Raw genomic sequence first — 60948 nt, 5'->3', positions numbered from 1 at the left:
TCTTGAGTGTGTTGATAATAACAAAGCAGGCACTTTATTAAATTGCTTTGTATAAAGGTGTTACTAAATATGGACTTCCATCCGGAGTCCGTTCAGATATGGGTAGAGAGAACACTTTAATTGCAGATTACATGATAAAAAACAGAGGCTCAGGTAGAGGTAGCATGATAACTTGTAAAAGTGTTCATAACCAGCGCATAGAGCGTCTCTGGCGAGATGTTTATGCTGGAGTTTTGTCATACTATTATGATTTATTTTATTATATGGAAGACATCGGAGTATTAGATCCTTTAGACAAACTTAATATATATGCACTGCACCATGTTTATTTGCACAAAGTAAATGAAAAACTTGGAATTTGGAAAACTGCTTGGGCGAACCATCGTATCAGAACTGTCCATAAAACACCTATGCAGATGTTTACCACAAGTGTGATGAACAATACTGTTGATAAATTACAGCCTCTCCCTGACAGTGATGAATTAGTAACTGACGATAACCCCGATGAAACTGAAAATGACCAGGGTACGCAAGGGGTAAAATTGTTGTCTTCTTCAGTTTCTGTACCTAACGATAAACTTCAAACATTACGCCAGAACTGTCCATTGAACTGGAGGTCACAAGATCATGGTATTGATGTATATCTGAAGGCGTATGCAATCATAAAGTCGTAATTATGAAATTGTAGACTATGATATTTGCTGTACAAAATTTAATAACTCATTGATGATCTATGTTAAAGTCTTAAGAACACAAAATAAATTGGTGGATTGCCAGAACTGTGTTTTAATCTTGTTGGAAAGGACTATGTCAAAATTACAATAATTATAAGCAAACTACTCTGTATTTAGAAACATAAAATTAAGCAAAAGACCAATTACAATCAATACTTGTAAACCTTATTACCTTTAGGTTGAATAATGATATAAAATTAAAACTGTTTCAACACCAGAAGAACAAGTAAGTTTTTTGCCTATTTCAGGCCATAAAATGTGCTCGTAAAAGCGTAGTCATAGGTTTTGAACAATTCTGCATCCTCTGGTAATCCAGTATTGTAAGATGGCCTAGGAAGTCCTAAACAACTAATACATGTGTTTGCTGTTGGTAAAAATGTTGTCTCCACTTCATAGAAGGTAATAGAAGGATGGATTTTAAAACCCAAAACAGGCTCCTCGGTCGCTCCAGTGACAAACTGTAGGACACTTTCCAGGCGTACAGCACTTCGTCGTCCACCTTAAATGATATAATAAGACAATTAGAATTTTGAAAAAAAACACACCAAGAAACAAACCTATTTCAAATATAATATACACGTATTGTATATCTTACAGAAATCTAAAACTGGACAATTTAAGATACATTGTTTGGTATAAATTTGCTCTGTGAGGTCTATATAGTACGCTATCGAAAAGATTACAATGTCACTTCCACCGCTGGATAGTTATACATTCGTTAGAAAGCCGGTTAGTGTCAGGGTAGAGTTTTATTTTTAAGTCGTTATAACGACTTAGCTAACTTGTTTAAACGACTTAGCTAAGTTGTTATAACGACTTAGCATATTTATCTTGTTATAACAACTTAGCTAACTTGTTTAAACGACTTAGCTAAGTTGTTATAACGACTTAGCATATTTATCTTGTTATAACAACTTAGCTAACTTGTTTTAACGACTTAGCTTACTTGTTCAAACAACTTAGCTAAGTTGTTATAACGACTTACCATATTTATCTTGTTAAAACAACTTAACTAACTTGTTTTAACGACTTATCTTACTTGTTTAAACACCTTAGCTAACTCGTTTAAACAACTTAGCTAACTTGTTAAAACGACTTAGCTAACTTGTTTAAACAACTTAGCTAACTTGTTATAACGACTTAGCTAATCTAACTCGTTATAACAACTTAGCTTACTGGTTATAACGACTTAGCTAAGTCGTTTTAACAACTTAGCTATCTCGTTTAAACAACTTGGCTAACTTGTTAGAACGACTTAGCTAACTCGTTTAAACAACTTAGCTAACTTGTTTAAACAACTTAACTTACTCGTTTAAACAACTTAGCTAACTTGTTATAAGCTATAAGTCGTTAAAACAAGTTAGCTAAGTTTTTATAACAAGATAAATATGCTCAGTCGTTATAACAACTTAGCTAAGTCGTTTAAACAAGTTAGCTAAGTCGTTGTAATGACTTAAAAATTAAAACTCTACCCTGACACTAACCGGCTTCCGTACATTCGCCTCAGTGACCAAAAATCACAGGGAGATAAAAATAAGGATCGCAGCTATATTATACTTAACTACCTGTACCATGAATTACAATTCAAAATTATCTAGCTTAACACAAAATGTCTAACCATGTATTGTAATAAAGCAGGGGGGAAAATGGAAAAAAAAACTGTTCAAGAGTTGCAAAATACATTATATAAGTATTCGGTTCAGTCTGGGACTATTAAACTCACTTCCAACTTCTCTTAGATATCTCACAAAGGCCCAATATACCAGCTTTTCAAAAGAATAGGCATTACTGCCTTCTTCACTAAACTGGGCTTTCAACACATGTAGAATCCCTCTCATGGTTAATGCAGGCGTGTTGTTTTGAAATAAAAACACTAGACTTGGTAATGCCGTGCGAATCTATCAATAAACAAAAGTAAAAGGTTTTCAATAGATATTAGAAGTTAGTATGGACAACTCCTTGATAGAGTTATTGCCCTTGAAAAGTGAAAAAAATATGTCCTTTTTTAAAACTCTGATACATGTAGATAGAAAGAAACTTCCAATTGCTGATATTATCCTTATGATAAGGCCTACTAAAGTCTACTTTGAGTCAAAATTGTCGGGCAACTCCTCGTAAGAGTAATTGCCCTTGAAAGGCAAGCAAATAATGTTTTATCAGTTTTTTCTAAACGCTTTCAGATATTGGCTTGATTTTTCGAATGTTAGTTAACAATGACGAGATACAGATTCAGTTTAAGTTATGTTCTGCATTGCTAATTTTTGCCGAAATTACGGGCTTTGAACTTTGATAACTTGTTGAAAATCACAGTTATACGGATTTTTTTTTCTAAACGCTTTCAGATGTAGAGCTGATTTTTAATATCATGTTTGTGTCTATCTGTGTTATTGAAATTGCAGATTTTTCAACTGTTTGAGACGGGGCCTTTCGTGTCGTTTCGACACATCTAGTTTAAACAATAAAAGACAGATAGAAACTTTCACTTGATTAAATGATGGAAAATAACGAAGATCCCGATTTATTACCGGTAATGTAAAATCAATCACCCGCGAATAACAGTTGGTGTCAAAACAAACTGATACATGTTTCATATCTTCAAAGTGCATCTGAATGTCTGAACAAATGAGTTAGTTTTCAATCAATCAATTACATGATATTAAATTTTAAAATACATCATACATGTATTTATTTCATAATCACGAAACACTTGCACTAATTTTCTAAAATATGTCAGTACATCTTTAAGTGCAAATTCCCACTTACAGTATAAAATCCTAAAGCATCCATTCCTTGTCGTAGATTTGTAATACATATTGAGTTACTGTCAGTATTGTTGAACAATTCATCCACAACAGCAGATTCAAGAAAAGTTGGCAGTTTTCCATTCTGATGTGAACTTAATGCTTGAATGAGAAAAGAAAGAAAAAACATTTAATTTTACAACAAAGTAGACTGGCTTTCATATATTTTCCAAACGAAAAATGCAAGTGGTTGATCTAGGTAATACATATGTCTGATTGTCTAAAATATATCTATTAAATTTTGCTTGATATTCGGGAATTATTTTTTTTCAAATTATCTCATTGCAATCAGAAACAATGGTTGTCTATGGCAGCAATATGTATTTCAAATAATTTCTGAAAGACATGGTACTGTTAAGAATTTCTCTTCTTGTGGTTGAAGCATAAACGAAGTTCATGTGTGGATCAAACAAAACCGTTAATTGTTTATGGCAGTCACGTTTGTTTTCTTATTGGTACAAAACTTGAAATTGATACAAACGGATTAACGGATTACGCTTACCAAATATTTTTCCAACAAATAGGTATTGATCTGCCAATAAATCTCTGAGCCCATTGTCGAAATACTTCTCCTTTATTGCTTGCATAAGTAGTCTGAAGAATTCTTTTCTGGGGCCTCCATAATCTAAAGCAACCTATTTTTTGAAAACATAAAAATATTTAAATGAAAGATCCATAATGAATATTTTCAAATTTGGCCTGAACAGGAGGTGCACATTTTCAATGTCTTCAGGACTACTCGGCACTGTTAAAAATGTCGGGAACTCCATGCTTAATGTCTTCGACTTGCAGGTACTCATGAATAATCATTTTGAGAACATTGGCTACATTTAAGTGAGAAATTCAAATTAGAAGAGGTGTGCAAAAATTCATAGATGCGAAATTATGAAGTTTCCGATTTTCCAAATTAGGTACATTAAACGTGACTGGTGAAGGAATGTTATCAGAAAAAATTGGTTTACCTTCTTTAAGTTGAGTTTGCCTCACACAAATTTTATCAAACTTATACACAATGCTTATATTATTTCTGCAAAACACAGGTCACAGATATATTGTATAGTTTATAAGATATCTTATAAATAAAATTATATGACATATCCTATAACCAAATATTAGTAAGATATCTCATAAATCACTTAGAATATATTATAAATTTTAAGTTTCTATATAAGATATCTTATAAACAAGGGGCATCGGTGACCGAGTGGTCTATTCTAAAGTAGTTACTATGTAAATCACTAGCCAGTCAACACTGATGTTGCGAGTTCGAACCCCGCTCGTGCAGGTACATTCGACTCCAACTTTCATTAAAATTGAGAATGGAAATGGGGAATGTGTCAAAGAGACAACAACCTGACCATAGAGAAGACAACAACAGCAATTGACTAGGAATGTCAGTTTTCCTATCGTAGGACGGACGATTATTTCCGGGCACTCCGGCTTCCTCGACCTCCACCATTAGAAACTGGACTCCACGAAATCGCCCAAATGCGGTGCTTAAAAGCGGCGTTAAAACACCACACATCATATCAAATCATATCTTATTATAAAACTACATAAGATAACACCCAGTTTTTGGTGGGGTTCGTGTTGCTTAGTCTTTAGTTTTCTATGTTGTGTCTGGTGTACTATTAATTATCTGTTTTTTTTTCTTTCTTTTTTAGCCATGGGGTTGTCATCTTATTTTCGATCTATGAGCTTGACTGTCCCTCTAGTATTTTTCCTACTGAGAAATATAAAGTGAAGCTTACTTCATTATTAAACTGCACTTCTAGTGTCACTCTCAAATCTGAGAGTGACCCAATTTCATCCATAGCAGTGTTAAGAAGGCTAAATCTGTCTATCAGTATGAAATTGGTGTCCCCTTCAGCACACTGGGTAACATCTTCTATTTCCAGGGCTCTCCCTGTGACCATTTCCTGTTGATATTTTCTAAGAATTTCTACAGGATCAACTACATCATTGGTTTTGCAAAACTTTATTATTTTTTCCACTATTTGTTCAAATTGTTGCTCTATTGAAACTGCATTGAAACTTGATGAATCTGAAAATAGAATAATCTAAAATACATGACAATCAAATATTGAGCATAAGCGGGAATCTAAATCATTTTCAAGACATTAAATGGGTTGGACGACGGAGTCCGCGAGGAACAACCCACAAGCTTGAATCCTATGTCATGAAATACCAAATAAAACTATGAAAATTAAAAAAAAAAATGCACAAGAAACAATAAGTGTTTCCACTGGCGAATGATTAGGCTGCTTGTTCATTTTTCTGATAAATATTTTCTCCCTAATGAAGCCTTTAGACGCCTGTGTAGTGCCTTAGTTGAAACGTCTTGCCTACGAAAAAACTTTTTCAGACTTATAAAATTTGTATTTAATATAAAAAGAATATTCATCAGATTATCAGTCTGGATTTTCATTGATGAAATATTCTTTTCTGCAATGCATTAATACTTTAAACCTGTTGATTTTTTTATTATTGAAAAAATTCTATGCGAATGAAGTATGTAAAAAAAAATCCGCGGAGGAAAGGGATAAGATGTTTGACTGGTTAGTTTTTATGACGTAAGCTAATGATCTTCATAAAACTTTGCAAGAATTTTTCTTCCAGTTACAATTTCTTACTTTGAGATATTTTAATAAATCCAATGAATCACAGTCACCAGACATTCTATCAATCGAATAACGATCCATAAGATATAAAAGTCGAAGTCTTCCACTATTATATTATACGGACACTATTTTCTAGCCTTTCTTCGTAATTTTACTGATCGATGCAATTTCTAGTGCTTGTAACTGGATTCTAATCTTAAGGTGGCTAGGGCGTCTTAATTAGAATTGCCAGATTTTTTTTTATAACTTGTCAAAATGAAGTTTTTATCATGCTTTTTTTATATACCGACCTTTTTGTCACGCTACAGGTTGTCAGATTTTGTATAGATTATGCATGAAAAATAAAGTTTTGTGTTATAAAAAGAAAACGTACTACAAGAACTTTAAGATAACATGTAAGAAGATTGCTCTTATAGGTGGCACGGTTGTATTTGCATTCCAGAATTTAGGTTGCTCTTTTGTGTACCCTACTTAGATAAATGTATGTAAACAGTGTGATTGGACAAAAAATACAGAATCAACTGAACATACTCTCCCAAACTGAGGGATGAATCACGCGTAGAAAAATATGAAATAATTTTACATACAGATGAAAATGAATTTTTGAGAAATTTTTTAAATTTTGTATTCACTGCACCGTAAAAGACCTAAAAGTACTAGTTGCCTCAGGTTTTTAAAAATAGCAAAAAAAGTAAACGGTCATGATACATATTCAATTCATTTCTGAATAGTAAAATGAAAGTACTTCAGTTAACTGTGAATGTAGAATTTTTTGGAGTGTTAGAAAGTGGTGAAAATTTTAAAAAGGCTATCATTACCCTTTATGGGCCAGGAAATACTACCGTGCCACCTATAACATACTGTTAGGTAAGAAAAAGAAAAATGGGTCACCGAACTTGTTTTCTTGCTACTTTTCAAAATAGGTAAATTCAAAAGGTATTTAGTACGTCAGACGCGCGTTTCGTCTACATAAGACTCATCAGTGACGCTCATATCAAAATATTTATTAAGCCAAACAAGTAAAAAGTTGAAGAGCATTGAGGATCCAAAATTCCAAAAAGTAAAAATTACTTTATCTGAGTTATCTCTCCTTATTTGGCAAAGTTGAAAAAAAATTCTAATCAAACACACAAAGAAGGCGTTTTTGAGAAATTACAGCTGTTATTATGATGAAACACACAAATTTCTATATTTATAGTAAATATCTTTTATATAAACAAGAAATATTGATTTAACAAACAATACGCAGTTATCGACCATTCTTTTATACGCCTTGATAGAAAGTTACGGAACTATAGATAGTTGCAATTCAAAATTATATACATTTTTACATTGAACATAAGAAAGACACATACATTTTGTTTATTTGGGTTAAAAGTTTTGTAAATAAACTAGTCCTCGTATGACAACAGTATGTTATCATGGGATGTCGATGGACGAAGAAGAAGAAGAAGAGAACTTATTTGAATTAAATACAGGTCGATATTTAACTTGCTTTGGGTTCATCGAAGTTATGGATATAGTAAAATCACAGATTTCTATTTCAACAATATTGTTCTCGAACAAAGGAAGGAGTTGTCATCACAATTGTTGGCTATAATGTATAATGATGTGAACATGGTTCTGAAAGTACATTATGCAAAATTTCCTGTTCCGACATGCATGTTATATATGCCACTGGACAAACACTAATTATCCCCAAGGGATGTGAATATTTTGCTGGAAAACTATTGAGTATCAAAGTTTCAAATTAATTTCGGGATTTATTTTCCTTCTTGGTATTCAATATTCAATAACAGAAAAAAAGAATAAACTGCTTGTCCGCTAAATAGGGATATTCTTGTTATAGTTATATTAAAAAATAGGGATATATGACATTAAATTGGTTCTGTCTTTTTTTTTAAACATCGTTAAAAAGATGTGTGTCTAAGGTGAACGACACAAGAACCCTGTAATACTAGTACGAGAGCATATAAACATTCCTTCTCAATAATATGGTTGTATTGGAAATCTTTTCATACAGATTGACAACTCATGGTCCGATATGCATGTAATATTTGCCACATGACGCCCATAGTTCTTTCTACCATCATCATCTTATTCTTTGATATTGCTGTAAACATCGATGGTTCACACCCAAACAAAATGGGAGTAATGTACCTTCTGATAGCTTCTCCGTGTTATACACTTGTGAAACTTAATATATAGACGAAATTTCGGTATTGAAATGAATCTACATCTCACAAACAGGATTTTTAAATAACGATTTTGAGCAATCGTTGTAGGTTCATGAATATTCATATGGTGCTTTTCTTTAGCGCCAATTGGAAAAAACGTATCTTTAAATAAAGTTTACATTATTAAACATATTCCTCAGAAATCAGTTATAATAAAACCATACGAGTTATGATAAACCTTGATAAAACACAGTTCTGTTATCATAAAACATAAAAGAATGCACTTTGTAAACTGGAGTAAAATTATGAGAGTTCTAAGCACTGTACATGTACTATAGTAAAGTTGTAAGTCTGTTCTGTCACAAAACTTGTAAGCGATAGTCCATGCAGTTATATTCATGTCTGGAAATATCCTTGGCTGTTTATCCAAAAGATATAGTCTGGTTTTTTTCTGTTTCTCATCGTTTTTTGAGAAATGCATTTAAGAGTGAATCGTTAACTGGGTAAAGACCAGTGGCAAATATCTCTCTGTTCGTTCTGTCGATTTGGGAAGATATTTTCTAATTCATTTGAAAATATCTATATGTGTTTGCAATGTTCAATGCTTGGACTTTGAAAAGGCGCTAATAAAGCTAACTAAATATTATTTTGATAAAAGAGGTAATACAACAAATTTAATTTTTCAAACAAATAATTCTGTAAACATCGCGTGTGAGGGTTTACACGGAGTTAAAAGAAAAGACAACAGGGCAAATCTGATGAACAAAAATCCCGAAAATTCGTAGTAACAGGAAATTAAACAGTAATTGAAACCCCCTCCTCAAACAAATGTACCTCATGACCTGTATTATGCTGAGGTACAATTTTTTTGGTGAAAAAAATATAGAATGCTGGAAGTGTTTCGATGTGCTATTGGAAAATCCTTTGAAAAAAATGGGTAGGGTTTACCAGGCCACGGCTTAGGTAGCACTTCACAGAAAATATAGTTACAATTGAGCCACATAATGTTGAATAACCTTCCAACCCTGGCCTTCTAATACGTTAGGCAAACTGTTATTGTCATACATGCAAAACTACAGACCTATCTACGGAGTGCTACCATACTCACATGCTCCCGATACTAGTATGTTGCAGAAGTAATGAAATTAATAGAACCAGAGCCGGATTTAGTGGGGAATGGCGTTGATGAGAGTTTTTAATAGTCTTGATTTGATTGATTGATATACATGGAAGTTTTTAACGACACTGACTCAATGACTGGCTATACAACACATAGAAGCTTTTGACGACATTGACTGCCTAAACAGTCCTTTGAGTTTCTCAGTCGGCTATAAAGGGGGAATGACACGGTGTCCGCCCCCTTTTACACCCATAAGGGTCAAGCAATATAAACAAACATTGTAATATAAGGTAATCTTATACACTCCCACTCCTGAAACACAAACAAAATTAAAAGTCATCTGATTGCAATCTTATAACTGTTAATACTGATGAAGTTGCTTTATCATTGATTTATAAGATACAAGTTGTGACCTTCGAAATTGTTTTATATTATTTTATTTGTATATTTTCCTATAGACTTTTAAGGTACCTCCGTTGTCCTTAAAAAATCCCTTCCATAATATCTAAAACTTCATCGTTGATTTGAAAAAAAAATGATTTTAGATTTTCGATTATCAATTGAAATGAACCTACTAGAGCCTCAACTTTCAAGCGCACAATCATTACACATCACTTTAACCCTGAGTTGACATTCCACAATCGGTCAGTAACATCACCTATAGTTACAGGGTATTTCCCGCCGTTGGACAATCCCGTGCAGTCGACACAATTGATTTTTAACATTCTCTATTATGAGCGAGGTCAAGTTTTAGATCAAGTTAATTACATATATTTTTAACGTTAATTATTTAATTATTAAAAAAAAACGTATCATCATTTCTTTTCTTTTTTTTTTTTTTTTGCTAGTATAGTAAATAAATCTCAATCCCGGGATGTAGATACACTTAACATTAGACCTGGAAGTGCCTTCTTATAAATGGAGAAACTGTCTTTCACATTAAAATTTAAAAGAATATTATCGCTCAGGCATATTTTAAATTTTGTAATAAGATGATTGATTGTTGGTTGTTTAACTTCCAGTGGCAAATATTCCATAAATGTCAGGACGAACTTAGTTTTAAGATCGAACTCTCAAAAGATAATTGAAAAACAGTAATGATGACAGAAGAACTTTGATACGTGTGAAATAACCATTCAATCTTTTAAATATAACTTATTTAAATTTCAAAAAGTAACAGATTAGTTTACAAGACGTGCATTGACGTACTTTCATATCTTTAAAATGGAACTTCTTTGTCTAAAAGACAACCCACGAGTTGTCGAAATCCAGTTGCATGCATACTATATACATACATATGCATATTATGCATCGACGATCGTTGTATTACGTAACATACTGCTATACCAATTGACCCCTAATATCAACTAAGGTTAGAACTTCCTCCAGGCCGTTCATTTTATTTTTGTTCCAATAAACGGTTCTTGAATCAATTATAATTTCTGAAGTATTTACGATGAAAGCATTATTCTCAAATCGTCTTACACAATGATAAAATTGTATTTATACCACAATTGAAAAGTAATTTAATAAAACAAATGACAGATGAACTGATTAATTATAAAGATGAATGTATGTCCATATGCTCATATATATATACACATTCGGACTAAAATTCGCAACTTGTTATTATCTCATCGTAGCATATTGTTAATTTTGCTAATATATGCCTTCAACCCCAAGAGGTATAAATGTGCATTTCATTCTGAAAGATTAATAGATCAGCAGGTGATCAAGACCGTTTTAAAAATTCCTATTTGCCAATGAAGTTTAAATGATCTGCGTCCTCAGAAATACACATGTATTTTTCCATCATAAAAGTAAACCTTTAACCCCGAGAAATATATAATCTGTTTCTCTCTAAATTTACAGAAACATTATGTGATAAATTTTTGAAAATTCCTTATATCTCAATCGATTAATGATACTAGTAGTTCTGTAAACTTCTACATATATCACAATCTGTACCTCAATACAACCGTCCCTCACACTTCACGGATTATACAACGATCAATTGATGATTGAACGTCGCTCACGCATAACGGATTATACAACCGACCTTTTAATAACCGTCGCTCAGGCATCACTGGTTCTATCAATGACTCAATACACACCCGTTTTATCGGACAAACGGATAATTCCCTGAGACACGGAAAATCTCCGGAGAACCGCAAAATATTCTGTAAAACGGAAAATTTACGATGAACCTCTATTTATTATCCGTTCCGCGCAGATTGGCCAAAAAACACCGATTTTTTTACAAAAATCACGGTGATTTTCCAAATAGGTCTGCCAGTGCTCCCCCCCCCCTTTTCGTTGGAAAAATTTTGTTGATTATATAGGGAATCACTGGAGCGGGCCCTACCTTATGAAAAGTTCTGGATCCGCCATTGCCACCCCCTGGGTCTGTCTATGCATCTGTTTATGGTTCTGCGTAATAGTACCAATACTTGGTTTTTTTCACCTTCCTTACTTGGCCCTAGACAGTTGCTTATCTGGTTAAGGTTCTATCACTAGCTTTTTTTAGACTAGAGATTTCATGCGTACAAATTAAACCGGACCTCAAACGCATGTACTACAGACGAAAAGAGACAAATAATTTTATATAATAACCTTGAGTTTACTTCGACTACTGATATGCAAACCAAAAAAAGACACAAAAATATCATAAAATAGCGATTGAAAGATTGATTGCACTTTGAATGTATAGTTCAGACTGAGACACGTGTTACACGAGGAGCTGGTTTGTTTACAAATAATAATGTCACCTGATCACTCACTGACGTCACATTTTGCATCGATCTTGCAGTACACTAGACAGTTCGCTCAAAGAGTACCCGTTATCATGCAAATGTGATTGGTTATCAAATAATACAGAAATAATGCATGTACAGTTTTAGAAGAAATTAGTTCATCAAATAGATTAGATTTTCACTTTTGACACGAATAGGTCGGGTTGACATTTCTGTCATCGGGGATAATATTGAGATAAATGGGATTAAACTGACCGTCAAAGATGTCTAGAGAAGCAAATCTGGAGAACTTTAACATAAATAAGCCATACTTACCAAAATTACTCTATATTAATAAACCCTATGTCAGTGAAATTTCACAATGATCATTGATGATGACGATAAACAATTTTGATACTGACGATGATGCTGGTCACGGTTAAATTGGCGCAAAAAATATTCTTACTCCTATTGCTTTACGTAATAAAGTTTGAATAGAATTGAATTTGACTGAAGTTCAGCATACAAAAAAACGTGGATATGCAGAAGCATGACAATATATTACTGATAAAGTGTGTATATATTTCTGTAAACGAAGTTGCCTGTATACTTCACTTGAGCGAAAGGATATCTCTATTTGTGAATCGGTTTATTAACCCTTTGAACCCAGGGGTCGAAGTTCAAGATGTTAACATATTAATGGAAATTTTTTGGGTTGCTTTTACATCATTGAGGCTATCTATTTTCATTGCGGGGTTTCACATATTTCAAATGGAATTATAGAAAAAATAAAATGTTGTTAGCATAATCAAAACAGAAAATGATGAACACTTGATTATTTTTAGCAATACATAAATTGGATTGAGGGTCTGTGTATTCACATTATTTGTAAAACTCTCCATAATTATTCCTGTGAAGCGTGTGCTTTACTTCGAGGCTTGCTATGCTTTACATCGACGCCACAGTGCTTCAACCAATCCGGGAATGTTTATTTGGGGCATTCGACCTATTCTAACTCAGATTTTTGCACATTTTAATCAAAATTATAGAAAAATGGAATATTGTTAGTACATATAAAATAGAAAATGATGAATACTTTTAGTTAAAGCTGAATTGGATGGGGGTTTTGTGTATTCACATTATTTGTACAACTCTCCTTACTGATGCCATATTTTGGAATTTCCGTGACCTAAATGGTTCGCGAAAATTAATATTTTTATATATATAGTATAGTAATTAAACTTCAAAAAGTAAATCGGTTCGATTGAAGTATTATACGGCGGCTTCACTGTTGTGCCTTTAAAATACACCTATACTGCACGTACAAACTATGCTAGAGGAAAAACGATGATTTTTCAGTGTTATTTTCAACCCTTTTCAGATGCATAAAGCATTACACAATGTATATTTAGGACTATTTGGAAATGCCCTTAAATTGTATGAAGATCAAGAATAATTGTATTTACCAATTTCATTCACAAATTATTTCTAGAACGGGTTTGTTGTGACGCCTCCGGGTGTGGGAGCTTCTCGCTGCATTGAAGACCCATTGTGGCCTTCAGCTGTTGTCTCCTCTATGGTCAGGTTGTAATGGGTCTTTCCCGCATAAGCAATTTCACACAGCAAAATAAAATGAACATGTTTACTTTTATATCAAGTTTCTTTAATAAGGGAGTTTATTAGTAAATTGAGTTGTTTTCGCATCACTTCAGTAATTACATGTAACGATCTAACATAGGTCCAAGTAATGTGCAGTGGCCGATCCAGGGGAGGGTTTTCAGTTGGAACCGCCCCTTTTTTGGGGTGATCAATGCATTTGAATGGGTACATGGTTGGACCCCCCCCCCCTTTTCTCAAAATGGCCTGATGTGTTTCAGTTTAGATTAGAGTAACTGAGACAGATCCAACCATTTTTTAAAAGGGGGACCTCACCCAGGATAAGCAGAGGCGGATTTAGTAATTTTTCAAAAAGGGGGACCTATTAAATGTAAATTGAGTTTTTTCGCATCACTCACTAAATAACATAGGTCTGAGTAGTGTGCAGTGGCGGATCCAGCAGGAGGGTTCCCGGTTGGAATCGCCCCTTTTGTGGGGTGATCAATGCATTTGAATGGGGACATGGTTGGACCCCCCTTTCAAAATGGCTATAGATCTGCCACTGATGTATTTCGGTTTTGACTTGACTAGCTGAGACAGATCCAGCCATTTTTAAAAGGGGATACTAACCCAGGATAAAAGGTCAGTTCCAACTGATATCCCTATCCAAATGAATTGATCGTCAACAAAAAAGGGAGGTGCAACCTCCGGAATCCCCCCTCCCCTAGATCCGCCACTGACCAGAGACTTAATGTGTACAAACCTGACGTAAAATTATGTACTATTGAATAATAAATAATATCACATTACCTCCAAAAATCAATAACTGTTACAGTACGTTTCACATACATATTTCAATAATCCAAAAACGATGTTTATGTAAGAAGTTCCCGCGCAAATGTCATGTGTTACCGAAACGGGAAACAAACAAAAGAATTGTAGGTGCATGTTGTCATTCGCATTCCGATTAATTTACACAGTTCAATAAAATATATATGTTAACATTATCTATATTGGTTTTGAATTTAGTTACTAGATCAGAAAAATGATTTGTTTCTCGCAGACAACACAAAATAATATACATATTAACTCGACACTTAATCTAAACATCCCTACAACAAAATGGGACGACCAAACAGATTTCCTAATTTTGATAAAGGTGAAATATGTAGAATAAGAATTGTGCACTGTGGAACAAGATCATAAATAAAGCCCTATATAAAGTGTAAAAAAACAAAAAAATGTATGAAATCATTGTTTATTACATCTGCTTGCATAATAATATTGAAGTTGAAACTAACAACTATCACGTGTATCCTGTCAACCCCTGAAAAACATAATATTGTCTTCTTGACTACTTCCGCAAACCGTGGTCTGGTAAAATGACATATTGTTATAGTGTATGTTAATTACATACAACTCTCAAAATTTGCACATTAAATATCTAGACCAAAGTTATCTGCTTCTTCAAAATCCAAGATGGAGGAGGACACCTGAGCCACCTTAGCCACAGGGGCTTGTTTAGTGGGTCAGACGAGGTTTTACTGTCAATGGCGATCGCTATCCTGTATGAAAAAAAAACCAATATAGGATAGCGATTGCCATTGACAACAAAACCTCGTCTGACCCACTAAACAAGCCTCTGTGCCTTAACCACATACCCGTACAAAAAAATCACTGAAACAAGTGCCTGTGACCTTAACACTGTTTTGAGGAGAACGGTAATTATTTTATTCATAACTTCCATTGAAGTGATTACCTGTCTCAGTTGAAATATGCGGCTCCTCGTTTCTTGTCCCAACATCAAGAGAAACTCCTAACGGAGGAATAGCGTCTTCTGGCTCATCTATTTCAATCTGCGACTCCTCGTTTCTAGTCCCAACATCAAGAGAAACACCTACCGAAAGATTGGTGTCTTCTGGCTCAGCTCTATCAATCAGCGGTTCAGGTGAAGGAGGGTCAATGTCAGGCAACTCAAAATTTCTGTACATCCCGCATGACTTGATATGATCTCGTAACTCACGAAGGTTTACGTTTCGTTTGCAGAATTTACATGTCTCCGTTTGAATGGTTTCTACCTCTTCGTGCAATGGTGAAGTTTCTAGGTCTTTCTGGACTGGTCTCAAGTATATTTTAGCCTGCGACCCCATATTATTTCTTAGTTCAACTGGACACCAATTGCAGTCTATGACTTGTAGATCTCTACAGTTTTGACCGCATCTAAGAAATTCAAAACCTCCTGATCCTTTAAGTTTTGGGTATATATCTTCTATTGCATTAAACAACTGTTCAGCAGTGAAGTTAAGATTGGCAGTAATCCGTCTTAAACCTAAACCGCATCGGAAAAGAACTGTTTTTTCTGTTCCTTTTGGTATTTTTGACTGTTTTCTGTTTGCGAGACAGACAAACGTTCCTGTCCATGTTTTCTGTTTTGTTTGCTTGTTTCTACTTCTGTTTCTACTTGAGGAAGTGCCATCTCTTCTAAAAAGCATTGATCTTTCATTTACTATGGTCGATAAATTCCTTTCTTGGTGTTCTATAACAAGTAATTATATTATTGTTACATTTACAGCTTCATTTTGTTCTGAGAATATGTAACTATGACCAAAAATCAGAGGCGGATTTAGGGGAGGGATTTTGGTTGCATATATAGGGAATCACTGAAGCGCGACTGCAGCGGGCCCCTCTTAGGCCAGTCATTGGGCCCCCACTTATAAAAATTTCTGGATCCGCCACTGAAAATTTACTCGGGTACAAGAAAACTTTCTCCCATACAGCTTTTTTAGGTATCAATTTGCTATTTAATATTTCTCCCTATTTTAAACAGATACTTAAAGGTGAACACTGACAGTTTTTTTCACGCCTATACTTTGTATATAAAAGTGTTAAGAATCTAAACACTTTTTGAACGTCCCTTTAAAACACTTCTGGAACGCATAACAGTGTTCTAAATATTAACATTGGTGTCCCAATTTTTAAAATCATGTAAGCATGTTTCGAACGCTATGTGTGCTATTCTTGAATGAATAGTGTGAACTCCTTTAACGCCTATATTGTTTGAATCTGGAACATGTCCTAGTGCTCTTAGACTAAATTGTACGCCGTTAATCGTTCCAAGCCTTGTAACACTTCTGGAACATTCACACTGTGTTCTAGAAATGTGTGTTACTATTCGAAAACACATAGTTTATAATATCTGGGACTATTATATACTAACGGGACTGGAAACCGTTACACCACTCAGTGTAATAATATGTTAGAACTAGACCTTACCTGCGCTATTTATCTATACGCCATATTGTTTTGTCAGTAACATCGTGCCGTATTCTTATAATTTCGGTAACAATTTTTTTTTATAGATTAATTAGAAATGATAATCCTTAATATAAACATGATTACTATAACTGTAATGATATATCTCGATCTTTGAAAGTTGTTATTGGCTTTTGATTCAGTATGGAGAACTGCTTTACTTTATAAATTATGTAAAATGGGAGTTGGCAAGTCTTTTTATAGAGTTATAAAACAACAATACTTACATACTAAATCATCTTTAAAATATAAAGATTATGTATCAGAATATTTTAATATTGCTAGAGGGGTTAAACAGGGAGACACACTAAGTCCCACTTTATTTAATGTCTTTATTAATGATATTGTAAAAAATTTTGAGGGAAATGATTCAAGTCCCCTTAAGCTTATAAATAGTAAGGTAGGATGCCTTCTTTTTGCGGATGATCTTTTAATCCTGTCAGAATCAAAAGAGGGTCTACAAAACAGTTTAAATAACGTCAAATTATATTGTAACAAATGGCAACTCTCTTTGAATACAAACAAAACTAAATCCATGATTTTTAGTCAGTCAAAACATAAAAGTGAAACATCACATATTTACTATGAGAATAAAGCCATAGAGAGTGTAACAGAATATTCATTTTTGGGAATGTTGATAAAATGTAATGGAAATTTATCACAAAGTACTTTAGAGCTGACAAAAAAAGCAAAAAAAGATTTTTTTGCAATAAAATCATATACTAAATCATTGAATAGTCTACCTATAAAAGTAGCAAATAATCTTTTTGATTCTTTAGTAAAACCAATTATGACCTATAATTCAGAAGTAACATATTTGGATACATATATTTCTTTTCATCGAGCCAAAAGCAGAGCCTTAACTTCAGGAAAAGAAATTAATCAACTTGATTTTATAGACAAAACCCCCATAGAAAATATGCATCTTAAATTTTGTAAATCTACTCTAGGGATAAGAAAAAATGCATCCAATTTAGGAACAAGAGTTGAATTAGGAAGATTGCCTATAGAATGCTTTATTAAAACACAAACCCTTTTATATTTAGCTAGACTATATAATAATAATATTAATCCATTGTTAAAGGAAGTTTTTTCTCTAGCACAGTCTCTAGATTTGACAGGAACTTACTCATGGTATACATATGCTAAAAATATTGTTAAAGAGACTAACGTTGACCTTAATATTCTTTCTACTTGTAAGGACATAAAAGATGTAAATAAAATAAAAAACGATATAAAGTTAAAAATGAAAAATAGATATGAAGATTTAATTCAAAATAAATTTCAAAACATCGATGATAAAAGTAAATTTTTTCTCTATAAAAAACTTAAAAAAGATTACAAACTAGAATATTATCTAAATACATCTAATTTTCAGATAAGGAGATTGATCACTAAATTTAGAATAAGTGATCACTCCCTCTTGATTGAAAAGGGGAGATATTTTAAAATCCCAAGAGAGGAACGTCTTTGCCATAAATGTAAAATACTAGAGGATGAGAAACATTGTTTACTATATTGTGAGTATAATAAAACTCTAAGAAATGACTTTTTTCATCACATATGTACAGAAAATAATAACTTTAATAATTAAAATGAAGAAGAAAAAATTCATTATTTACTAAATCCATCATCACCTTTACAAACAAATAAGTTAGGATCCTTCTTGAAACAGTCATTAGAACTGAGGGCAGGGGACTCTTAACAACTTGTTTGTTGTTATAAATTTTAATGCTGTTGATATTTTGTATGTTTAATATGTATGTATTTATGTGTATTGTGTTTATTGTATTAATATATGTTGGTCACAAACTGTAAAGTTTATATGACAATAAAATATTTGATTTGATTTGATTTGATTTGTTATTAATCACCAAATCCCGCCTTAAGTGTAAAAAAATAACATATAAAGATTGAATTTTCAGGATGAAAATAACGTGGAGACGAAGTGGAAAAAAGATCATTTATGAAGTTTCGCGGATTTTTTTTATTTGTCAAATTTAGACCTTTTTTCAAGTTTTATCGTATTATTTCTTTTTGTAATGCATTAGAATCAGAATAATAGTACTGTAGTTGAAGAGTTGCCACCGTCAATTGTAGATTTGACGGTGGCAAATGCAGTTTTACTACTGTTATTCCTTAATTTTAAGTTTTCATGGGTAAGAAGTCTCTTGCGTAATTGTCTCTTTTTATTTTGTTATTCATTGAAACTCTTTATATCAAAGGAGAAAAGGGGGAGGGTGAACACACAATTGACTGAATAATCAGATTTGTAAGATAAGATAAAGATAAAGATATTTTATTTCCTAATCATAGGGCTCATAACAAGCACATAAGGTAAAAATAAAACCCCTTTCTCGCCCACTCGCATACACTCACACATACAACTATCGTTCTGATTAAGGATGATTGATTTAACAGTACAACATGTAAATGAAAAATAAAATAAAGACTCAAATGAAATATTATATAAAGTCAACCGTCACAGCACGGGATTCGAACCGTTGCCCGGTTTGATTGCATTGATATCAGCATCGTGAGCGAGAGCCTTATCCCCACTGCTACCCGGGGTTAACATAATCAAATCGGCAAATCAAGCCATTTAAACTGTACTTTGAAAATGATAGAAATATATGAATTAGTTCATTAAAGGGGTGGGGGGGGGGTCTCAACACTTTCAGGTGCGTGAAGCTCATAGCTTAAGGATATGAGGAAAAGTAAATGTGTTTTTAAATCACAAGTCTACTACCAATAATTATGCACACTCTTGGACTGGCTCATATACAAAAATATGTAAATTTTAATACACTTAATTTTCTGATAAACTCGTGATTATACTAAATACATCAACACCAAATGATGTGAAAGCAGTTGTTTCTTTTATTAAAGAGTCATTAGAACTGAGGAAATGAGACCAATAACTGTTTTTATCATATCTATTATAATATTGTCTAGTTTTCATTATGGAGGCCCCTCATGGGGGGGTCCTAGTAATCACATAATCACCATTTTTTTGCCAATATAATCACATAATCATTAAATATTTGCTTATCTTTAGTAATCAAATAATCATAAACTAAAAATACAGTCCTAGGTAATCAAATAATCATGAAATATATGGCTTAATAATCAAATAATCATTAAAAAAACGGCCAAGTAATCACATAATCAAAATCCCATGAGGGCCCTCATTATGTTTATTTTGTTTATGTATTTGCCATAACCAAAATTGTTTTTTGTTTGTTTTGAAAATAAAGAATTAATTGATTATTTTTCATCAAAACGCAGCAGAAGTACAGTGAACGATAAATTCTTTATACGGTTATCTACTGACCCCCTACGGACCATAGAGGGTGAATAAAACCCATAGGGGATTCGGACTTTGAAAGTTCGGCCTCAACCCCTATGGATTTTACTAACCCTCTATGGATCCGTAGGGAGTGAGTAGCGAACCATATAACTTATAATATTGGAGAACACTAATTCCCTTAAAATGACAAGTGCTAAACGAGTCTTTTCAATTGATAAAGGTACCTTGGTCACGCTGTAAGTTTGACTCTGGCACATCCAGATGCCACATGCTTTCTCTCAGGCGTATGCGGTCACCTATTGTCTCGACCCCAAGTCTTTTCAGATCTTCATCCGTGAGAAAGTTGAAGCTATCATCTTCAATTTTTTCATCTAAGAATATTTGGTATAAAGTACTTAAATCTATTTTATATAACGACACTCTTAATTTAGCAGACGACATTTTGTTGCATGTCGGTGTCCAGGAAGAAAAGGTCCGTCAAAAATATCCGCGTTCGTTTTTTTCCGACAATTTCCGTGATTGACTTCCCGACTTTTACTACTATAGTATTAATGTATGGACTTTTTCATATTGGCCCTGTAACATGCCCGAGGTGTTAATAATGGCCAAGGATGGTTGTAATGGCCCTGAGGCAACGCCGAGGGCCATTACAACTGTCCGAGGCCATTATTAATATCAAGGGCATGTTACAGGGCCAATATGAAAAAGTCCATATATTGATACTTTTATTAACCAACTATAAAGGCATATCTTCATTCAAGAACAGTCTTCGAGTCTCGGATCCAAAATATTATACAGCTATCCACAAACTACAACAGGACCAATACAGAAAAGCCCGTTTCATAACATTTTTATTAAATTGTTTTAATTCTTCGATTAAACAAAGAGTAGGAAACTTACCGTGAAGAAGATACAGGAAATTTTTTTCATAGCTGAACTTCTACTTGTCTTTTCGCATTCAATTTCGCATGGAATTTTGGTCAACATTGTGACTGTCAGATGTAATTTCTGATTTCTCATCCAAGTACTTAATTTTATGCTATTAAAATTCATTTCATCTAGCAAATAAAAAGTAGCTGGGAAGAATAAATCAGACAGTTTAACTATTCTTTAGTCTGCAATCTGAGGATTGAACAACGGAAATGAAACAGTGATAATAATCGAAAGTCGTACTCGAAAAAGGCTGTGAAATATTTCCGTTTCAAGTCGTTACAAAACAATGTGAATGAACATCATTTAAACTTGTTTTTATGATATTAAGTTTTAAAGAAAATAAAAAAATGTCACACTTATTTAAAGAAATAAACGACATTTTGATTTAATCGATGTCCCGTTTCATCTGTTCATAATGCATGACTGTGGTTTCGTAATGCACGGGTGTGATTTCGTAATGCATGACTGATATTTCGTAATGCATGACTGAGATTTCGTAATGACTGGCTGTAGCAATTTTCCCGTTCATAATGACCAGATGTTGAAATTTTCCTTTTATAAAGCATGGGCATTTCTATACATATTGTAGTAAGTTGGTTAATAAATCATCATAATGATACAACCACTGAGCATAAAGTTGAACTAACCGAATATAATACCGATGCCTCTACTGAACATAATGAATAATCTACTGAATATAAATAAACCAGAACTACTGAAGGTATTACATAATGTACTGCAAATAATATTGAATCTACTGAATATAATGTCGAAAGTACTGAACATAATGAAAAATGTACTGAATATAACGTCAGAAGTACCGAACATAATTTAAATACTACTGCATATAATAATGTAACTACTGAACATAATAACCAAAGCACCGAATATAATGTAAAAACTACTAAACATAATGTAATAACTACTGAACATAATAGGATATCTACTGAACATAATATACATACTACTGAAATGCATGAAGCACCGAACATATTAAACAATCAACATCAGAAGACAGTCATGGCGTTCCATAGATTGTGCTTGATGTTAATATGATGAAGACATATTCTTTCAATCAGTTTAATTGAGGTTTGAAGCTGGCATGTCAGTAACTGCTAGTAGTCTTTTGTTATTTATGTATTATTGTCATTTTGTTTATTTTCTTTTTACGTATTCTGACATCGGACTCTGACTTCTCTTAAACTGAGTTTTACTATGCGTATTGTTGTTCGGTTGTTTTTCTGCATTGGCTAGAGGTATAGAGGATGGGTTAAGATCTAAAAAAAAACATGTTTAACCCCGCCGCATTTTTGCCCCTGTCCCAAGTCATGAGCCTCTGGCATTTGTTAGTCTTGTATGGTTTTATATTTTAGTTTCTTGTGTGTAATTCGGAGTTAAGTTTGACGTCCATTATTACTAAACTAGTATACATATGTGTTTAGTGCAAGCCGATGGACGCCTTCGGATACGGGAGTTTCTCGTTGCATTGAAGACCTACTGATGGCTTCGGCTGTTGTTTGCTCTATGGTCGGGTTGTTGTCTTTTTGACATATTCCCCATTTCCGGGCTCAACTTTATTAAAATAAGTTAGGACTGCTAAGTTGATTTAACCCTACCTCATGTCCTATACCCATTTATCTATGATATTATTAAGAGATGTTCGACAAGAATGATCTTGTGCAAACCCAGACTGTACTTGGTTTCTTTTTAGATAGTTATACAAATGGTTTGAAATGTTTTACTTGGCTGTTAGTTTTCATGTTGGAATGGTTTTATATTTGTTATTTCAGGGCCTTTTACGGCTGCCTGTACGGTGTGGGCTCATTGTTAAAGGCCATGTACAGAAAATGGTGTTGATCTAAATTTAAACGATGCATACCATATTACAGTTCGGAAGAATAGCATTAACATCCACTGAAAAATAGATTAATATAACCTAAAAGAACTGTAAAATGGCTACCAGTTTATGTTTCTATGTATTTCTTAGCGAGAATTGAATGTTAGCTGTAAAAACTATGCAATTCTAACATTGAAGAATAATGTGATTACATTCCTATAGAATTTACCGGCGACAGTTAATTTTTGCTTTAACTAACGTATAAATCGTATTTGGTTGATTTAAACAATTGACCAATTATCTAATTAGTGTTCTTTGTTTACGGATTGTTTTTTATATAGGGAAGGGGAATTTTTGTTGCAGCGCTCATTTTTTAAAATCTTATCATTAATTCATCCAGTCAGAGTTTGAAGTGTTAAAAAAACCTTTTTTCAGAAGATGTCGCGCACTTCAACTGAAATAATACAAAAATATGATGCTTAAAGTAATAATACAACAGAAAAAAAATCAAGTAGTTTGTCAAAGATCCATTGGATTACTTCCCGTAGCTCATATCTTTGACAAAATCGGGGTATTTCCAACATATTTGGATCAGCTTAAACACTGTATGTAGTATAGTAAAACACTGAAATAAACTGAAAGCATTCTCAAACTTCTCAACCTGTTGAGATACAAAAAAATATGTCACGTAAAATTATCATTACAAGAAAATATGTCAAGCATAAAAAAGAGATAATACTTTGTTGTTTTTAGAAAAACAAAGATCTATGGTCGTATTAAAGAATTCCTAGATAACTACAGTTCAGTATGTTACATATTTTATACACTAAAGTCAAAGGTCTTTAAATTTTCAAAACCTTCCCTCGCTATAAGTAGTGAGATGTTATGCAAGTTAAAAAGTAGACGTCATTGTATCTGATGTACATTTATTACAATTTTAATTATTAGATGTAATCATCCAATTCAATAATTTAACAAATTGATGTATAGAACTGATCTTGCTGATCATCATAAAGTTTTTCTGTCTCCATGGTCCCTATTATAATTTTCAAAACAGTAGGCAAACACGAAAATAAATGGTAAAAACCATTTAAGGGCAATAAATCCTAAATCAAATGGGAAATGAGTCTTTTGGACACAGATAATGACTCCGCTTGCATTTACCTTTAGAAAGGGACATAACTTAAGAACGACAAAAGTGACACTACCTAAATTTGTACTTGATCGAACTTCTGTTATTATAAGCATTGTGTATAAGTTTCATAAAATTTGCTTGAGACGAACTTAAGTTAGAAAACAAAAACGATAAAGTCAGCATTTTTCCTATTTATTAAGAGGCATAACTGGAAAAGTGAGGCCACCAATTTGACCTGTGGTTTGTAGTAATACACATTGCACATTTCATACCATTTTTTTTAAAAGTAAAAGAACAGAAATAAAAAAATCAACAGTTTCTGCAAAGGGACATAACTCTAGAACAGTAAAAGTGACGCCACCAAAATTCAGAATTGTTCTGGGTTATGTGGTAATAAGCATTGTGTTCAAGTTTAATAACATTGGTTTGAAGCAAACTATAGTTAGAGAATGGAAACCAATTTTGGGACATCATCTGACCGTTTGGACATGTATGGGCAATCGGTAGAGCTCAACATCCTGCTGTTGTCAGATTTCTTCATTTTTAGTGGTTTTCAAAATAATAGACAAAACTTAAATTTTACCCCATATATTCTATTTCCGGCGTGTTGTTCATCTTGGTTGGTAGGCGAGTTAATTAGACATATTTTTTTAATGAGATACCCTAATGATGAGTGTTGCCAAGTTTATTTAAATTTGGCCCAGTAACTTTAGAGGATTTTTTTGGTAAAAGTTAACGGTCAACAACGACGACCACGACGGACGCCGGACGCCAAGTGATTAGAAAAGCCTTTTTGGTCAATAGAGCCAGATGGGCTAAAAATAAATCAGTTCGTTTTTTTTATGAAAAAAAATAAAAGCATTGCATGTTTTATTGCATTCAGTATATGTTATAAATAATGTTATATGCATAATTTGAAATTTGAGCTATGGAATACTTCTTACACACTATTAAACACAAAACGCAAAAAATCATAAATATGCACGATACCACTAAAAATTATAACAGTACAGACAATACTATTAGATTTAAAAATAACTTGCAACTTAACGCCGACACCTGAAAATTATAAAACCTGTTGTATCCCCCTAGTTCATGAAGCAATATATCGGTTTGCAAAATTTGTATAAAAGTGACACCTAACATCAACGCATCCCAAAATCAATCCAAATTACGATAGCAAAACAAAATTACACAAAAGATTCCGTATGCATAATGAAATTGTTAATATGGCAGTATTCAAGTCAAAAAAGTGAATTAAGAAATAGAAAATGATTTTTTACTATGACACTATATCCCGTATTTCTGAATTCTACATTCTCTGTGTTTTATAACAAATATTCAAATCAATATAAGAAAAAAATTAATACTCTGAAATCTTTATCTTTATAGATTTATTAATTTTGGAGGATAAATAAGTTGGTGTTTCTAACTATTTTTAACATTAATTCCTTATTTTAATTTATGGACGACTTGAATACCAAAAACATATAGAAAACTTGAGTTACCATAATTTGTCTTTTGTAAATTTTCACTGGACCTTTGATATTATTCATCCCCTGACTATAGCTAAAACTAGTCGAATGTACCCCAATGCCCATTAGAGGGATAACGGAGGACCTAAATATCAAAATACGCGTGAAAATTAATGAATCGCCAATTTTGAATAATAGAATTGACATTTTGAATGATGGAATGGACTGCTGTGACCCTTCTTTCCCTAATTACGGATATACCTTATACCTCAGTCAGAATCTTATCAATAAAGGAACAGAAAGTTTATAGTCATTATGTTTCGTACAACATATTATAGGAGTAAGGGAGAACCTAAATGTCGAAATACGCGTGAACATTATGAAATAGCTTTTTTTGATAATGGTATGGACTGCTGCGACGCGCTATCCTCTATAAAAGAAAATTTGATACACTATTCATGCTATTGGAAAGCGTTTTGACAGAAGAAAAAATTGTTATCAACAATATGGGCTGGAATGCCCATTAGAGGAATAACGGAGGACCTAAATGCCAATATACGCGTGAAATTTTTTTCTGTTCTTTTCCATTAATCTTTCATGCAATTCACATGAATATTCAAATGACCTGTTTTCCCATGAATCATCGTCATCTGTTGTTGGTATGCACGATTGTGTAACCATGTAAGTTATAGTATCACATTCACTAAAGGTAATTATGATATCAAAACTGCACCCGACTTTATAAAAAATATCATTTCTTAAAGTCTCTCATAGATTGAAAAAGAACTCTTTGGATTTTTGTAATTTTCTGGTTTGTTGTTCCAGAAATACGGGACTTTATTTGTGAGATGTAAGTACAAAACAATTAAGTCATGTACTAGCAAGTAGTATGCATGCTTGGATCAACTCACAAAGCACTATTTACTGGTAACGTGATTGGTGATTGTAAGAAAAAGACGACTCGCTTGTGATTTACATAAAAATGATGGTCTGTCATTTCAGAGTTATTGGGACTTTGACAACATATGTTTACGTCTAAGGGTATCGTCGTTTTTCTTCAGAGTCATTTGACTTTCTTCTGATCTTATGTCTACAAAATATTGTATTAAACGATCCCTTGAGTTTTTTTGTGCCGAATAAAAAAAAAGTTGTATTTTTATGACTTTTACCTGGTATTATTATTTTTAATGCAGCCACACTTCTAAAATTATGTCTATGAAAAGTTTATAACAAAAATAAAACGTACTTCGAATCCCAGAACGAACCCAATATTGTGAATTAAAAAAAAGGAGATGTGGTATGATTGCAAATGAGACAACTCTCCATAAGATACCAAAAATGACACATAAATTAACAACAGTTTTCTCTCGGTCACCGTAGGGCCTTCAACAATTAGCAAAGCCCATTCCGCATATACAGAGAGCTATAAAAGGCCCCGCAATGACAATGTAAAACAATTCAAATGAGAAAGCTAACAGCCTAATTTATGTTTAAAAAATTGATTGTGAGATGTTTTTTGTTCTTTGCTGCTTTGTTTGTAATTAAAACTGATATCATCAGTACACGACTCAATAGGTGACTGCTTCTTTTACCATAACATCATTTACAAATGAATCCGTTTTGAACAGCTGCGGTCATTTCATATACAGAATGTTGATACAATTAAACGAGAGCATTTTGTATACTAAGTATTCTGCTTGGTAAAACGAATGATCTCTGGGACATTTTAATTCAAGTTAATAATTAGGAAGTCTTAAAACGAATGATTTTCCTTTTTAAACATACTATAAGTTATTTTCTTTCCAAAATATACAGTAACATGTTTCATTTTTCATTTCATGATTTTAAAAGATTTTATTTGGGTATAAAACATGAAAGTTGTCTAAGTCAATCCCTATCCATTGAGGGAAATGAAATAAGATAATGAGTATTTTATTAAAGCTATATTGAAATCTGAAAATACAACAAAAACATAAAGTTGTTCAGAGCCTGTAATTTGATCTTGTTAAAACCTCGATTTGTCAATTTATGGTAAATTTTGATACTAGGATAAACATGACCACTTCCACTAATAAGTTTGAATTTGATGTTGCTTCTACCTGCAAAGACAATTGCCTTTTTTTCAAACAACAACAACAATACTATATAATTACATGGTTACAAAGTAAGTCTTTATCTACTATTAAACCTCTCACTAGATAAGTCAGTTCAATATTTTTTCTTTCATATAGATACTCGAAAGAAGGTCATTTTTGTATAAAATAAATAGAAAATGCCATAATAAAGATCCTTGGGGACACCTTACTTGATAGACAGTTTTTAGGACTAAGCATTACAAACTTGTCGTAATTTGTCAAAATAGGTTTGGGAAAAAGTTACATCTGCATTTGCAAACTATTAAATTTTAAATTGCTTTACAGAGAATATTATGATCTTCTAGATCGACATTAAAAGTTTTCTGAAAATTCCACAGAACTGCATAGTTAATGTTACTATCATTCATGTCCTATACTCATTTATATGTGATATTGATAAGGACAGTTTAACATGTTTGACAACAGTAATTTTGGGGCATTTTATAGGTTGCTGTTTGGTATGAGCCAAGGCTCCGTGTTGAAGGCTGAAATTTGACCTATAATTGTTTACTTTCTACAATTTGAGACATCTTCTTATAATTTTTTTCTAAAAGTTATGTTTAAACAGAAGGAACGGAAATTGGTTTAATGAAAAAAGGCTCCCATTCAAAGAAGAAATTAAATAAAAAGTATACTATTCAACAGATCAACTTATTGTTATACTTTCTGCTGTCTATTCATGTTGTAAGATTGGATGAGTGCTGAATCGAAAGTAGATAAATATAACATGTAACAGATGTGTTGTACTTAAAATACATTATGTGCCTCCATTTAGTACTCCTTCTTTTATGAAATAAATATTTTGAAATTTAAATTTCGATAGTGAAGAGTTTTTCAAATAATACCTGTATGCGAAAAAGTCATACGATACGATTTAAAGTGAAGTTTTTATCTCTATCTAATCAATATCGTTGAACTGATCTTTAGGCTTTATACTTAAGGAAATTTCATTATCTATAGGTCATGGAAAGACAGACTTTAAAGGGTTTTAGATTACACATTACTAAAGAATACACTTTGTTTATCTAGTTACAACGAAGAAGGAAGTAAAACACGTGACATTTTGTTGATTATTTCACTGTAAAAATGGCGACATCAGGGAAATCCACAAGTATTAGAAAAGCACAAGTGCCTGTTTTATGCTATTTCTGCAAAGGACAAGAAATCAAATGGAAATGTGAAGAATGCAATGTTCGAATGTGTAACTCCTGTAAAGTTACCGTACACCAAGGACTTCCGTCTACACAAGATCATGACGTTGTTCCTATTCAGGATATTAGTAAGTCATCACCAGGTACCCAGGAGGTAACGTCTGTAGTCATTTCGTCAGTTTTCAATTCATACACAACTACTTTACCTGCTGTTCATATCTTACTTTGCTCGGATGATGATTTACTCTACTTTATCTTTAATGATACAACAACAGACAAATACCAATTTGTCAAAGGGAAACTATTAAAATCCTCAATAAAAATATTGCAGACGTGCAAGCTGAATATATTTGACATGGCAGTAAATCAAGACGGTGAAATATTTTTTCAAGATTTTGATAACAACAAAATACAACTGTTATCTTTTGCGGGTGAAATTAAGTCTGTGCTAGATACTTCTCCAATGATGGCTCTAGCCGTTCATGTTAACAAAGAGAATGAAGTTATAGTTGGATTAAGAGAATCAGGACCACCGTTTCCAGTCCAGAAATTTTCAGTCAGACAAGTTATAATTTTCGATAGAGATTATCAACGGAAAGTTACATTAGAATTTGACAAAAAAGGGAATAAATTGTTCAGTTACGCATTAAGCATTCGTACGAATTCTAAAAATGTTATCTATGTTATTGATCGTTTAAACGATGCCAACCATGGTAGATTAGTAGCTGTAGATAGATATGGCCGCTTGAGATTCACGTACGCCGGACCAAACGATTTAGGAACAATTATGCCACTGGGACTTACTATTACACCAAGTGATAACATTGTAGTTGCAGACTACGATGCACTACATGTTATAAATTCGAAAGGAGATTTACTTGGACTGCAGTTCATTTTCGAAGACTTGGGCATCTATCATCCATGTAGTTTATGCTTTGACACTGAGGGATATTTATTGATTGGATGTGGTGCAGAAAAAGATGAGGACTACGGAAAAATCCATGTTGTTAAAATGGTAGACAGTCTTGTGTAAAATGTGTTGCGACAATAGCTGACGTGTAAATAGCGACAAAGACATGTTTTTAATAAAACAATTTTAAAGCAGTTTTTTCATGTTTTCTCAAACTCCCAAAATAATTGCACTTAATCAACTCCCCAAAATCCAGATGGTTCGGATATACTGATATGAACACACTATTGTAATAGCTGTGAACTAATCCAATCATTGTTTTGTCAAACTATTAGACGTAATAAATATGTTTAAATTTTAACAACTACACCTAAATTATGTTCATATTCATGTGCGGTTTTAAATTAAGAACAATATTAAATGCAATGCAATTTTCGTGTTTTTTGGTTATTCTATTTATGAAATACTTCTGTTGTCTTTATTCCTGACTTGGGACCTGCACATATATCTAGCATGTGTCAGAATGAAATTTGTTTGTTGGTGCGAAGCCCTCCCCTTTTGGACAGTGATGTAACGATACAACATAAGATCGAATTATGAAAAAAATCAGTTGGAAAAGGCTTAATTCATCAGAATGATACAAATAAAAGAATATCTGACAAACACGCAGAGAGACCATGGCATACAAACAAAAAGACACACTATGCAGACCGAGAAGTACTTGGAGTTACTGACAAATTGAAACAAATGCTAATTCTGTCTCTGTCATTTCTTTTGGAAGCTCAAAGTTTGAAGTTATTTGAAAGTACTGGCGAATACAATAATGCTATGATTTTTCTCATTTTCTCTTTTATGAAACTGCATCATATATAGATTTTTTTTAACCGAGAAGTAATCAATAACAGTTATCTTTTTTTCAATGATAAGGCTTAGACAAATATTTATGCAAGTGATAGAAAAAACGCAATTTAAAACAGAATTAAGCTGAAATGATAACGAAATGTAAGATAAAGAGGAAACTGATGCTCAATGTGCTCGTGTAATAATGTATCAATAAGGAGATATGGTATGACAGCCGTCGAGACAATAAACCAACAGACGAGGTTATTAACTACTACAGGTCATTGTTGGGCTTTCATGAATTCGCAAAACCAATACAATACAGCAAGCTCTTAAAAGCACATGCCAAGATGTTAAACAATGAAATAAAATTTAAATATTGATGTGTAAACAATAAACAAAAACAAATATTAAAGACGACAGCAACAACCACTACTCGATTACAGAATCCAGAATTTTGGTAAACCCGCTCGCCTATTAGTAAATATTGTAGCAGGGTAAACATTCAAAACAAAAAATATTTTCTTATCCCGAGTTTCGATGTCTGTCTTACAGTATAAAATTGAGAACGGAAATAGGGACTATTTCAAAGAGACAACACCCCGATCAAAGATCAGATAACAACAGCCACATGACACTAATGTGAATTCAACACAGCGAGATAAATCTTGCATCTAGATGTGGGCCTTAGCTGGCTTCTAAATAATCATGTTTACTAGCATATGAAATATATGAAAAGAATATAACCCGTAGCATGCCTACAACTGGTTTTAGATAAAATATGTTTATTTACGATGCAAAGACCCTATGAGTTAATCAATATTACTACCAAAGTATGCAGTGCCATAATTTCATCACTTCTGAATATGTCTGTTTAAAGGTTGGGTTAGGTTTTGAGATGAATGCCGACATTTTTATGGTTTGTAAAGAATATTACCATAAAAAATGGATGTGATATACATGAACATATAAGATGTTTGCATATTGATTTATTTTGCTATTAAACAAATATGTCCTTGTGCTGATAATACAATTTATTACAAACAAATGTTTTTGAAAATAGTAAGAAAAGTTCATACAAAATAAAATTGCTTGTATAGTATGTAAATTTTGCGTTTATTTTTATCGCATAGTAAACATTTTAAACATTCGAATACTTACCTACTTAAATAAAGTTCGAAATTCATAAATCGATTGAGAGAAAAAACAAATCCTGGTTACAAACTAAAACTGAGGGAAACACATTTAATACAAGAGGAGAACTACGACACACTTTTATTGTGTTAAAATTAGATTGTTAGGCAAACTTCAATTTTATGTGTGTAATTGAATTAATCTTTGTACTGATTAACATGATTAATCCAAACCACTCTAATAGATTTGTATGTTATGCGTTGCTATTTATCGACACTAATATATACAACTCGTCTAAACATCAACCCAATTTATTTTACAGATCAGCTAAATTATCTATAGAAAAGGATTCTACAAATTAATAATAAATAATAAATACAGTATTTATAGAGCGCATTATATAATAACAAAAATTACTCTAAGCGATTCACATTTAAACATATATAAAATACAAAAATACATAAAACATAGATTACAAAGCACTATCTTTAAAGAATCAAACAAGCATATAAAAATTTATAAGATACTTAAAAAAAAGAAATGAAGAAATAAAAGAAATGAAAAAATGCATGTACCCTAAAATATACAAAACTGTCTAAAACTAATGCAGTCAATTAAAGGTATATAAAATCAGAAGAAATCAAGAAATCCTTAAAAGCAGTCCGGAATAAATTAGTCTTGAGTTGCTTTTTAAAAACATCTAAAAAATTTACACTCCGTAAAGACGATGGCAAATTGTTCTAGAGTGTAGGTGCAGCCTTGTCAAAACGCCTCTCACCGTAGCTTTTCGTTCGAACGTCATTTGGAGGATGTAGGAGCATACTATTTTCCGACCTGAGGGATCTGCTTGGCTTGTATGGCGTAATTAAATTTTAAAGGTAACTAGGAGCCTTGCCATGCTGTGCTTTGTACACATATAAAAGAAGTTTATTTTGGTAACGGTAATGTATGGGTAGCCAGTGTAACGATATTAAAACAGGCGTAATTGAGTCAAATTTCCTTTTTCGAGTTATCGAACGTGCTGCTGTGTTTTGGACCCGCTGCAATTTACTGATAATGTTGGTGTTAGTACCGTACAACAATGCATTGCCATAGTCCAGTCTTGATGTAACTAGGGAGCACACTAGTGTTTTACATGCTTCAACTGAAATTAAAGATCGAATTCGACCAATATTCCGAATTTGGTAAAAACAAGCCTTAGTGATCGCACTCGCTTGATGTTCCATACTGATGGTTTTATCAAAGTACATTCCCAGATTTTTCACACAAAAAACGTCGCTTAACACTGTTCCATCAAATGTCAGACGAAAATCTGAAAGATGCTTCAATTGATGTTTTGGTGCAAATATTATTAATTCTGTCTTGTCTTCATTAAGTTTAAGCATGTTGGCACTCATCCAATCACCAATATCAGACAAACATTTTTCTAGGCGTTTGGATAGATCGCACCAGTCTCCTTTCGGTCTTATGATGTGATAAACCTGAGTATTGTCTGCGTACGAATGGTATGACATTCCGTGGCCCCTACAAATTTCGCCTACTGGTTTTGCAAAAATACAATATAGTTTCGGCCCTAAGACCGAGCCCTGTGGTACACCAAAATCGAGTTTGATATCGTCAGATTGTACTGATCCTGAGCAACACGTTGAGTCCTGTTCATAAGATACGATTGTAACCATAGCAAAGCAGCTCCGGTAACGCCAAAAAAATATTCCAAACGATCAAAAAGAATCTGATGGTCGATGGTATCAAAAGCGGCCGATAGATCGAGCATCAGCAAAACGGCACAACAGTTATGATCTTGTGCATAGGCAATATCGCGATGAACACGTAAGAGAGCAGTTTCCGTGGAATGACATGTACGGTAGGCTGACTGAACACTATCATGTAGAGAATGTGAACTCAGGTGATTTTCCAGTCGAATATCGACAACCTTTTCCAGTGTCTTTGAAATGAAAGGCAAGTTGGAGACTGGTCGGTAGTTTTTGAGCACCTCTTTATCTAGACTTGGTTTCTTAAGTAATGGTCTCACAACAGCTTGCAATTGTTTGAACGACAGTGGTAAAAATTGTTCTGATAGCGACCTGTTGACTATATCTGTGATTGACGGCAACAAATGATCCACACAAGGCTTAAGAAGTTTTCTTGGTAACGGATCAAGTTCGCAAGACTTTGTTGGAGCAGCTAAGATAATTTTACGAAGTTCGTCATTTGAAACTGGCGACAACGATCTTAATGGTTCACCTTCGAATTTTATATCAGCTCTCATTGTATCACGGTTGTAACTTGATGCATCATTCTTAGCCGTGAGATTGTCACGAATGGCACTTATTTTTCGAAAAAAGAAATTTACAAAATTTGTCAGCCAGAACTTTTTCATCATTATGCGAAGGTAGTTTGATGTCTCGCCTATTGCCCATTAAGTAATTTTCAAACGATGCAAATGCATTTGATCATGTTCTATCTCGGATATTTTTGCAAAAAAATAGTCCTTCTTGGATTTAAGGAGAATCTTGCTTGCTTTCAGACAGGAATCTTGAAATATTTGACGATGAACTGTCAAATTCGATTTCCGCATTCGTCGTTCTGCTTTTCGACGGTCTCTCTTAGCTAAGCGGAGTTCGTCTGTATACCACTCAGTGTTAGGACGCATTATGATGTTCCTCGATTTTAATGGTGCATGCCTATCGATGATTAAACTAAGCTCAGTGTTATACAGGTTTACCTTATTTTCAACCGACCCTGCACGATTTAGAACTATTTTAGTGGTGCTCAAATCTTGTATGAAGTCAGTTGTTTTGATGTCACTAAATTTGCGATAAGACACGGTATGTCGTAGTTTCGGGGGCTTTGAGATCTTCAATGATGTAAACAAAGCAAGGTGATCACCAGAAAGATTACCGTTCTGATCGAAAAGACATGGGTCCTTAATGAATGGAGATGTTTGCACAATTATGCTGTTGTCTCTTGTTATAACGACATCAAGTGTGTGACCCTTATTGTGTGTTGGTCCTTGGACATGTTGTACCAGTCCATGGTCGAGAAGAGTTTCATTTAATTTTCGAGTATCGCTCGCATTCACATTATCCAGGTGAAAGTTAAGATCGCCCGTAATAAGCAACTCGTTTGGTATGACAACAAGTCGATCTAGGAACTCGGACCATTCCTCAAAGAATGTGGTGTTTTTCAGTTATTTGTCCGAGATGGAGGAGGACGGTAGATGATGCATAGTCGGAAATGTTGTGATTTAACTACCACATCGCATTCTAGCAATTCAAAATGTGTGAATGTTTGTACGTGTTTAGACCGCTTAATTTCAATATTTGATTTGTGGATAACGGCTACACCACCACCTGTCTTTCCTGTTCTCGAAATTTGGTGAATACTGTATCCATTTGGAGTAATTTCGGAGATAACTTGTTTGTCAATTGAAGTACCTAGCCAGGTTTCAGTCAGTGCTAGTATATCTGCATCATTTGAAAGCATAAAATCACAGACCGAAGTCGATTTGTTCTTTACGGATCTTGCGTTTAGTGAAATGAGAGAAATTCTATCAATAATTTGACTGATAGCTGTTCGCGGAATCTTTCGAAGATATGATGTATCACGGGCGAACGTTTCATGAGTGTCCTCGTCTGATCTATGTAGAATGAGAGTCTTAATCGGATGTGTATCGATACTATTAACAGTTAAGATAGATGAACATTGTGGTGTTATATGTATCAAATTGTTATGGGAAATAGTTCCTCTGAAGGAATGATAATCACACGGAACCCTGTTTGATGTCACAACAGTGCGGATCGGTCGGGAAAAATTTTTCCGGCTTTTGTCCCCCGTCTCGTCTTTTGGGTAGATTTCACGATGGACGTACTGTATTTTGAAATATTTTGACACGTAATCCACGGATGGCTGAATACTTGAGCCGTAGATAAAAATAGCCTGACATGTTGTAATGAGTTCATGGCTGATTGATCACAATAAAAGTTTGTTGACAACATGTAAATGGTCTCTAATAATGTTATTTCTTGCTGAATTGTTTAAATAAAACATTCATTGATGGAATATAACACTATTTACGATAGAGTCCAAATTTGGGAAGAAACAATGTCTGGAAGTCACTTCAAAGGCAGATATATCACTTACGATGTGGGAGCTGCCATTAGCGCTAACCACTCATAACATCATAATGGTAATGTAAGATACAGTCACTGAAAATATTTATATTTATAGGTACGCCTGAGCCAGTGACAACTCTACAACAGATTTACCAATCGGATCACCAGCAGTGATGGTGATACATGGCTGTGTACATTATGTATATACAACTCGTCTAAACATCAACCTAACAATGTTAGATCTGTAAATTTGCTTTCGCAAATTTTTTGTTCTTCCCTCGCCGGGATTCGAACCAATGCTACTGAAATATCGTGACACCAAATCGCCTGCACTGTAGCTGTCCCGCTAGACCACACGACCACCTGGGCTTCATAAAAATGAAGCTTTCGGTGGCCGAGTGTTACCTTTCAACATCAGTTTTAATCTAGCGTCGTACTACAGTACATGATATATAAGGCATGGAGATTTTATTTTTACAGATCAGCTAAATTATCTATAGTAAAGGATCCTACAAATTAATGTAAGATACAGTCACAGAAAATAATTATTTTTATAAGTACGTCTGAGCCAGTGACAACTCTACAACATATTTATCAATCGGATCACCAGCAGTGATAGTGATACATGACTGTGTACATAATGTATATACAATTCGTCTAAACATCAACCCAACAATGTTAGATCTGTAAATTTGCTTTCGCAAATTGTTTGTTCTTCCCTCACCGGGATATGAAACCATGCTACTGAGATATCGTGACACCAAATCGCGTGCACTGTAGAAAATTAACGGTACCAATTTTCTTGCACCAGATAGCCGTCCCGCTAGACCACACGACCACCTGGGCTACATAAAAATGAAGCTTTCGGTGGCCGAGTGTTACCTTTCCACGTCAGTTTTAATCTAGCGTCGTACTAAAGTACATGATATATAAGGCATGGCATATATATGTGTTTTAATTCAGCATAAACTTTTAATCAAACAGAAAAAAATTAGTCCAGAAAAAAAATTAAGAAAAAAATTGGACTATTATATTTCCCTCCATGTTTTGACATGCACCGGAAACTAGAGTTGTAATCAATACTGGTACCGTTAGTACAAACACTTAGTTAGGTCTAAAACAAAATAACATTCAAATGTATGTCAGAAATTCACAAAAAATAGTGATTCTTACTTTTTATAGCTGTTGAATGTCAAAATACCACGTAGCTAATGTAGTTACCCAGTAAAAAGAACACATTTGGTGTGTGTTAAGCCATGTATGAATATAACACCTCTTTAGTATAAGACGTGCACATAAGATTATCACCATGAAGTTACAATCGTATATAGCTAATGACACATGTTTACAAATCATATTTCAGACCAGAACTCCCACCAAAAATCGAATACAGGGATTTTAAGCTTAAATGAAAGGGGTTAATACAAGATTATTTAATACTCATTCGCGCTTATACTTCTTAGAGGTTTTTTTTTTAAGGTTACATATAATGTTGATCATCTTATTTTTCTCTCTCTTAAATAAAAGTAATCTGGTTTTGAATCAAGAAATTGAAAAATAACATATTAACTGATTCACATGTTACATGTTAATCAAAATATCTAAAGCATGTAACATTAATCTGCCAAAATTTTTATACGTATTTACCACAATCTATTGGGTTATATATTCCTTTAAGAACGCAAAAAAGTGATTTAGTAGGTTGACGAGGAAGATTTAACTTAAAAAGGGGATAAGTTTGCGTTGAAAAAGAGCGTCGGGTATTAAGTTGTTCATAAACAAGTGCATTCAGCTTCATGGATTTTATGAGTGTATGCATTGAGAAATACAGGACTCACAGACAGGATTTGCTAAAATATATGCGGGATTTTATTTGAGCTGCAAGGAGATCGAAACTAGGGGCTCTTAAGAGCCTGTGTCGCTCACCTTGGTCTTTGTGCATATTAAACAAAGGACACAGATGGATTCATGACAAAATTGTGTTTTGGTGATGTGTTTGAAGTTCTTACTTTACTGAACGTTCTTGCTACCTAAATTATCTCTATCTATAATGAACTTTGCCCATTAGTAACAGAGGAAATTATTTTGTAAAATTTGCCAAATTAATGAAAATTGTTAAAAATTGTCTATAAAAGGCAATTACTCTTTAAGGGGCCAACTGACCATTTTGGTCATGTTGACTTGTTTGTAGATCTTACTTTGCTGAACATTATTGCTGTTTACAGTTTATCTCTATCTATAATAGTATTCAAGATAATAACCAAAAATGGCAAAATTTCTTTAAAAATTACCAATTTGGGGGCAGCAACTCTACAACCGGTTATCCAATTCATCTAAAAATTTCAGGGCAGATAGATATTGACTTGATTAACAATCTAACTTCCTGTCAGATTTGCTTTAGTTTCAGAGTTATAAGCCAAAATCTACATTTTACCCCTATATTCTATTTTTAGCCATGTCGGCCATCTTGGTTCACGGGCGGGTTCATCGGACACATTTTTTAAACTAGATACCCCAATAATGATTGTGGCCAAGTTTGGTTAAATTTAGCTTTTTAGTTTCAGAGGAGAAGATTTTTGTAAAAGATGACAAATATTTATGAAAAATTGGTAAAAAATGACTATAAAGGGCAATAACTCCTTAAGAGGTCAACTGACCATTTTGGTCATGTTGCCTTAAAATGTATCTGTAGATCTTACTTTGCTGAACATTATTGCTGATTACAGCTTGTCTTTATCTATAATAGTATTCAAGATAATAACAAAAAACCACAAAATTTCTTTAAAATTACCAATTCAGGGGCAGCAACCTAACAACGTATTGTCCGATTCATCTGAAAATTTCAGGGCAGATAGATATTGACTTGATAAACAATTTTACCCCATGTCAGATTTGCTCTAAATGCTTTGGTTTCAGAGTAATAAGCCAAAATCTACATTTTACCCCTATGCTATATTTTTCGCTTTGGCCGCCATCTTGGTTGGTTGGCCGGGTCACCGGACACATTTTTTAAACTAGATACCCCAATGATAATTGTGGCCATGTTTGGTTAAATTTGGCCCAGTAGTTTCAGAGGAGAAGATTTTTGTAAAAGTTAACGACGGACGACGCCGGACGTCGGACGACAAGTGATGATAAAGCTCACTTGGACTTTCGGGCCAGGTGAGCTGAAAATGGGTCACCCATGACGAGCAAAAATCAAAATTACAAAAACTCCATGTAAAATTCAAAACAGAAAGTCTCTAGACAAGTGGCAAGATCAATGGCCCAGCCACAGCAAACAAATGGATAACAATTGTCTAATATCTGACTTGTTACAGGCTTTTCTTATGTAAACAATGGCGGATTAGAATTTAGGCTAACAGATAAAGAAAAGAATCCAAATTTATTTTGGGGAAAGCAATTATTCCGTTGTAGGTTTTAACATATATCAAATATGCAGTGTCATATAAAGAAAAACCTAATGTAATAAATAAAGGCAACAGTAGTATATCGCTGTTCAAACTCATAAATCCATGGACAAAAAACAAAATCGGGGTAACAAACTAAAACTGAGGGAAACGCATTAAATATAAGAGGAGAACAACGACACAACACTACAGTGTAACACACACAGAAACGGACCAAGCATCAAACAAAATCCCAAGAGAATAACAAATATAACATCATAACCAAATACATGAATTAGGGATAGACAAGTACCGTGACACGTCTTATCGCAATGTCAATTTACACTCAAAAATAAGAGAAAACAAACGACGCAACGTTTAATTGTAATACACACAGAAACGAACTATAATATAACAATGGCCATATTCCTGACTTGGTACAGGACATTTTTAAAGGAAAAAAATAGTGGGTTGAACCTGGTTTTGTGGCATGCGAAACCTCTCCTTTTATAGCCATGTGAAATATAACATTAAAACGACAACTCAACACCACAGGACTACAATATAAATAAATTGGAGAACACAATTGACAAAGACACACACGAACAACAGCCAACAAAAGGCAACAAGTTCAAAATTTTAATACGCCAGAAGTGCATTTTGTCCACACAAGATCTAATAGTGACGCCCAGATACAAAAGTTTGAAAGCCGAGACAAGCATGAAGTCGAACAGCATCAAGGACCAACAGATAAAAAAAGGGTTGTGCCAAAAACGGCCAGGGTTTTCTGTTAAGTTACCTGAGCATCCCTATTATTTAGAATAATTTATACTTTTGCAAACAGTAAACAATTTATAAAATTACTATACAAAAGATGTACATGATGAAACTAAAGTATTAACTAATTACAGAAAACAACTGAAATACAATACATAACCAGACATTTGCAGCACAAAATGTAGACACATCCGAATAAGTTTAAACCTCAACGCCAAGTGACGTCATATTTGAAATTGTAAAAAATGACAACAAAATGACGTCATTTGAATTTGTAAAACAGATCATTAAAAAATGAAAAATGACGTCACATTTGAATGAATAACTTAAAGATAGAATTAGGATTGATTTAAGATTTTATTTGAACTAAATTCTGATATTGCATTTAATAACAATGCACATTTTAATACTTATTAATAGCAAACTAAGGTAGCAATTAACTATATTATAAAGCTATGTCCGGTTTGTTTTGAATCTAACTTGAAACGTGAAATATCGTACTGATTACGTTGAACAAAATCAAATCAATATCCGTGCCAAAGGAAGAAGTAACAAACCGTATTATTTGTTATCAATTAGGTCATATTCTTATCAAGGTATCTGTCTTACAAAATTATTTAGAATTGACTCACATAACCAGGTGACCGGTTTCAAATATGTTTTTTCATTTACAAATTTTGGCTCCTGAGAACCAAGAAAAAAATCCAATTTAAAAAAAGTGCAATACACATATCCAACATTTTTAAAGAAAAGTGAATGGAGGAAGTTTAACTTGGTTTCATTGACAGTCCTTTCAGATTCCTGCCTTTTCCCACACTTCAGATATTACCAATGGGGCTAGTGCCAAACACAGGTCGGGATTTTTCACTTATTCAACATTTATCCTATCCTTAGAATGCTTCAAAAATGATTGTGTATACACAAATCCTTGTTTATTGTAGTACAGTTCTGTGGACGAGGCAGCACGTTTGATTAAATGACTCAAAACACTTGGCCGTTTAAGTCAGTGTGGTGTAAAAGCTGATTTTTGCTTATTGTATATTGCTCCGCAGGATTTTAATTGGTTGATGATAAAATTTCAGACTGAACATTATCTTATTAAATAATCAATCAGTTTTTTTTTATTAAAGTTTTGCATTGAATAATAGAGCAAAAAGTGAAAATGATAAAATCCTCCATTATTTACATAATTTTCTTTTTGTCTAGTCAAACGACACATCAGAAGTCGGCAATACTTTGAAGATCCAAGAGGTATGCGATAAAATTGGATCTCGTTTTGCTAGTGACAAGACTATTTTGCTTACTACATTACTATTGTTTTAGGGTATAGTATTTGATACGCAAAATTTATTCATAAGGCCTCCGAATGGAAACACTCTAACAAAAAATAGAGATACCCTAGCCAGTTATCTTAAGGATATTCAATCTCTTCTTGGGATCCTGCATTTTGATTTTGCAAGGTGGTTGCTCGTGGCTGCAACTTCTGCCACAGACTCATAAATTTATTAATGGACAAATGGGGGTAAAGAAAATCATATTACAAAATTAGAGTAAACAAGCAGATGGAACAGATCAAGACATTCGGTTTGACTTTTTTAAACAATAGAATGGTGTCATTACCGGCAATGTATCTGTTTCAAACGAAAAAGAAGTTGTTCACGGATTGATGAAGGGGTCTAAAGGAGGGCATTGAATATATTTTGCTGGTCAGTGCACTTAATGCCTATGGCCAAAACATAAGGTTGAAACTTGAATCACCAGACACGAAATTATTTGAGTTGTATCCTGTTGTAGCAGTACTGATGTCCTGGAAATCATATTTTGTTGATAAAAAAGTTATTTGTTGCTTATCATGCGTTTAATAATTCATTAACATGAAAACTTTCTAATCAAGTAGAGGGATAATTTTAGTTTTAATAAGCTTAAAATTTAAAACTTAAGGTAACGCAATGTATATCACTTCAAAACAAAACCAAGTTGTTGATAGTTTTTCTCGATCTCTGTGGAGTAAGGTTAACAGCCTAGCTCCAGAAACATACCAGTGGTCAATCAAAATTCAACAAAGATCTGGAAAATTTAAGTCAGGTGGGGGTTTATATTGTCAACCAAGATGTGACAAAAATTTCACAATTGGGCTCTAGCAAAACTTTGTAATACCAGAAACAGCTATGTCCATCGCATTTTAAAAACACAATTTCCCTAAATTGGAAACCAGGTTTTCTTAGATAATATACAAGTGGGGTGGAGTCATTTCTAAACACAACAAAATTAACTTATCCACAATGCTTCAATAATTAAAACTGTGTGAAGGTGAGAAACCAAGTCGATTCGATAGCTGACTTGTTCTCTTATGTAGTGACCAGGGAGACTAGTAATTAATGGGGATTATTTCACTTGGCCCTTGCTCTTGGTCTGACATGTTTTACAATTTGAAGGTTTGGAAAATATTGTAAGTGGTAACAGTAGGTTCTACAGATGGGTAACTTTGAGCCTTCCTCTACATCATCTTTTAGATGAGATGCCTAAAGCTACCATCAAGTTGTGCACTAATAACTGAAACATTGGTTATCGTTTCCCTTGTCACTCCCCATTATAGGTGATGTTGTAACCGTGTTTTACTACCAGGGATGTTATAACACTGTCAACATCCGTCATCTGATAGCCATTATGTATAGGAAATCTGTAGTCACACTGGTGTATCAGGAAATAATATAGGATACTATGTAGTCAAAGTAATACAAACCAGTAAAAATATATATTCTAGTCCTAACAATGCAAATTCAAGTTGGTTTATAAAATATATGATAAATTCGAATATTTTTGTTTGGGTATACATGGGAAAGATTATCATTGAATAACAGAGGATGTAATAACATTAACGGTAGCAATTTTCCTGCACCAGATGCGCATTTCGACAATGCATGTCTCTTCAGTGATGCTCGTGGCCAGAATATTTTAAATCCAAAGCTTATATAAAAGGTGAAGAGCCATGATCCAAAAGGTCCAAAAAGTATAGCCAAATCTGTGAAAGGAATCAGAGCTTTGCACGAGGGAGATACATTCCTTAATTTATAATAAATTCTAACATTTTGTAACAGCAAATTCCAATAACACAAATATCCGTATTTTCATGCCAGTACTGGCTACTGGGCTGATGATACCCTCGGGGACTAACAGTCCACCAGCAGAGGCATCGACCCAGTGGTAGTAATAACATTACCGACCGGTACCAATTTTCCTGCACCAGATGCGCATTTCGATAAAACATGTCTCTTCGGAGATGCCCTTGGCCAAAATATTTTCAATGCAAAGCTTATATAAAAGGTAAAGAGCTATGATCCAAAAGGTCCAAAAAGTATAGCCAAATCCGTGAAAGGAATCAGAGCTTTGCATGAGGGAGATACATTCCTTAATTTATGATAAATTCTAACATTTTGTAACAGCAAATTTCAATAACACAAATATCCGTATTTTCATGCCAGTACCAAAGTACTGGCTACTGGGCTGATGATACCATCGGGGACTAACAGTCCACAAGCAGAGGCATCGACCCAGTGGTAGTAATAACATTACCGGTACCAATTTTCCTGCACCAGATGCGCATTTCGACAAAACATGTCTCTTCGGAGATGCTCGTGGCCAAAATATTTTCAATCCAAAGCTTATATAAAAGGTAAAGAGCTATAATCCAAAAGGTCCAAAAAGTATAGTCAAATCCGTGAAAGGAATCAGAGCTTTGCATGAGGGAGATACATTTCTTTATTTATAATAATTTCTTACATTTTGTAACAGCAAATTCCAATAACACAAAAATCCGTATTTTCATACACTACGCTACACTACTGAATACTTTATACCGAAAGCTTGTAGTATATTTAACCTTGGTATCTGTAAATAACAATAAGAACAAACAAAGAAAGACAACTTTATAACAATTTGATTAATTTGTGATTAAACAAAAGACTTCAACTTAGTTAAGGTTAAAAAAAGTACCTCTTGGTCTTTGATCCTCACCTCATTTTCATTTTTTTCGTATTACTGCAGGGTCTTCTTCTAAGAGTATTGCAATTAATAACTTTATAAAGATTATAAAACTTTTATATTTTCTTTAATCTTCTGTAATTCGATCAAATATTTGTGTGGGTGTTCCACTGTTGCAATTTTAGGCTCTGGATTGCGCTCGCGCATGGCATTTGGTTTTTTTTAATTTTTGTATCTGGCACTTTTTAATTTGTTGTTTACGACAAAGTTTTTGCTGCATGAAATAGCAATTATCAATGTTTGATCATCAAAGTTACCGTATAAATGATTTAGTCGTTAATTTTGGTGTTCAATGACACTCTTTGAAATATCGTGCTTAAAACCATGCCAATCCATTGTTGTTGTTGATACATTTCATTATGCTATCTCATATTAAAACACAATTTCACTAATTTCTTTTATTAATAGAGAAGCACTGTACATATGATATTCCCCAAGTTTAAAGTGGATAATTTCTGAAAATTTCTGGGACCGTATACATGGCTTCTGTTCAATGCAATTCGACAAGCTACACATACTGGTTTGCATTTCTAAGTGTAATTTAGTTTTACCTTTGATATAGACAATCAATAACATTGTCAGGTAGTTGTATTTTTCATACCAATTAAGTAAGTTTTAACGGTTCACATGCTCTATTGCAGGATGAATGAATGAATATGAAGGGTGTAAAACGAGTCTTAGGTCGTTTTTATATCATCGGTTTGAAGTAATTGATGTTTGTTTTCAATTATGTTTTGTAATATCCAGATCACCGTGTTATATAATGTAACCTGCCTACTGCTCTTCTATAATATACATTTTTTTTTGGGTGTAAAATCTCCTATGGCTGAGTCTTTTGTTTGGTTCAACTTTAATTGTGCTGAATCAATATTCGCCTCCTGAATAATACAGAAATAATCATGATTATTGTTCGCATGAAGTTCAAGTATTTTTGTAATATGTTATCATAAACGTACCAACAAATAATTTTTTGATGAGAAGTGAAAAAAATCAATGCCATCAACTATTGTTATACAACATGGAGCGGTATGTCTATTTTCTGTGCATATATGTTGCTGATCTGGCAGGATACAATGCCTCCCAGGAGCTGATTAACTTACACACTGACATTTAGGTTTACATGGCTCTCAAATATATCTTGCTGAAGGAAATATTTCACAGACCCGAAAGTGTTAACTATAGGATAAACGTCCACACATTCTAAACTATCAACATAAAATGTATAGCACACGCTGTTCTGAAACCAATAAAAGCAGTTGTTCAGTGTTTGAAATAAGGGGTCAGATCTTTCAATATGTTATTCAACTCTTGGTTACATTATAGGTTATTTTGTTACTAACCCTCTTCGGATCCATCGAGGTTAAGTGACATCCATAGGGGTGATGGGTGGTATTAGTAGTGAATCGTTAAACATATTGCACGTGTGACTTTTCCTGCCGGTTTTGTTGAACATTACGTAAACATTACAAATGTTTGTTCTTATATTCCTCGTTATCATCTCCCGCTTGTTGTTGATAACTTTAATAAGAGAGGCGTGGCAAGGGGACAAAGATTATCACGAGGCCAGGCATCAACCTTTGGGAATCAGTTTATGATATCAGTTAAAGGTAGACAAGGCGTATTAAAAATTAAATAAAGTATGTTTGTAAGCTTTCCTAACAGGTAATTCTTAAAAATAACGCTTTTTCTTGTCTATGTTGTTAAAGACCCAAATGTTGCTAAACACTTATCCGACCTCCATGGTAAATATGTTGTTGTCCCCGCAGACAAAGCCCCAAATAACATCGTTTTTGTCTGTAAAAGTCACTACATTGATTGCTTGATAAACGAATTAGGTATAGACAATTCACTTGGAAACTCAACATATACCCTCACGACACTTACCAAAGAGGAAATCCTGGATAATCATAGGTCTGTTCTTTGTTCCTTTGGTATTTCAACCAAAGATGAAGAACTGGATCTTCCATCACTGTATTGGATACCTAAACTACATAAGTGTCCTTACAAACAACGGTATATTGCTGGGTCTTCCAAGTGCTCCACGAAACCTCTTTCTAAATTATTAACATCTATTTTATCAGCAATCAAAGACGGGCTTCAAAGTTATTGTGAAACTGCCTATTCTAGAGGTGGCGTGAATCAGATGTGGATACTTAAAAATTCCAAAAATCTTTTAGAGTACATACAATCTAACTCTCTTTCATCTTGTAACAGTATTAAAACATTTGACTTTTCTACTCTTTATACAAGTATTCCACATTCCAAACTAAAAGACAAATTGAAAGAGTTGGTATTACTTTGCTTCATAAAAAAGAATGGCCAACGTAGATACAAGTATCTTGTCTTAGGGAGGGATAAATCATACTTTGTAAAGAATCACTCTGATTCAAACAAAAAATTCTCTGAAACCGATATTATCAAGATGCTTGATTTCTTGATTGACAACATATTTGTAACGTTCGGAGGACGTGTTTTTCAACAGACTGTCGGCATCCCAATGGGAACAAACTGTGCCCCTCTACTTGCCGACTTGTTTCTTTATTATTATGAGGCTGACTTCATGCAGGAACTTCTTAGGAAGAAAGATAAGAAGTTAGCAATATCCTTTAACTCTACTTTCCGCTATATAGATGACGTTCTTTCACTAAACAATTCAAAATTTGGTGACTATGTGGAACGCATCTATCCCATCGAATTGGAGATAAAGGATACTACAGATACAGTTAAGTCGGCTTCATATCTTGACTTACATCTAGAAATTGACAATGAGGGTCGGTTGAAAACAAAACTTTACGACAAAAGAGATGATTTCAGCTTTCCAATTGTGAACTTTCCATTTCTAAGTAGCAACATTCCAGCAGCACCTGCATACGGGGTATATATCTCCCAATTGATACGATATTCCCGTGCTTGCGTTTCCTATCATGATTTTCTTGATAGAGGGTTACTGCTCACAAGGAAGCTATTAAACCAAGAGTTCCAAATGGTGAAGTTGAAATCATCCCTTCGTAAATTTTACGGACGCCATCACGAGTTGGTTGATCGTTATGGAATAACCGTTTCACAAATGATATCGGATATGTTCCTTACGTCGTAACTACAATCCCCTTCCCTTTCATGAATGTGACCACCGAATTAGACTATTTACCGGATTTGTAATCACATAAGCAACACGACGGGTGCCACATGTGGAGCAGGATCTGCTTACCCTTCCGGAGCACCTGAGATCACCTCTAGTTTTTGGTGGGGTTCGTGTTGTTTATTCTTTAGTTTTCTATGTTGTGTCATGTGTACTATTGTTTTTCTGTTTGTCTTTTTCATTTTTAGCCATGGCGTTGTCAGTTTATATTAGATTTATGAGTTTGACTGTCCCTTTGGTATCTTTCGTCCCTCTTGTATTATATTGATGCATTTTTTGTATTGCAATTTTGCAGACAATTCATATTTTATAATAATCAAGTAACATTAAAGACGAAACAAACCAGTGCATTTACAGTGCTGTCTTCAGTATTTTTCGGCAGCTGTCTTTATTAATATCTTAAAGTTATATTAGTGCTTAAAGAAATTAATTGTGATGGTAGATCTATGGCCGTAGATCTTTTATAGACACTGCTTAATTTATTCCATAGTATAATTTTTAATTTAGGGCAACTTAGAACCATATATAATAATACATAAGTTGTTTAAAGTAAAGAAAATTTAGGTACAAGGACGTAGTAGATCAACAACCTATATTTGCGTTATGAACGTGAAAACCTTTTTTTTTCTTTTTTATATTGAGATTTTCAATGAAGAAATGACTTTTTAATGTTATGCTACATTATATATTTATTATGATTCAATCGATGAATAAATTAACTACAACACGTAAGAATGTAGACCTTGATATTTTTTAATGTGTCTAAAAATAAGCAATTTTAAAACATAATGTATACAGATAATGTATTTAAACCGAAAGAGCATAGATTTCACGAAACCTTACAAACATATGGCATTGTAGGTTGCAAACGTGGTGAAATTGCATCTTACATTTTGCACCGTACAAACTGATATAATTTTTAACCTTAATTTGTGTTTATTGGGTAAAAATCTATTTAAATGGTACGCATGGTGTTGATTCTCATTTTGTTATTTCACAATCGGGAGTTATTAAATACATTTATAAGCTCTGTTGAAATGTAGCTACATAGAAATGGAAAGTTTACGTTGAGGAAAATAACAAAAGCACTGGTTTCATTATGGGGAAAACAGGTCATTTCTCAATCTGGCGATAATATTTTTGGTTCCTTATTCTTTTTCTTACTTAAAGGTCATAAATATAATATCGTTTATCAGTTATAACATCTGTTAGCATTTGGAATGAACATCAGTTCACCGATACGATGTTTCTCTTACTTTTTCCGATTAGAATTCTTTGAAACCCGCATGAATTTATTTGCTCTGGAACTGTCAGAAATAGTTCGACTAGTTCATAAGGTGTATAGATATAAGAAAATGTGGTATGAGTGCCAATGAGACAACTCTCCATCCAAGTCACAATTTGTAAAAGAAAAACTTTTATAGGTCAAAGTACGGGCTTAAACACGGAGCCTTGGCTCACACTGAACAGCAAGCTATAAAATACCCCAAAAATTACTAGTGTCAAACAATTCAAACGAGAAAACCAACTGTCTAATCTATATAAAAACGAGATACAAGAAAAACGTATGAACCACATCACCAAAAAACAACTATTGAACATCAAGTTCCCTCCTTAAGACATGTGTAAACAAATGCAGCGGGTGTAAACGTTTTAATAGGTACCAACCTTCACCCATACCCAAAACAATAGTTTATCAAGTGAACTTAATGCTTTCAAGATTTCTCAAACTAAGAATGAGTTCTCTCTGATCTTATGCACTTGTCTTTGTTTACGTCTAATTGCATCTGAAATCTGAATTTCAATTTTATTTACGACATTTTGATCGTTCTAAAGGAACGTTTTCAATAAGTCCTCTTTGATTTCAAGTTCGATTCAATATTAAACTCGCAAACAATGTAATCAAAATTATTTTAGTCTTTTTCAACGACAATATTTTTAAATTATTGGTAGATAAAACGAATACAAAAACATATGTGACAAATTGATACTTATTGATTGGTATAAATTATAAAAAGGATTTAAGCATCAGACATATAAGGATTTACACGGCAATCCTATAAAATATTTTGCATAAACTATTTTAAGAGGCACTACAAGTAATTTTTTTAAATAAATCATCTTTTTGCTACTTATTTGATTTTTGAACACATATAAAATAAAGTAAAGTAGCAAATTCAAAAGAAAACTGCACTAAAAACTTTGCCTAAAGAAGTTGGAATCTTATTATAATAATATTCTTTAAAAAAAGTTCACTTCCACTTCGTTTAAAGTAAAACTTAGCCATTAATTTATATAAAACATGCACGTTCAACATTTTTTTTCAAAGAAGTTTCATATGTGTGACTTCAACTTCGTACTTTATTTGGCCTTTTTAACTTTTTTGGATTCGAGCGTCACTGCTGACGAAACGCGCGTCTTGCGTACATACTAAATCTAGTCCTGGTATCTATGATGAGTTTATTTAATGATAACAGGCTACATCTGTTCCCCAAAGAGTTGGTTCAAATTGTTTTCAATGTACGTAGAGCGTGTAGACCATAGTTATAAAGAGCAAAGTAAACAAACGAAAGGAGACTTGAAAACATTTGTTTTATATTTTGTATGATTTTTTTAATACTCACACTATTAAAAAAATGGACATGAAAAAGACCGGATTGAAGAATAAAATTGTCTAAAAAGCCCGTTAACACAAAATTTTATAATAAATTAATTTGTAAAAGACGGTTTCTTTTTACCCAAGTTTATATGTTAACTGATGACAAATATTGATCATTAGAAATGTTATAAATCATCTTTTACAAGTTTGATTTTTTTTGTTACACATATGTAAAGAAAAAACAAAGAACATTAGTGTAATCTATATTTATAATACAGTCTATGCTTTTTAACAAATTAAAAAAATTTGACCATGTGCAAATGCCAGTTGATACGTCGGAAGTCCAAAGACGGTTTAAGGAATATACATTTAGAACTTGTAAAAGATAGAAAGCACATTAATAATTGTGCAAATAAAAACCAACCTAATAAATTCATGCATGCTTTCAATTGTGAGCACTTAAACACAGACTTTGAGTAATATCAATATCTGCTAATGCGGTCTATCGTATGAATTAATTTACGTGTCTGATAGACCGAAAAAGTTTCCTTTTATTAGTTACAGTATTACTAGAGGGACTGACATTCTTATACGTTATACAAGTCATTGACCCAAGGAACAAACACGACACAATAAGTTTGCTACTGATCTTCATCCTCCTGAAATTTAAAAGAAAAACATACATTAGTTTTGTTTGATATGTTGAGTATAGCTATTTGTAAGATATACGCAGGGGATGATTCGTGTATGTTTCAGAACTTCTTTATTCGTTTATATAATAAACAGCTAAGATTGAAATAAATGTTGCAAGCTAAACAAAATTATTTTGTTGAAAGTTATTATGGTAACATGCAGCCATTTTTTTCAGAAATAAAATCGTACATGAAAAATTTTATGATATTGAGAATTGCAAACAAAATATTTCCAACACCTATAAAATTAACATATTTAAAGTTTACATTTTGAAGTTCAGGTTGTAAATTTATTTTGTCTATAAAGATAAAATGATATTTCAAAAAGTTGCAAAAATCTGTATTTTCAAATTTTCTGAAACAAATTTAAATATCATTTTTTAAATCAAGTAAAATTAACATGGGCTGATGATTTTATCCAAACTATGAATGCAGCTTAAATGTCATATTTTGAAATATTGAATCGAGAAAAAAAAACGTGATTTTTTATTTTATTGTTTTGCCATTGCAATAAAAATTTGTAGAATTCATGAAAAAGACCAAACAGAATACTTGACAGGTATCAGGATTTTTGCTATTTGTTATAATAATTCAATTTAACAAACAAAAAAACTATAATTTGTTTGAAAAATAATAAAAAACAAATATATTAGTTTTAATTAAATGGTCTTTAAGACCATTGCAACCGACCTGATATTTTTTTTAAATAATGCATAATCAGCATCAAACACATATAAATCAATATTATATTGAATACAAATAAAAAGTGGAGTTTGAATTTTATACTCAATAGTCAGACAGTTAACTCTGCTGTCAGTAATGGTCAGTAACCTATGAAACAACAAAAAGTTCAGATTTGACACAAACCGTTGCAGCACTGTAAGTGTAGGTCTTTTAACCACAATCAACAAGATATCATATTTTTCTTTATCTTGCAATTGGGTGTTCTACTATACAGATACATCCCTACAGATATCGCTATGCTGTATCTGTATACTATACAGATATCGCTTGAAAGCTCCGCCTACTGCCGGACTGAGTATTATATGAACCTGCGTGACCTCAGAATGTGTATTGCAGTCGCATTCCAATGACGTACAATTGTCGATTTCAAAACTTGAATGTGTATGATTGTGTAACAAAATCAACCATGTCAATTTCAGCATGCATGTTTAGTGAATGTCAAATCTGAAGCGTAGGACAACTCGTACACTTCTGTTTCAAATTGGACAATGGTTTATTATTTGTTTTTACTGTTAAATTAGTTGTTATGTTTTTATATTTTGTTTGGTTGACATGTCATGTGGACCCACTTATAGGCATTTTACATGGTTCTATCAAAGACTAGGTGTTAAACAGATAGTAATTCACCTTGAGCGATGTATTATTGTTGACCATTCGAGATTCTATTTTTGCGAACCCGTTTTCAGCTGAATATGTGATTTTCATGAATATTACTACGCAAGCCTCAAGGGATTTCAAATCGAAAATAGAACAAAATGTGAGTTTTTGTGTCTTTCAAAACTCAATAATATACAGAATTAATTGCAGAATAAAGACAATAACTGTTTAGTGTCTTTAAATATCAGCTGTATTTGTATTCGGCTCGAAACAGGAGTAATAGCTCGCTAAGTCTCACATTACACCTGTTTCTTAGCCTCGTACAAATAAAGCTGATATTTAAAGTCACTAAACAGTTATTGTCTATATATTAACATTTTTTATCTCTTGCTTTCATAAAAGGGTCATATGATTATTGTTGTAATAATCATGAAAATGTATTGCATACACACTTTAGATGGAGGAACAGAGTCAATAATGTAGGACTGCTGTTCCAGTGACACATCTATTGAAAGACATTGTAATTTTATTTAATGAATGGCTGTTATTTATTTTGAATTTATTGAACCATAAAATTAATTTTATGGTTCAATAAATTCAAAATAAATTATTGCCATTCATTATAAATTAATTTCTATAAAAAATAAGGCTCAAAGATGTATATTAATACGAATAACAACGTACATAGATGTTTGCGTATGAATACACAACGTTAGAGTTGGCGTGTCGCCATAAAAATTGATAACATTGAAAATAAAGCTAATTCTTTTAGCCAATCAGAAGACAGTAAATACTCCAAATTTATTTATTGTGGACTTAAAGAACTTAAAATAATTATGATTTTCCTAGTTATATCTAAAATTGCATTTTAATCATTACAGGGAAACCTTATGACCTATTAGAAAAATAATGATTCTTTCAGTCAACATTAGTTGTCGTAATGTACTGAATGACAACAGTGCACTTGTCTTATATAAATATATTTATATTCAAGTCTAAATTGAAAACTAAGTTCAAACCTTAATATTTGTATACAAGAGCCGGATTTCGACTTTAAATGTCTCTTTAGGGATCGAACCGGTATTTGGAAGGCCATACATGAATCTAGGAGAGACTCTTGAATTTTAAAGAGTCAAAATAGGATGAACGAATCATATAAACCGGAGGGCATTATCTTAATTTTGACATTCTACCTATGATTTCAAAAATATCAGGTAGGCATTTTTGAAAGATTATTTCACCAGGGTTTTCGTTTTCACAAACTAGTCAAAACTTTTACCAAATTTTATCATGGGAACAACGACATCATTCGTAAAGAAAACTCAACATGCAGACATCTTATACGTTCATGTATTTCACATCTTTTATGGTAATATTCTTTACAAAACACAAAAATGTCAGTATTCATCCCAACGAAACCTTTAAACAGACTTAAAAAATAGGTATAAAAATAGATATAGTTACGATACTGTGCCATTAAAGATTGCATATTTTGGTTTAAATATAGTTTCACTTATAGGGTCTTTTAATCGGAATTAAACACATTTATTTAAAAACCAGTTGTTGGCATGACACGGGTTATATTCTTCTCATGTAGTTTATGATGGTATAATACTAAACCTCTAACGAAAAGGATTGTGCCTGATATTCATATGACGAAGCCATAATCTTTCAATCAGTTTAATTAAGGTCTGGAGCTGGCATGTCAGTAACTGCAAGTAGTCTGTTGTTATTTATGTATTAATGTCATTTTGTTTATTTTCTTTTGTTACCCCTTCTTACATCGGACTCAGGGTTGAGATCTCATAAAAACATGTTTAACCCCGCCATATTTTTTTTAGCCTGTCCCAAGTCAGGAGCCTCAGGCCTTTGTTAGTCTTGTATGATTTTTTATTTTAGTTTCTTGGGTACAATTCTGAGTTTTGCATGGCGTCCATTATCACTGTACTAGTATAGATATTTGTTAAGGGGCCAGCCAAAGGACGCCTCCGGGTGCGGGAGTTTCTATCTGCATTGAAGACCTATTGGTGACCTTCTGCTGTTGTCTGTTCTATATCGTCGGGTTGTTGTCGCTTTGACACATTTCCTATTTCCATTCTCAATTTTATTTTGTAAAATCCTGAAAACTTTAGGTATTTTCCAAAATGCCTGGAAGATTCAGGCATTTTACAGAATGACTAATGTTTCTAGAAATTTTACTACCTGAAAAAATCGAAAGGCATTTTACAAAATGCCTGATATTAATATATGAATGCAATGTTAAAATAAATCATTTAAAGCTTTTAACAACAGACTGGCAGTTTCATTAATGATAGAAGCAATTTAAGAGCTTTAATAATAAAGCAATTAGTTTTACGGAATTATCCAAATTCACACAAGCACACAACTCGACAATAACATGAATAATTGTTATTCCTATAAATGATGTCAGTGCTGTTAACGTTGTATTTGTCCTATTTCATTTTTCTTGGCATAAATACATTCATTGACGTAAAATCTGGTGTCAGCACTTCGACCACATTTGGAGAAACGCGCGTTTTGTCTACATAAGACTCATCAGTGACACACATATAAAGCCAAGCAAGTACAAAGTTGAAGAGCATTGAGGAACCGGAATCATAAACAAACCTTTTTTTCTCGACTTTTATGTTGATCGCGTAAACGCATTTGTAGTACTATTAAACGCGAAAAGTATTGTTAGGAAATGATTTATGTGCACGCAGCCATAACCAGCTTTTATGTACTTGGACCGAATCTTTTACCTAAAAAGTACATGGTAAGGTTAACATTAACTCTGACGTAGAATCACGCGTTTGACGTACACCAGCGGATTAGAATATGGTATGAACATACTCTAGTGAATAGTTCGTTAAGGCACACAAGCAAATAATAAAATATTTATAAAAAAAACCAAAGCATATCAAACGCAATCCAAACATACAAAATAAATAAAAAAATAAATAAATAGAATTAAAGACAGAAAAAAACAACAAGTACTATACAGTATCAATGACCAAAACAACATTTTATTTTACAATTTCAACAGTAGGTTAAAATGTCAAATTTAAAAGAAATATGAGCTGTACTGTTATGGTAAATTTTAAGAAACAATCAAGTAGAAAAATTTCAATCCTGATTGATTGTAACAGGTAACATATGTATACCAAACACCAACCTATGTTTTATGACTCCAAAAATGACCAACATCTCGAGCTTTGATATCCTAACAAATGGTCACCGTTTGATGTTGACCATTCAAGAGGATGTACATCATTAAGAGAGTTATACAAGTTGTACTGTACCTCAGGATGACTAGTAAAATGAAAATCATTGACTGCATCAACAACACTGACCGTATTTAACCTTAACTATATAAGTGTACATGGCTCTGAAATTGAAATCAATCAGAGTTAATTTTTTTACCTCGTTTGTTGCATTAAAAATTACCAGTACATCAATTTAGAGTGCCAGCATTTCCTCTCATTGCACTGTCACTTACGTCAGAAGTTCTGGATGGTTTGTATAACCAATCTTTTTGACTGCATCATCCAACTCTGACATCACTGATCAGATTGGTGTACTTTATCATTGGTGTTTATAATGAAAAGTATGAGAAAACTCCTCTGAGAATAGTGTACTATAATTATAGCATGTTGTTATATTTGGTATCTTTATATTCAGGGGCAAATATTGCATTCATGTACAAAATAAGTATATGTTTTCGGATGTCCAAGGTACAATTTGTAATCGATGGTTCATAACTAAGCAACACCTGCGATAGCCGAACAACTAACAATTTTCGTTTAAACATTTTTTCTAAATATCGTATAGGATATCCTAGACAAACAAGGTTCATAACGATCAATGTAATGAATAGAGTAAAAAAAACGGATTACACATGTGTCGATTTTTGTAATATGATAATTACAAAGAGATGTCAGTATATATTTAGGAAACTGTCGGGGTATAAACGGGGTTGTGATCGCCAATTGGAACATTAAAAGGGTCTTCGTAACACATGTGACTTTATGAAGTAGTCAAAAGCTAAACAGAACACTTGAGAGGAAAGAAATGACGTACATCTATCAATAACACATTTTTAATTGAAAATCACGCAATTCAAACTTTAAATTCTTAAATCTAATGTTTCATTGCAAATTGCAAAATAATTCACGTATGCAGAACATACACGTCCAGATAGGATTGTTCAATATATGTGGTGTAAAAAATAAAGCCACATACACACACAACCACATTTAATGAAAAAAAATTTAAACGGATTACTCATTACACAATGAAACAATAAACATGTTATGAATATGTATACTGACTTGTGAATGTTAAACAAATACTTGCACAAGCAGAAAAAAACAACAACTTTAGACAAGGGTAATAAATTTGGAAAAAAGCAACGTTAGTAGTATGTGTGTATCCCATCATATCAAAATATTTTTTCCAATGTGTTTGACAACCTTTTTTTTAAAAAAAAAGAAGCTATTTCAAGATAGATGCATATGTATTTGTCGATCACTTTTATGTAATTTTATTGGTATCATTTAAAAAAAAATAAAAAAATTAAATTAAAACAAAAATGTTTGTGTACTGTGTACACTTATGGGTATCGTGTAGAAATTTGATGTACTGTGAAAAAGAACAATGCGATTATTGTTGAATAAAAACATATAAGGTATAATATGAAAAGTCCGAAACACGGTAATCTGTCAGAAGCAGACTGATGTCTGGTCAGTAGCAGACCTGTACACTGGTTTTAGGTAGACCTCTCCACATGTTTAGTTTGTAGCTGACTTGCCCACAGGTCATGTCTTGAGCAGACTTCGGGTCTGCATCAGTCCTAGGAAGCAATTGGTTTTCTTCTTAAGAATTGAATGCTTCTTTTTGTAAATTTATCGGGGTGTAAAAGCGTTGACCGAAGTACATTTTGTATGAAGCGCGGAAGCGCTTCATTCTAAAAATGTACGCACGGTCAACGCTTTTACAACCCTATAAAGTTACAAAAAGAAGCATTCAATACTTATAATTACATTTTTTAGCTATGATCATGAAAACACGAATTTTATATATTTTGTTATTTAATTCACCTGTGCACTTTATTGTTGGAGCACGTGTTATCATGAGTGAAAAGTTGTATTGAGCATTGCAATTGCTTACGGAATAACACGTGATGTGCAGTTAGCCAATCAGAATAAAATATTAAAATGAAACATACATCTAATGTAATTATTTGCTATTATTATGATTATTATATTTGTTCCGCCGCCAAAGTTTGGTCTTTCGTCATTTGTTTGTTTTGCATTATGTTGCTTAGATATTTTATAAAATGTATCGTATTTTATATTATTACCATCCTAGACAAAAATAGACGCTTTCTGTCTTTGGATCAGCAAGCAGAAACAGATCTGTAGACAAGTTCTGATTCACAAAACTGTTTCTAGATATTTAGTCCTCAATGTGAAAATGTAGGTGCATAATAAGTAGTTTCATACCTTGTTAACTATGACAATTAGACACACATTTACGTCTTGAAATAATGTACAATGGTAGCGTATTGTCCCAGAGTATATGACGCGAACATCAATTCTCAAATAGCATATATAAGTTAACATGGGCTTAATTAAATAGGATATACTAAACAATACGACTATGTCTTATAGTGTAAATATTTAATGTGTTTTGTCGCTTTGCCTTTACGTCCTGTCATTTCTTCTTTATGTTATGTGCAGATACCTTTATATCCTGACACGGCATCTCTGTGTTATGACAAACTAGTAATTCGTTTGGTCAAACAATTGTATGATATGTCATTGCTAAACTTTGTTGGGTAAAATATGCATTACATTATGCTGTAACTACTATATATTCTGTGAATACTTCGGAACTTTATGATCAACCACCTTTACATTCTCTCATATTTTATCTATGTTGTGTCTATTCTTCTTTTACGTAAGTCAGTTAATAATTGCGTCCTGTCTCAAGTGTTATTGTTATGTCAAATGGTCTAAACGTTTTGTTTTTATTCACCTTTGTTCTATGTAAATCTCATGATATTATAGTCTTTGGGCGTTTTGTTGTGTTTATACATATGTATCTCCAGTGAAAAACATAATACATCATGGTATAATTCATATGCGTTTTGCCGTACAGTTGATACTCTCTGTGAGCATTCATTACGTGATGTGCAAATGCCTTTTACATTATGTGCAAACAACTAATACGTTTTGGGCAAACCTCGTTTACCTTATGTGCAAACATCGTTTCCTTATGTGCAAGCACCTATAACGTTATGTGCAAATACTTATTAAGTTATGTATAAAAACTACATCGCTATGTGCAAACACTATTACGTTATGCGCAAATACCGTTTACATTATGTGCAAACACCGATTATGCTATGTGCAAATGCCTATTACATTATGTCCAAACATCTATTACGCAAGGTGCAAACACCTATTACGTTATGTCCAAACACCAATTACGTTATGTGCAAACACCTATTACGTTATGGTAAACGCTTTTTTGACACAGATTAAAACAAAACGCATCAGTGATATACCCTTTGAAAATTAAGAAAATTGTAAGTTTTAGCTTTCTAAAAAGCTCTGAACTACTTCGCTGTATTCTGTTTCAAGCTAATATCCATTGGATGCTGAAAGTGAACTGAAGGTAATATGTGAGCATTGGGTTGCTGATTTAGTATTGGAAATGTAGAATATTTTTATATATTGATTGATATAAAAATGTTTTATAAATATTTAGTTTTTTGTTCTACTTAAAGAGTGTGCGTTATACATCCATTCTTTTTATATTTTGTTCACTTTACTTGTTGAAAATTCAAATATTTACAAATATATAGACACGATTCTCGAGATTTGTCTCTCTGGAGGTGTGCCTAAATTGACAAAAGTCATAAAATACATTTAATGCATTTTTGAAAACATTGTACAGGAACATTTTAAGCAAACAAATCGTACGACGTTACGCGCGATGTTCGTACCGTTTACGTTTTTGTATGTTTTGTGAATAAAAATGCGCTGCAGGTGCAGAAAAAACGTATTTTAAGTAAAACAAAGATATCATTGTGCTGGATATAAATGTCCTTTTTCAATTATGTCCATTAAAACATGATAAAACGCATTTCTTCGTGTTGTTATGCATTTGATTCTGGATTTTGGAAAAATAATGGGCTGTCCCGGGTAATATTTAATGACGAAAACTGAAGAATAAGCCTTCTTTTCAACTTTTTTTCGCCGATTTTTATTATTTTGTTTGTTGCCGCGAATTGCCATGAAATGACAACCCACTATGATATATATTTTTTTTACGGCTAATGGCGTCTTATTCTGTTACGCCATGCAAATCTGCAAAGTTTCATAGTGTCCCATCTCCATTTTCGAAACTACTTTAACGAAAACAGTTAAAAAATACGGATAAATGATGTCATCAGGTGAGAAAATGGTATAGCTAGTTTAATGCTATTTTTTTGTAATTAATTAATTTCAAAGGCAAAATCGATTAAACACAAAAACAAAAAAGATCCTACATTTTTTAATTTGGTGAATAAAATGTCACGCGTTTATTTTTTTACAAAAACGTTGCGTCCAGTCGAAATAAACGAAAACGATGATTAGTTTTGCACTTTATAGTCGCCAATCAAAGTCTTATATAGACATGTTATTTTTCTAATATTTTCAAAATATCTATATTTATCTCCATTGCATTCGTACTTTCCGAGAAAACAATGTTTGAAAATTGGTGACTAAATGTCGCACGCATTAAATTTCTTACGGCGGCAACCTGACGTCGTTTTGAATAGCCAAAGCAACAAAAAACGCAGTGCCATTAAAACACACAGAACAAGCGCACAACTTAGTCGATTGTCGGTGCATATATTGTTCTACATATATAGAGAGATACTTTTTAAACTACGATTTGATTTATCTATATGTTACTGATTTTTCTGATTATTTTTATCATTCTATGATATTGATAAGTGTTGCCCTCAACCCGGAACAGATTGAATGTTTTATTTTTACTCGCAAATTTTAAATTAAGTGCAGCACTTGCAAGTTTAAACGAGTAAAACTTGGGTGCGTAATTGTACGTAATTTTTTTTTTGCGTTTCTATCTTATAGCACTAAAGAGTCTTCTTTAAAATTTACGGACGAAGAATGTTTCGGATGATGCTCCCAATGTTTCTTTGAAACGATACGAATATATTACTGTAAAAACTAAGAAAAAACTTACACTTGTCTGAAAATACACTAAACCGGGTAACATGTTGAATAACTTTAGAGAACTTTAAGACAAATTCGCTGGACATCAGACGGAGTAGAAAGTTTGCCGGATATTTCATGTATTATCACTTTATATTATCGGTTCAGTATGAGTCACGAAATTGTTTTTGAATGTTACTAAACCGACATTAGTTTCCAACACGAATATGAAATTTTTATTCGAAATTATTCTTCGAAACTTCGTGAAAGGGACATTAGGACGCAGCCGGGGGCTTTTTCAAGAAGACATTATTTTTTTTCGCGGGAACGAAATACTACAATCTGCGGTAGATTTTTTTAAATATTGCGGAAAACATTTGAACGACACTAAGTTACTGTATTGTAAGCGCCGAATCGGGAGTATTGATCGTGACACAATATCTTTTAAATCGTTCCTAATATTTAAAGTCTCTATCAAGTTTTTCTTCTTCTTTGAATGATGCTTATTTGACAGTTACGTATCTGTCATGTTATTCTTGTGAAAACTATGTGTTTGGTACTTACAAAGACTGCATAAATAATTCCATTTGAAGTATAAAGTCCCCATACCGACAATTGTCGAGAACAACTGAAGCCGTAATTGGGGGTCCCGCAGAAGATGTGGTATGATT

General features: G+C 33.1%; 1 protein-coding gene across 1 annotated transcript; it reads right to left on the bottom strand.

The window, feature by feature from the left end:
* Positions 1-770: 770 nt before the first annotated feature.
* On the bottom strand, positions 771-16313 carry LOC139513195 (uncharacterized). The gene is made up of 6 exons (XM_071301478.1): positions 15541-16313; positions 5287-5579; positions 4038-4170; positions 3498-3637; positions 2458-2632; positions 771-1233 (listed from the first exon to the last, which is right to left on the bottom strand). Exons 1-6 carry the CDS (start codon positions 16271-16273, stop codon positions 974-976), a joined length of 1734 nt encoding a protein of 577 aa, XP_071157579.1. The 5' UTR covers positions 16274-16313; the 3' UTR covers positions 771-973.
* Positions 16314-60948: the final 44635 nt, after the last annotated feature.

This window comes from Mytilus edulis, chromosome 1 (genome assembly GCF_963676685.1).
Source record: "Mytilus edulis chromosome 1, xbMytEdul2.2, whole genome shotgun sequence".
In the NCBI taxonomy this organism is placed as follows: domain Eukaryota; kingdom Metazoa; phylum Mollusca; class Bivalvia; order Mytilida; family Mytilidae; genus Mytilus; species Mytilus edulis.
Note: the sequence above shows the minus strand (reverse complement) of the source record. Positions and strands in the feature narration are given on the sequence as shown.

Bases quoted from the DNA above. Each gene is read 5' to 3' on its own strand.
- LOC139513195 (XM_071301478.1), bottom strand. From the start codon at position 16,273: ATGCTTTTTAGAAGAGATGGCACTTCCTCAAGTAGAAACAGAAGTAGA. The intron at 3,638-4,037 runs GTAAGCGTAATC...TTCTCATTCAAG, and splicing joins ATTTGTTGGAAAAATATTTG to CATTAAGTTCACATCAGAAT. The intron at 2,633-3,497 runs GTAAGTGGGAAT...GTTTATTGATAG, and splicing joins ATGCTTTAGGATTTTATACT to ATTCGCACGGCATTACCAAG.